The 66583-nt window shown below is 46.9% G+C and overlaps 7 protein-coding genes across 7 annotated transcripts; 4 read left to right on the forward strand and 3 right to left on the reverse strand.

Moving 5' to 3' along the window:
• Window positions 1-3020: 3020 nt before the first annotated feature.
• PtA15_17A247 (uncharacterized protein) lies at window positions 3021-4735 on the reverse strand (the record flags this gene model as incomplete). Its single annotated transcript, XM_053164343.1, has 4 exons — window positions 3021-4257; window positions 4327-4457; window positions 4540-4589; window positions 4723-4735. 4 exons carry the CDS (start codon window positions 4733-4735, stop codon window positions 3021-3023), a joined length of 1431 nt encoding a protein of 476 aa, XP_053028320.1.
• A 9362-nt stretch (window positions 4736-14097) lies between these two features.
• PtA15_17A248 (uncharacterized protein) lies at window positions 14098-16299 on the forward strand (the record flags this gene model as incomplete). The annotated part of the gene is made up of 6 exons (XM_053164344.1): window positions 14098-14224; window positions 14319-14411; window positions 14492-14605; window positions 14690-14719; window positions 14790-15380; window positions 15491-16299. 6 exons carry the CDS (start codon window positions 14098-14100, stop codon window positions 16297-16299), a joined length of 1764 nt encoding a protein of 587 aa, XP_053028321.1.
• A 22696-nt stretch (window positions 16300-38995) lies between these two features.
• On the forward strand, window positions 38996-40922 carry PtA15_17A249 (uncharacterized protein; the record flags this gene model as incomplete). The annotated part of the gene is made up of 2 exons (XM_053164345.1): window positions 38996-39181; window positions 39312-40922. 2 exons carry the CDS (start codon window positions 38996-38998, stop codon window positions 40920-40922), a joined length of 1797 nt encoding a protein of 598 aa, XP_053028322.1.
• A 1813-nt stretch (window positions 40923-42735) lies between these two features.
• On the forward strand, window positions 42736-44290 carry PtA15_17A250 (uncharacterized protein; the record flags this gene model as incomplete). Its single annotated transcript, XM_053164347.1, is given in 2 exon segments — window positions 42736-44133; window positions 44147-44290. The coding sequence occupies 2 exon segments, from the start codon at window positions 42736-42738 to the stop codon at window positions 44288-44290; spliced, it is 1542 nt and encodes a 513-aa protein (XP_053028323.1).
• A 765-nt stretch (window positions 44291-45055) lies between these two features.
• PtA15_17A251 (uncharacterized protein) lies at window positions 45056-46491 on the reverse strand (the record flags this gene model as incomplete). Its single annotated transcript, XM_053164348.1, has 2 exons — window positions 45056-45997; window positions 46087-46491. 2 exons carry the CDS (start codon window positions 46489-46491, stop codon window positions 45056-45058), a joined length of 1347 nt encoding a protein of 448 aa, XP_053028324.1.
• Window positions 46492-54684: 8193 nt separating this feature from the next.
• On the reverse strand, window positions 54685-56537 carry PtA15_17A252 (uncharacterized protein; the record flags this gene model as incomplete). The annotated part of the gene is made up of 4 exons (XM_053164349.1): window positions 54685-55646; window positions 55730-55996; window positions 56074-56137; window positions 56217-56537. 4 exons carry the CDS (start codon window positions 56535-56537, stop codon window positions 54685-54687), a joined length of 1614 nt encoding a protein of 537 aa, XP_053028325.1.
• Window positions 56538-57702: 1165 nt separating this feature from the next.
• On the forward strand, window positions 57703-59818 carry PtA15_17A253 (uncharacterized protein; the record flags this gene model as incomplete). Its single annotated transcript, XM_053164350.1, has 8 exons — window positions 57703-57711; window positions 57833-58075; window positions 58179-58283; window positions 58359-58448; window positions 58518-58677; window positions 58764-59005; window positions 59088-59353; window positions 59431-59818. 8 exons carry the CDS (start codon window positions 57703-57705, stop codon window positions 59816-59818), a joined length of 1503 nt encoding a protein of 500 aa, XP_053028326.1.
• Window positions 59819-66583: the final 6765 nt, after the last annotated feature.

Below are 66583 nucleotides of genomic sequence, written 5' to 3' on the forward strand. Positions count from 1 at the left end.
ACTGTGCCCCCTGTCAAAAATGGGTGGAGACAATGGGATACCCAGTTGGCTCCACCCTCCTGGGGTCTCCTTGTGATAAAATCATGGTGGAGCCAACAGATGAGATGGACAAGGAGTACTTGTGGCTCCCACACACAAGTAATTGACACCTCTTGCTGGATTCCCTGTGGAGCCAATGGGAACAAACATGTTGCGTTTGTGCGGTTCACAACAGCATGGTTAGGGTTATTTTAGTGAAAACCGCCTCAGCTGAATGTACCTGTACTATCAAAATACCTTTGCATATTTGCTTTTGGCATTGCAACAGGCACAGCACACCACACCGGCGGATTTGATCCGCTCAGCATAAAGCTAACCAAGCCACCACATTCCCAAAAGGTGCATGCAACCAACTGGTGAGCCATGTGGAGTCCACCAGTCAAGAGGTTGCTTCCATGTGCTTGACCAACCCGTTGGGATCACACCATTTCCTTGGGAGGATGACCAATGGTGCTGTGGTGGGGCCATCATGATCCCAAGCAGCCCATCGTTGTCACAAGGAATCCACAGAGAGCCAAAAGCTCATGTGGAATCCTTGCTGTGTTCAGTTGGTGGAGAACACATGAACCTGTGGACCAACAGCCGCTGGTTCAACCTTGCGCAGGGGTCTCACGTGGAATCCTTGTGGATAACACGGGTTATCCTTGAAGAAGTACTCCCTGGGTGTAGTGTTTGGGGGTAATCTATTCAACAGTGGCCACCATTTGGCTGCACACCAAAACTTAGATTTTTTTTTCTGTGTTTTTGTGAATTTAATAAACTTGGATTTTGGGAAATCTAATACTATTCAAAAAAAATCATGAATAATCAGAATCAGTATACTGACTTGTCACGTAAATGATAATAAATCAAAAAAATGAATCCAAAAATCCATCCTAAATTTTAGTGGGCAGTGAAAACACATCTGACACTGCTTTTGTTGTTGCCTGCAGTGCAAATTGCTCAGGACAGGTATTTAAGCAATTTGTTTAGTCATTTTTTGAATTCCTGTGTTCATTCAGGAATGGCCATATGACATTTGTGTGTTGTGTTGCTATCTTAGCAAGAAGAAAATAAAGGTTAGTTGTCTAAGTAAAGAGAAGTGCAAAATGCAAAAAAAATGGATATTACACTTGTTCAGCAGAGACAGCAGGTGATTATCTTGCCTAAAAAAGGAGGAGGAAGGCTTCACCAGCCTTCAGCTTCATCAATTGGGTTGTTGAAGGGTTCCTCCAAGGGCTCTGGACCACCAGGCCAGGCTGGACCTGACCTGTCTTGGAGAAAAAGACATGCCCCGGGGCTTGGTGCATACCTTGGGGCATACGGGGTTCAGTGTGTGGGCTGAACACTCATGACCCAATCTGTTGAAAAGACGACCGGAGAGAAGATGAGGAATTGAGTAAGAAAGCTTGAGTGAGGTTTGGGGCCTAGAGGAGAAAAGCTCTAAGGCAACCAAAAAGGAGAAGGAACCCCAGAGAGGGGTCAAGCTGCTAGCTGTGAGGAGGAAAAAGTCTCCTCACTACAAGAGACTCACTGGTCTCAGGGAAAAGCGCACAGAAGCTGATGATGTTTTGATTATCCAGATGAGCAGACTTTGTAGCTATTACAACTGAGGGACAAGTTGTGGGCAGAAGGTGAACAAGCATATTCATCTGGAGGGAGGAAAAAGGAGTGACAGATGTGCAACAGGGAGAGAAATGGACCCTGGGCTGTTTCAGTTTCAACACAACCCAAACCCCGGGTCACAGCCTGCAAGAAATGGTTGCTCACTCTCACCTGCCACAAGGTGACATGTGGGAATTTGGTGTTAATTTGAACCTTTCTCAAATGTTGTTTGAAATAAGAATGTACACAGTGTTGAAGTGTCAATCTAGCACTGCTTAACACATTGTTGCTTACACATCCAATCATCATTGGAGGCAACATCACACATCACCATAAGCATACATCTACTGTATTCAACTGCAACATAGCAATGTGTACTTAGCTAAATGGTTAGAGCATCACTCATGAAAGCTGAGTATGTGGGTTTGACTCTCACAGTACACAAGTTTGTGGGTTCAACACCCTCTTCACTCGGGCCTTTCTTTTCACTTTTTCAATACAAGTGACAGTGAAAAAACACTGTTATGCAATGGGGTGTGGTTCTTATTTCAACAGTGAGAACTTCTACACTCCAGAGCTGGAGAAGTAGTTTTTGGTAGCACTGTGCAGCGCTGAAAAACACCTATTTATTTTTAAATTCATAAGAACAAATCAGAGCTGTATTCCGCATCCCCCTGGGGCATTTGATGGACAATGAGTGGTTGGCTGCCTGTGAAATAAGCTATACTTCAAGACTGTTTCACTCATGGCCTTGATCTAGTAAAATTGAAGGCTGGCCTGGAGTCTCCTGGACTAAAGCCAGCCAGGATGCTCCCCGAAGTTTCAAGCTTGGAGGCAAGCCTCTCTTTGAGAAAGAAGCCCTGCAGATACCTCCTCTAGAGAGACTTTGTTAAGCTTGGAGCTAAAGAGGATGACGAAATTGAGCGGCTGCCATGGAGGGAATGGTTGCTGGTGCAAAATTGTGGGATGCTCCAATCAGGGAGATAATGATCTTTCAATGTTCTTATTGCTGAAATTCATCTTTGTCAACGTCTTGAGCATCACATATCAAATGCAAATTAAATGCTTATTTTAGGGCTTCCAATTTGATAATATTACTCTTGATGGGTTTCTTGGTAAAGCTACCCTAAAATTACAAATTTCAAGTACAGACTGAAGCCACAGGCGCCAAAAACCGGTTAATTATGTAGTATTAATCAAGATGCTAAACGTCTGATAGAATAGAGTAGGAACCGGTGAAACCGGATTACTTTACTTGTTAGGGGAACGGAAAAATTAAGTTGATTAAGGTAGCCAGTCCAGCCAGAGAATCACATCTGCTCAGAACGGTAACAAGAGTGTCAATCATGGTCCTGATAGGCATAAAAGCACAGACTTGATCAATTTGAAACTGACAGTCAGAAGTCGGAACCCCACAGCTCACTCACGTCCAAACACATAGGTTTCGGATGAGTTGGTAAAGGACTTAAGGCCTCCACGTTGAATTTTTTCGCTTCGATCCAACTCAAGGGCAAGCCGAAGTTTGGATGACCGGTGATTTCTGAGTCGTTGGGTTCTGAAAAGGGAGACCTGAAGTGGATGGCCGTATTTCCTTCACTAATGTTTCTTTCTTCTACTTGTGCTTCTGGTGAGCTCCCGGTGGCTGTCGGTGACAAAGACCGGGCGATATGATACGAAGGTAGGTCTGGCGAGATGAACGGGACACGCGCTGGATTGGTACTCATACAAGAGAGAGAGGAATACTCGTCTGAGGTCGGCGCGACCGAATTGGAATCACTATTAGTACTTTCACTCGTTTTCCGCGTTTGAATTCGATCGCTAGGCAGTGGTGGATCGGAGGCAGGAAAGAATTCCGAAGGAACAACTGATGACGCGAATGGGGAGAAGTAATCTACATCTCCAAAGCCATCATGGTTGTTGGGGCAAGTGGGGGGTTCATTGGGCCAAAAAGAAGATAAATTAACCGAAGGGGGTGCAAAGAAAGCGTTTTCCGTCTCGGGGGTAGATATAAGTTGAGGACTTTGATTCAGTTTTTCTGGGCTGTTTACCCAGTCCCCACCAGCATCCCTCATCGGTGGAGTAGTTTTTCGTGATAACCAACTCGAGGTGAGAGTCTTGGATCCCGCGGGCCCAGCGCTTATCTCATGAGAGTGCGTTTGCCGGCAAAAGCTGTCGGCCGGAAGACCTTCCTTGTTTTCTAAGTTTGCTGGCGCGTTGGTGTCTTGACTAGCGCAAGTTTCCAATCGTGGCGCAGGAGAAGCCTGGTGATCCGAAGCCAGCTGTGCCGCGTACAAAGCAGCACTCATTACCGCTGGTTGCCGCAAATGGGAGGCAAAGCTCGGCTTCCGTTGATTCTCAATGCCCCAGCTTTTCAGGAGTCTGTGTTCATACATGCGATGAGAGGAGTTGGTGGTGTCGATTCCTGCTCCATGAAGGGATGAGTTGTCGATACTGTGCCTCGCCAGGAAGGGCTTAGTATAGTTTGACTCGAGCGTTGGTGCCCGTCCGGCTGTCGCGGCAGGTGGGTATGGGTGTGAAATGGCTAAGCCTCTGGAAAGCGATGAGATCGGTATGACAGATTGCCGGCGTCGGTTATGACTTTGACTGCGGAGAGTGAAGTTTTCGTTCCGCAATCTAAAAATATAATACGCCATCAGCCAAGCCCTAGTTTCTAGCCGGCAAGACGAAGATGAACTGCTTTACTCTGTGATCAAATGGTGAAGTCTCCTTATCTCAGTTTGCTGTTGCTGCAGCTTCAGTGTTTGGGCCGCCTCTTGCTGCTGTCGACGCTCTCGGAGCTGCCTCTGTGCTATTCGATTCTGCTCCTTCCGTCGCTGAAGTTGCGGTGAATTTAAGGAAGAATCGCGTACTTTAGGAGATGTTTTCAGCCCAAACAAGGGAAAAGAATAAACGAACCTCAGAGCTGCGCTGACCGTATGGGGGAAGGCCGGGGGTATCTGCCAAAGCTGAAAATCCAAGTCATATTAATACCAAAGGCTACTTTCGAAGTCTTTTGCACCCGGGTAAATATTTGTCTATCAAGACGACATTGAAAGACCAGGTGCATAGGATGCTTCCAGGGATAAGGCATAAACTTACGCTGGCGGGGCATTATAAGCTAAACTAGGTGGGGTCTCCGGATGTATGAAACTCTGAGGAAGTATTCAAACTTCTCTACATATAACAGTCGAAGAAATGATGTAGTCGAGAATTGCAACTTTTGAAAATTTGATGGCGGCCGCTGGGGATGAGACGCTACAGTTGAGGTGCCAGAGTATATCTTTGCGGTAGAGCGAAAGCAGTGATAAAAACAGTTGCAATGGAAAGAAGGCTAAGTTCATTCGTGGGATCAACCTCACCGAATGACCAAATAAGTTACAGTCTCGATGCTTTATTTAATGGTTCTACCACCACTTCAAACAAAGGGACGATCAGGCGAAACTTTCAGATTACACTGAGCTCAACCTTCTGGGGGGTCCATCATCGCCGCTCTGAGTCCGATGGTAACTGCACAAGAGAGGTCCCCGAAACGGAGTAGGCGTTAGTGCAACTGGAACATGACGATTTGAATGTTGTTGCAGTCTGAGTTGTATGTAGTCGAGTGGGGTGTGGCTGGCGGTGGGTGGGGATGCCGAGGCAAGAAAGGAATATACACTCAGACTACAACAACATTCAAAGCGTCATGTTCCAGTTAGTTACCATCGGGCTCAGAGCGGAGAGAATTGGGCCTTCAGAAGGTTGGGTTGAGTGTAATCTGTAAGTCTCGTCTCGTCCACAGCCTTCATCGCTGGAAGGACTGGATGGCAGAATAACGCATCGACAATGGGTGACTTCCCGCCAAGATCTGAGGGCCTCCCAGAAGTGATCTCCAGCCCCAAAAGCTAGATTTCCCTGCGAAAATCTGCACTTTTTGGGTCTATATCCACAACTGCGAGGGTCTCAGATGTGAATGGAAGTCATTGTAACTTTTGGTCATTCATAGGGGGTGATCCTTTTTTTTCAAAACTGTTGTTGTTTACTACTCGTGCTTTCTAAATTCTAGCAAAGGTTCCCCGATACCTCAGGCGTAGCTTTTACTTTCCGTCCTCGAAGTGTCGCCATTGATTCAAACCTGTACATAAAACTCTAATTGTTCAATTGTTATAATCTAGAGGAGTTTCTGAAATACTTCCAGATACTTCTTCAGAGGTTCTAGTTACATACATCCGCGCACCCCATGCATTCTTGGAATGCCCCGTCAGCGTGGGTTTTGGCCTCATTAGAGGTATGAAAGGCAGGTGGGGTTAATAAATAAAACAGACATTAGAATTTCTACCCAAGATGGTCAAGATTGCTTACCTCTGAACTTGACAATTTTCTCAAAAGGCAGTGAATGAGTTTACAGATGTTTCATCAGATATACACCAAACTTAACCCAAGTCCCTCGCTGCTGAGCCTGCGGGCGTCTGGTCTTGCAAAGCAAGCCTCCGATAGCCCTTGGCAGGAGGGAGTTGCGCGCTATCACCCCCTTTTGCAGAGCCTCACTGCCAGCAAAATTGGCTGGGTTGAGTTTATCCCAGTTAAACTGGGATTAACTCAACCAATTTAAACTTGGTTGATCTCAACTGATGAAATATAAATGCAAGGTACCCCCCTTGGGTTTCTATTTCATTGGATGAGATCAACCCATTTTAAATTGGTTGAGTGCATCCCAGTTAAACTTGGATGACTTCATCCCAGCCAAATATGCTGGCAGTGCCTAGAATTTCAGTTTGGCTGGGTAGTTATTTCAAACCATCACAGTTTCTTGCACTCAAAGAATTATGCTTTGAAAATTTGCTTGGCGCAAGGCCTTGCTTCTTGCCTGTAATCAGATACAATCTGAGTTATGCCACACAACTCCTTCAAAGAGAAATAAATTTTCAAAGTAAACCAAAACTTGGAGTTTACTAAAGTCAAGTAACAGAGAAGAGCCGTGCTCACATACATACATATACTTTTTTTTGACTTACAGTCAACCCTCTGAACCCTCAATTGCCGGCACAGACCGGCCATCAAGACCATACAGCCCTGTGGATGACCGGTACAGATCAGTCATTAAGGGGATATGTACAAAACCCTGGATGACTGGTACAGATTGTTCATCAAAGGGATATGTACAACCTCTCAATGACCGGTGTGTGCCGGTCATTGAGGGGACTCAACACTCTTAATGGCCAGTACAGACTGGCCATTGAGAGTATACAACCCCCTCAATGACCAGTCTGTGCCGGTCATTGAGGGGACTTGACACTCCCAATGACCGGGATCAACTGGTCATTGAGAGGACTTGATCCTTTCAATGACTGGTACTATACCATTGATTGAGAGGGTTTTATCCTCTCAATGACCGGCACATACCGGTCATTGAGAGTGTTGAGTACTCAAGCTAGTTGTGTGTCAAACACGCTATGTATTAAACAGAGAGTCTGTGCTCTCATTTTGTGATTAATTTCTGCAAATCTGGGTTATAGACTTGGTAATAGTCTTCAAGTTTATTTGTCTTGTTTAATTTTTCAGGACTGACTTGTATCAGTACATAAAGAAAAAACATAAGGCTCAGCGCTTGTATGTTGAGCTGATGTGGAGAGGACCCCGGAAAGCCCTGACCAAGCCAACATATGTAAATTCCTGGAATTCCGGGTTTTGGATACGTGGGAAAATTGGGTTTTTCCCAATTAGAACCGGTTCAGATACGTTGTACATAAGGAGGATTTTGAACAATAAGGGCCTAAAGGGAAAAATTGGACAGAAAAAACCATTTTTTGGGTGGGAATTGAACCCAAGACCTAAATATTTGGTTTTGGTTTCCAGGAAATCCCAAAAAGATACCAAACACATCAGGATCATCTTGGGACAAAAAAAACCATTTGGATATGTATCCACTGAATTACATCAGGAGCATTTTGCAAAAAAATGTCCCCTGGTTACGTGCAACATATGCCGGCTTGGTAGGGGCTCTCCAGGGTCCTATGTGGAGCAAAAAAAAAAGTTTATCATGGAATGAGGGAGGTACAAGGGGAAAAGTGAAAAATGCATTCTCTGTGCGCCAGAAAGGGGAGTTATGGTATAAGTCTCTTCTGCAAAGGGCTGTTGGGGGCTTGCTTTACAAGTCACACGCCCGCAGCAGGGAGGAACTTTCTTAAGTTTGGATATACACCTTCTCCAGATGGGTCATTGCAAAGGTCTACAATGTGTAAAAAATTATTGCATGGGAGCCACAATGTCAATAGTACTAATACTAATAATCTATCCTTTTCCATATGTATACTTAGACATAGACATAACTGAGCCAAATTGGCTCCAGCAAGTCGTAAGAGGGTCTGGATTGCCCAGTGGTAACCATCACCTATGGAAGCTTGGTGTCACCCCTGTGCAATATACAAGTCCGGTGTTCAAATCCTGGCAGACCCAACCCCTGGCCGCTACCCATTCCTGCCTGGACAACTACAACCCACATTCTATTTGCAAACCCTTTATTAGTTGTCCACTTTAACCAATCTTCCCACTTCCATTTCAATACCTGTTTCCCAGTTTAATCAACCTGAAGTACCAGTTGAAAATTCCCCATCAACACCCCCTACCATCACTAAAAAAGATCACACAACACTTTAGATGCACGTATTTAACAGAACTTTCATCATCAATTAAGTAATGAAACTCAACAATTGTCACAATCTTACCAATTTTACATAGAAATCATTATATTCATAGCGCAATGCCATAGGCAAAATTTCACTTTAAATAAATTAAAATCAAGGCATAAGAGCATCTCCAATGGTCTGGGGGGCATAAGTTGACCTATGTTTCCTGGACTGCAACCACCTGTAACAGTAGTTGCAGCTCAGCTCTGATTTGTGATTAATGGGAGCGCACCGGGAGGTGGGTGTGTTCCAACCCTGCAGACTGGAAAAAACCTACCCAAAAGCCTGCTTATGTGATTTATTCAGGATATTAGAGGTCTTTGAGGCTTCCCTTTGCTGCACCTCACCCACCCCCTCTGCCTGCACTACTAGGCAAGCGCCAAGCTTGGAACCAACCTCCATTGGCTTTCATTGCTGCGTGGACCATTGGCCCTTGCAGCATTCCACAACAGTCCCTCGCCTATGTGCATACATATTTATCCAAGTACGAGGCAATAGCCCTCAACTTTGGGGCTCCAGGGCGTGTGGAATAATGAATCCCCCTTGAGTCTGCTCAAATGGACTTGTGGACTGGCCATAGTGGAAATGGATGTTGCTGAGGTCCATTACCCATGGGGATTGATTAGGTGTGGATGTCCACCCAAGCAATCTGCTTGAATGGACTGGGTGACTATCCCTAATAGAGTCCGTTGAATGGAGTGGATACATCCATCAGCGAGTCCGTTGAAGGGAGTTGGCTAAATTGAACGGACTCAGCGAGTCCATTGAAGGGAGTTGTTCAAAATACAGTCCGTCGAACAGATTCAATATGTACATCCCAAGAGACAGAGGTCAGGTATTCCATTCAAACTTCAAGTGGCTGCTTGAACAGGGTTGAATGGACTCATCAATACAAAAAGAGCATTCATGCCGGTGTTACTCGCATGTCAGAAATTTTTACAGGGTATCGACGCCAGTGTTACTCACATTGACAGATTTTTGTACGGTTTTTTTTGGCCCCCAGAGGCTATTCCTTTATTTATATGTAGATGTAGATATTAAGGCCCCGTTTGGAGCCAATATAAATATAGGTGATATAATCATTTGTAAATTCAATAAAAAATACAAAATTCAACATAAAGAATCCAATTTTTTTTGTAAGAAACCTGCAGTACTGTTCTCATCAACTATGAAGTCAGATTTAACTGATTCAGCCATCTTCAGCACCATAATACCATTATATTGCTTTGTTTTGGTCAAAAGCAATATAATGGTACTACAGTACTGAACATGGCTGAATCAGTTGAATCTGACTTCATAATTGAAGAGACCAGTATTGTAGGTTGCCTAGAAAAAATATTTGGAGGCTTTATGTTGAATTTTGTAGTTTTCATTGAACTAGAGCCCAAAGCGGCTCTGCCGCTGCAGGGCCCATGCTATTCCCCAGCACCCGGCACACAGTTATAGTCAGGAGATGACAACAAGGATGGGAAGGATTCTGGACAACACAACTCCATCAACACTAACTAAAGAGACCGCAGAACCTCTTACTTGGAAAACATATGATTGTCCCCATTCTACATTACAAACAACTTCCTGTATACAGCCCATCTCACCAGTATGCAGCTTGGATTGTACATAACATGATCAACCCCAGCAATTGCGCCCCCTCTATTGGCAAAGCCTCAATCGGGTGTATCCAACACCATGTTTACAACTCCAGACCATGAGCACTTAGAATCTCACAAACAGAGCCAGGCAAGACCCTCTCCCATCCAGGGATGTTTTGGTACCCCACAATTGATGAGTTTCAAGTTATCCAATACTTGAACTCCACTCTGGTTTCGCTGAGCCTCCAGAAGCGTACCCGCTGCAGGTGGGCCGGACACACAATCGCAACTCAAGAGCCCTCTCAATTGTCATGTCTGCAGTCCACAACGTTTCAAGGAGCAAGCTAGAATAATTTTTGTTCATTGGCAGAGTCCATAAAGCTGTGGTTAGTAGACTGCCGGATATTGAAGCCAATTGGGCCAACTTGCATAGCTCTTATCTGGAGACTTCAGCTCAATGCTATTATCAGTCATGAAGAGTCCGCTCGCCCCTCCACCCCAGTGAGTGGATGCCGGGTTCTTCTCCAGGTGCATGAATATTGAGGAATTACCCGCCATGAATACCAGTACCATTGTTTCTTGTACTGAGGATCCTTGCACTTCTGCGCAGGTTGATAAAGTCAGTTATCAAGAGCGTGGCTCAGCTGCAAGGAAGGCGGAGGAGCACGGCAAGGGGATATACCAGTAGCTGCGCTCAATAAGTAAGGCTCCACAGTGAACCATTTACGGTCTCAAATACGATTTCACATAGCTCTGGGTAGCAGTCAACTCACCCCTTGATCAGGTCTCATTTGATTTCAAAAGCCTCTTCCAGTCTTCCCCAGTCAAATTTAAGGCACTTGCCGTGGAGAAGATTTCCCACCCTTGTATCTCCCCTAGCAGATAGGTCCACCCACCATAATCCAGCAACTTAACAGACTGTCAACACCATGCTCACAGCTCTTTGATCTTGATACACGCATCAATTAGGTTCAAATTTCAACAAAATTCACATCATCCAACACACTTAACAGTTCAACACTCTTTCTCTTTTGATCTGCGACAAAATGACCTTAATTTCAACACAAGAGATCCAATCACCCGCCCTGAGTTTGAGAAACTGGGGTCTTCACCAAATCAACACTCAAAACCAACACCTGCACAATTGGGCAAGCACTGAAATTTAACATCAGTTCAAATTGCAAACAACACTCATGCGGGATAATCAACTCACAGTTCATGCAAATATTTGCCTATGAACAACATTGACAACCCCATCTTGCTCGGCCGGTTTCGCCACGAGTACATAGATTCTCGGCACTTGAGAATCAAGACAACGCAACGTAGAGCTGGCCATGAGAAAATACGTTGGTGGTGAGAAACACCCCAACCCTTGAGAAAGTCTGTCCTTGTGGCTTGTTTATTGACATTGCAAAAGCGGGCGAGACTGGAAACTGATATTGGAAAAAGCTCAGTCCTGGTCTCGCCAATCCCTTGTTATGCAGTTTAACTCGCGGCAACATTATAGTTCACCCTTGAAATGGGCCTGTCATCAAACACCCTTGAATATAAACATGGCTGAAAACTGTCACCAGCATGCAAGTGCCATTGCAGATACCACCATTCATGTTCATGTTTTGGGTGATGACAATTGGCATGCCAATCTTCACCTTTATTGAATGTTCTGGCAGGCCTGAAATTGAGATCTTGTTCAGGCACTCTTCAGGAAGGCTATCCCAGCCATCTGGATCCATTGTGTTGACCAACGGGAGCTCTAAGTTTCTGTGTTTGTGTGAATTAAGTAAACTTGGATATTTAATTGTTTTCCAATGTGATTTATTCCTGTGAAATTGAAACATTGCATGGCAACTTCATAAATGGTCGAATTTATGACGCGCGACCCCCGGGGGTTTCAAAGTTTTGGTGGCAACGGGGGGCAAACTTTGGGTCGCGGCGTCATAAATTCAACCATTTACGACGTATAACGCGGCAGCCAAACGGGGCCTACAGTGCCCCCCATGACTTCTCAACTACCCCTACAGGGGGGTTCCAAATTTTGGAGATTTTTTTTCCAAAAATTATTTTAAAAGTGGGCTGATGCTGGGCTCTTTTTGGCCCATTTTTTGATGCAAATGTCACATTTCACCAACCAGACCTGGTAACATGCATGATAATAGTCCAAATTCATTGAAATTTCACTGGACTCGCTGCCAAGAGAGCAATGAAGAAATATTCTTCACATTGCCATATTCCAAAGAGTGTACTGATGGATATGGCAATCATCAATAACTAAGGAGGTGCATATTTGCATAAATACCTACACCTGTAGTATGTATGTACATAGATACTTTGGTCTCTAAATACATAATAAATATTCTATAAGTCCATAGTACATGTCTGTAACCACATACTATGGTCTCAAAACCAGCTGTTGCAAATTTTGCATCTGAAAAAAATGAAACTTTTTTTTGAGGCATTGCACAGACTTCAAAGTTATATTTTTGAGTTCTCCTACGTCTGTAGGGCTCAAAAATGTATAGTTTACATGTGATACATGTCTGGTGACTTTGAACACATTGTTCAAAGTTCAAATTTTTTTTGCAGGTGTGGGGTAGTTGAGAAGTTGTGGGGGGCACTGTAGTAACACCATAAAACCATCAACTTTCAAGCTGAAAAAAATATGTACCATACAAAACAAAACCAAAAGATAGGGATAGATGAGACAAATCAAATCATGTAGATATGTAAAAGGCAAGCACGTTGCCAAAGGCCCGACAAGTTAAGTAATATTTGAATGCTTCAAATTCCTTAACGAAGTCTAAGGCCCCAATTATAAACAATAATTGGGACTTTATTGAAAAATAATCAAAACTCGATTGAAATTATGATTATAGCTATTTTTTAGTAAGAAAAATACTTCAATAATGTTTCAATTGAAGTACAATTATAAACAAAATGCGCAACAGAGCAAATTTTGCCCTCCTGTACACAAATACTGGCCAGCTCAACTGCAGTATTGCCTGTTGAGACCATCCGCCGCTGGGATAATCCAAGTTTCCCAGTCCAACCCCCACGTTCAAGAGGTACTGGCGACCTGTTGGTGTGCGGGAATAATCAAGGTCGGGGTCGCCCACTGGCCAGGATCCATCTGGATTGTCCAGGTACAGCTGGCTGTTGTCAGTCGGTCAAGCGTTAGGGTCCATGATCAGCAATCAATTGGGGTTGGGCGTTGCCGGCGAATTGGACGGGGGGTTGATGGGCAGATGGGCGGATGGGTGGATGGTCGAGAGAGGGCCAGACCCCTGCCGAAACCACTACGATCCCATGCCCTGCACGTGTGTATTGGCTATTGAGTTGAAACTCAATTGTACAATCCTATAGTGATCATACACACCTGTATTCAGCTCGATAAGGGAATTTTAGCAAATTTTCATTCCAAAAAAATGCAGACATTCAAATTTTTTTTAACTAAAAAATAGTTAAGAGTGAATCTTGATTTGGTTTGGATTATTTTTCAATAAAGTCCCAATTATTGTTTATAATTGGGGCCTAAGGCCCCATAAAAGACGCTCCGATGCTCACCCCAAAAAGCGGTGATAACTCCGAAGTCACTCCTTTCGAAGGCTCGCGCTTCGCGCTAGCCCAGGCTGTATTAGGGCCTTCCAAAGCAAGGGACTTGTGTTAAATTAGTATGTATACACATTGTTTGACCATAAAACCTGCGGTGGTAAGTTGGACTTCCTCTGAATACGTATACACAGATGGAGAATTGCGATAAGGGTAATCGGAACTTACGTTACGTTTCTTACCTCAAGATTTTGAAATACAGCAATCTGTATTTTTCGTTCTCGAAAATGCTACATTGTAAGCCAATTGGTATCCTCAAAATCCGCCCTTGCGATGCAGGTTCTCCACTGTGTAGTTCAACACGAGCCCCTCGTTTCAGAGCAAGGCGGCCTGAAACATCGTCGGGCGCCTCTCGCAAGAAGCGCCCCGCGAGGCGCCGGTCCTCCGGCCCCTGAAACGAGGGGGGTTGCGGCTAGGTTCTCCAGCCCACGGATCATGCCATGCCTTATCACGGCACTTTTGGGATCAAGTACTTATTTTGTCAGAATATAAATACTTAAGAAAAGATCAGTTACAGTGAAAGGGTTTCTTCTTTGATCTTGGAGTGTTAGGAGTACTTGATTGCGCTTCTAGCCATCCAATATCTTTTGACTGATTTTCAACGAAGACTCTTGGCGATGGTCCATCTGAAAACATTGGCCTCGACATTGGCCGTACTACTGCTGGCGGAAATTTGGACATGTTTTCCTCCTCCAAACAAACAAGTTTCAAACAAGGGGAAGGCAGTTGAACGTGATATCGAAGGTAGAAGTAATCATTCCCTTTGGCTGTGCTGATTAGGATAATGTAGATATAACGATAAAAAAAATGTTATTCTGATTCCCTCTTACCTTAATAGCCTTGGACGATCCCATGGACCTGGCGCTCACCCCAAGTAAAGTCAAACATTCTTCCAAGCAGGATGAATCTGATTTGATCCGAGGCGAAAATGGTGGGTGCATTCGCCACACCTTCATGGCCTCCAACTGTTTAAATAATGAAAGATTGAGAGAACCATTGCGAATTGACTAGATGGTTTTCTGGGCGTCAAGAAGGTCGGCAAGAATGATCAGTCCAGCAAGCAGATTGAGTCTATCAGTGGAAGCTCAAGTTACCGACACCTTGTTGCTGTCGCGCAGGAAATTAGTGAGCCCGAAAGAAAATCAGATTTTATTCCAGGCTATGTAGCGCATCTTGTGCTCTTGTTAACCAAAAATTTTGCTTGTTCAGAAATGGTATTGAGAGCGCGGCACGATCAGAGTAAGTGACCTCTCCCTACTTGGACAATCAGTATGCGGATTTATTGTAACTGAGAAATATGCTCACGTAGAAACTTTGGCAAAGAAACAGGCAGATTGGGAGTCGGTGATCAAGAATGCTGAATGGACTAAAGAGATAATCTACGAAGCCATACCATCACGTGTTTCTATGACTGACCTGGAAACCATGAAAGAAATTGTTGGGCGATTGGAAGGTTTATACGAGCTTATTGAGACTATATATGGTCCTCAGACTTCAGTGACTTCGACCGGGAAATCTACTCGCCAGAAATTACTCGACTTTGTTCCAAAACCTTCTCTTGAATTGGACGAGTACAAGAAATGGATTCCAAAGCTAGTTTCACTCCTGGACGTGCCCACAGACTTGGGCGACCACAACTTTCATGTTAGGGTAGCTTGGAACAGATGCATCCTACAGACCTTAACATATTTATACAAATACCACCTCATCCCAGCCGAGTTGGCAGAAAGCTTTCAAGGTTACCCGAGGGACCCTGTATTCTTAAAATGGCTTGCTATGGAATCTCATGACACGTTTCGACCAAATACCAGATACTGGAGCAACTTTCACCGAAGCTTAGAAGACGTCGATTTCCTCCAAAACCATCCACTACTCTCATCAATCGCGCAAATCTTCAATGGTGAGTGATTTACGAATACTACAACATATTAAGTGGAACCCTGCTGGTCTTATCATGTGTATGCTGATTCTTTGAATTTAATGAAATCCCAATCCTCACTTTGCTCTTAGAACTTGGAAGAAGAGAACAAGATTTTATTGTGTTTTACCGTCTCAAATTCGTCATTGAGTCTTTCTATGAAAGGACTCTCCCTTATGAAGAAATGGATCCCAACACAAAACCAATCGAAGCACAATGGCATCTCGAATTCTTAGAGAAGATGGAAAAAACTGTATCCAAAGAGTTTGAACTGACTAACAGCCAGTATGAAGCAGAGTTGGCAAATGGATTGTTAGAAGTTAAAGACGAGCTAATGGAAATGAAGAATTTCCTGATTGGACCAATTGTCGGACCAGAGCATGATAACAAGTCGGTATTCTACATCCTAAGGTATTCATTTGACATCTTGGACTTTGCCCAAAAGAAGTATGGTGCCAAGTTTATCGAACAACTGGGATTAAATGACCACCTGGATCCGAGAACGGTCCAATACCAAAGAAACTTTGAATTTATGAAAGCAATCACACAACTCAATTTGTGGACAAAGATTCTTTTAGATTACGGGTGTTTCCTCCTCACCGAACTTCAATACGGCCGAGAAGTCCCACCAGATGCATGGTCAAACAAAATCACTTTCTTTTGGAGAAAACTGATGGAATCAGCGAATGGATACAAACAAACCTTACTCCTGGAATGCAAAAATGATCCCACATGGAAAGAGTTCCTTGAAATCGATCCATTTTTTGCTTCTGCTAAACGGGCATGGGACCATAAAATCCAAATCTTTCCTGAGCTTTATGATTTGTTAAAAAGTCTCATGGATAAAGGAATCTCCGACGCTGAGATTGATGAGCTGCGAGATATCTTTTTTGAAAAATGAAATGTGAGTTCATTTCATCATGAATTCAAGTGGTTGTCTTCTTCAATCACCCAAAATGCCAATGTTGAAAAGTTTGTGTTCGTCGTGATGCCTGTCATCACAGTGCTGGTTACCAGCTTGGTGTTTTAGCCAATCTGCTCATAATTGCCGCATTCTCCACAGTGTTTCTCTTTTCTCTTTTGTTTATATCAAAGTATATTAAAGCCTGTGAAGCATGGAACAAAAATTCAAGGGTTTCCCCTACAAATCTACAAAAATTGCAAAAAAAATCAATAGTTACCCCTCTACAAATGCCAAAAGAAAAAAATGCAACAGTTTCCCCTCTACAGGTGAAAAACAAATGGAAAACAGAAAATGAACTAGCACCCAGCCACTAAAAATCAGCAAGCTGATGCACCGTGGCCCACTGTCCATCCCTGTCTAGCAGGGTCAAAAAACAGTGAGAGGATGGCCCCCAGCACGCCGCATTGAAGGCATTATGCAAAAAGGGGACCAACAATTATTTTCCCCTCAGACTGTGCAAGCTGGTCATCAAGAGGTGTGTTTCCTCCTCTCAATTACCCAGACCGTTCTGTTCATTGAGAGTTGTTTACTGCTCTCGCAGAAGGGGACTGTTCTGGTCTTCAAGAGTTGTGTTTACTCCTCTTGATTGGTGGGACGTTCTGGTCATCAAGAGGTGTGTTTCCTCCTCTCAATGACCGGGACCATTCTGGTCATCAAGAGGAATGCTTAATCCCTTTTAGAACCAGTGATTTGCACTCCAGATGCATGCTGGCCGTTCTTTGGGGGAGTGTGTATACTCTGCTCCAGGGCCAGCCTTGTTAGAATTCTACCTCATGCCCAGAAGAGGGCCTATTTCTCTTTTTGTTCTTTTTCTTTCCATCAGTTTCTTACAGTCAGCTGGGCCCCTTTTTCCTGTATGTATTTCATCTGTCCCCATATGAAATACAGACTTCACCTAGTTCCAAGCCCATAGTAGCCAGACCTGCTCCACGGGAGACTTCTGTCCTGCTGTTCTGAGTCCCTGAGCATCTTGTGCTCTTGATCTATCCAGCTCATCTCTCTTCTGTCCTAGGCCTTTGGCCATATTTTTTTCAAGCCTGTGCTGGCTATTGGCACAGCGCATACTTATGCCCCTTGAACTCTGTTTTTGAGGAATCAACAAGTTTTTTGCAGGTTAAAAATCCCCAGAGCAGGAGCTTGCACTCGGCTTATTTTTTGTATTTCTTTTTCATTCTTTTTTTCTGTCAAGCTGAGGGATCCAAATCCTCCAAGAAATTGGAGGAGGGGCAAGAAAATCCCCCTCTGCCAGCTGGCAGAAAAAAAAAACTGGGAAATTCAAGGTTTTTAATTTGTAGTGCGCAAAGCATTTTGAGCTACCCCCAACGGTAAAACTGATACTTTACATGTATTGTGTATCATGTGGTATTGTATCAAAATGCACATATTTATTGTGTATCTGTTTTCCAATACAATACACATTGTTGTTGAAAAGCGTATTGGGCTGCCCAATACAGTGTATCTCACTGTGTATTGGCAAAAATGCATGTGTATCATGTCTGTATTGTATGGTATTTTGACATATTTAGCTTCCAATACAATAAACAGTTTTGGAAAACTATGTATCACCAATCCAGATACAATATATGTATTGTATCAGTTTCAACGTTGCTACCGGGCACTGTGGCCGGGACTTTGAGTGGACAACCCCTGCAGTGCGCGGCAAGGTTTTTGCAGTGTGCAAAGTACATCCGTAAAATTATTATGCAACATGTGACCCCCTTACAACATATTTCTGCAGATAAATGCCTTGTAAATATTTCAGCCACAAGTGATCCCATGTAAAATTTGCAACAAGTAACCCATGTATCAAGCTTGTTCAACATGTAAAATTTTCCTGCAGCACACAATTCCCATGTAACATGTTTCTGCAACACGCAACCCCCATGTAAAATGTTCCTGTAACATGCAACCCCCAAGTACCCTGCATGAATGTCCTGCACCATTTAAACCCCATGCAAGCAGTTTACAAACAGTACAACCCATGTATCACATGTAACATTTGCGCACCACCTGTGACATGCAAAAACACCATGCAACCTGTAAGCAGCATGGGCACACACCACATAACACATATAAACATGCACTTTTCAACCTGTAAAACAACTTGTAACAGGTACACAGCATGTAAAATTTAAATTTCATGTAACATGTCACCCCATGTACTAATTTGTTAGGGTTAGGTTCAACCATGGGCGTGTGCGCCGCCGTTAGACCAGAATTCTGGACAGAAAGCACTGTAGAAAGTGCAAAAGTCAGCAGAAACATGTCAAAAGTTAATTCATTCAGAAGGAGAGATTCAGGTAGCTCTGTTGAGCTACTAACATTGATATAAAGTTTGGCGCAACTGGGTTGCTTTGAGGCTTGAAGTTGATGACTAATGTGCAGCCCTCACATGTCATGTTCTGATGACATACTATTACCATACATTTTCATGGCACAGAGCATATGCAACATAGGAATATTCCAGTCTCCAGAAATTTGTAGAATTTTTGGTTATGTAACAAAAACATTATACAGTTAGCGGTAACTTCCTACTGAGCTAATCACACCCCTCTTGTATCTCATTTTATGATGGTATTGCTAAAAGTTTCAGAGGTTTCATTTCATGCATATTTCTCTGTGATCTGAAATTTTGATGCATGTGGTTGTCACATGGGGCCTGCTACAGGCAGGCAGGTGGAAACTTGGATGAAGATGAAGGAGTATTGGTAAGAGATAGTAACAGCAATAAAGGGCTGGTTTTGAAGTATCTTCCACTTCAATGATTGGAGGGCTTTTGCTAGACAAGTTTTTAAGTCAGAACACTAGAAGGGGCTCAGAAGGGCAAAAGACACAAGAAGGCAGCCAAGATGCTGAAAACTCAAAATCTTATTTTGATGAGGGAGGAAGAAATCATACAATGAGTATCTGTACATATAGGAAACGCTCACACAGGTGAGTATTGGATATAATGATGTAGAGAGGGTATAATTAAATAGAGAAACAGCTGTGCCTGTTGAGTCCTGTGAGTGTTTGAATGGTAATGTAGCCGCTAGATAACCAAGAGCAAAGGAAGTGTTATTTGCTCAGAGATCTTGCGCCGGAAGATGTGGAAGACTCAAACTGAGAGATTTGGGGCAAGAGCTTGTTGTCATGATTTGAAAGTTGCGCTAGTTTAGATTGGGGTACATGACTAGATGTGATTGAAGGTTCAAGCAAGAGGTCAAGAAAAGTGTATTGAGCTCTTTTTGATTGAAGAATTAATATGGACGGCCAACAATGGTTATTGGCCAAACAACTCTCAAAGAAATTGATTGGTCCTTCCATCTAATTAAGAAGGTCAGACCATTCTGTTGTATGAAAGTGGTACATGGGAAAAAAGTGATGAATATGGCAGAAAATAAATTTCACACCCCTCATATCTCCTGTTCTGATGGCACACTATTGCTAAAACTTCTGGGAGGGTCAGTTTATGCACAATTCTCTGTGATCTCAAAATTATATTGCTTCGCGACAGCGCTTGCGCGCCTCTAATCAAGGCAAAGACTAGCACAGTGGTATTCGACGTGTTTTTTGGGACCTTTGAATACTGATTTGTTGAATATTCGAATATTCGGAGATATTTGACGGAAAAACTTCCAAAATACATTAAAAACACCAGAAAATTACATTTTTTGTGTTTTTGACTTCTTTTGGCCCATTTCTGGGCCATAAATTTTTGAGGAGGTCATCTGTCAAAAATACCATGGTGCCTGTCAGCCACTGAGACAATTGTCCATGTGCCTACAATGATAATTACATCTCATGTAACCCAATGGCTAAAGACTACCTTAAGGTTGATCTAGATCTTGTGTAGGATCCTGTGTTCAACCCCTCCTGTTGTCTTATAATATTACTTTTGTTGCAATCATCACTTTATATGTACTAAACTGTATGATTTCACACTTATTAGGGGGGTTCACAATAGGATTTTAATAAAAATATTTCAAAGCTCATTTTAAGGCCTTTATGAACAATGTTTTGGAATTTTTTTAAGCTGTTCACATTTGGGTGTTCCTTGGCAATCAGAGCAACTTCTACGTTTTCTGAAAATTGGTTCACAAAGTCCTTAAAATGGGCTCTAAAGTTTTATTAAAATCCTATTGTGAACCCCCCTATTATGTATTTACCTTGATTGAGAATAATAATGTACTAATGGAGTATATCTCTCTATGGATTTACCATACATAGAGAGATTACATAATTATTCTTGTAATTCCTCCTCTGAATTCCGTGGACCTCTTCTCCCTCCTTGGATTTAAGGATCCCTCTGGGGCCTTGACTCGAAGGAGGATCAGGTCCCTGTAATATAAAAGGGGGGATCTTTCCCCCCAAGATGATTACCATACAAACCCGCCAACCTTACTACAATCAATAGTGAGTGGGGTTTACAATAATCAACTAACTTTATCTTTCTCTTAGAGCATCCTTACCGGTGACTAGTTTAGCTCGAAATTAGCTAGTTTAGCCACCAATCTCAACCACACCGGGTGTAGCTAAGCCCAAGCTAAATTGGTGAGAAGCTTGAATTTCAGCTAACCGTCACTACATTTAGTGACGGTTAGCTCAAAGCTAACTGCCATTTCCCGCGCCCACCACTCAGCTCCACCCCGCGCAAGCCGAACCGATACGGCTGAATCGCTGTCGCTAAGTTAGTTTGCAACAGCTGCGAGTCAAAACTCGCGCCAACATAGCTCGACCGGTAAGGATGCTCTTACAGACTTCTTTGACTTCAACTCGTGAATTTTCTAGTTACAGGTGATTTTTATCACACCTGTAACTTAGAAAATAACCCTTATTTATTCTAAGCTACGGCGCCTGGCTTGAGTCATCGCCGCGTCCCCTTACTTTTGTAAGGGAGCTAGCCCCTCCGCTATTCAGCGTTGAGGTGTGGTTTATTCCCACTGGCTGTAATAGCTACAGTGTGGCCCTGTTTTCGCTGGCCGCTGCCCAAGCCGCTACAGCACGTAATCCAAAACCCATCAGCCCCTTGTCACATAAGAGACGGGAGCTGACAGTGCCAAAGATGCTTACAATATTGCCGGAGGCATATCTCATAATGGCGGACGCACTACATATTCAGAGTCAACAGTGCAAGAGCTACGCTACCAAAGCGGCAGCGTAGCAAAAGCGTAGCGGTTTTAGCCTTGCTTCGCTAAGCTTTTGGTAGCGGACTTGGCGCTTCGCTATTCACTACATTTTTTAAGGGGAAAAAATTAAAGAAAATAGCGCGCTTTTTTTAGCGCAGAGTAGCGGCAATTCGCTATGCTTCTCGCTATAGTAGCGGAAAAAACGCTACTGTAGCAATTTTGCTGCGCTACCATAGCACCATTCAAACATCAATACTGCACATCATAAAATGATGGAGGATTGATGTTTTTGTACTATTTCTGGCATTTTCCACCAAAAGGCAGAGATGCCCGCTACGCTTTTGGCACAAAAGCGACCCGGTTCGCTACGCTTTTGGCGCTAAAAAGCGCTATTAGCGCCAAAAAGCGTCAATTTTTCCGCTGCTTTATACTGTAGCAAAGCGGCAAAAAAAGCGCTTTGCTACGCGCAGGCCAAAACTGCAGTAGCGGTTCTGGCGCTTCGCTACCGCTCAAAGTAGCGATTTTCCGCTAGCGCTACCGCTATTCTGGATCCAGAGTAGCGTGTTTCCGCTTCGCTACACAAAAGCGCCGCTTTTCGTAGCAAAGCGTAGCTCTTGCAGTTTTGTCAGAGTGCCGGACACACTTTTGATAGTGGCGGAAGCACTTTTGACGGTGGCGGACGCACCTTTGATAGTGGCAGACGCAGCACAGCGCGTGCTCTTTTGCGCCCTGCGTGCTTAGCGTTAGCGCAATTGCGCCTATCTGTGTTAACGCTACACTAAAATCTAAAATGTATCTGTGCTAAAGCTACGCTAAAAGCGAAAATAGCTTTGCACCCTGTGCATGTAGCATCAGCACAGATGCGCGCGATTCCAATAACGCTACGCTAAAAAAGAGCGCATTTGCGCTGCGCTGCACTACACTAACAGCTATGGTTAGCGTAGCTGACCCACTTTTGGGCCTTTTCAAACTCATCTGGGGCCTTTGGGCCGCAGAAAAGCTTGCATTGAGCCATTATTCAAATTTATTCAAATATTTGAGCTTAAATTTGCCTGGGAATTATTTGACTCGAATCAAATACAAATATGAATACTCAAATCAATTCAATTCAATGTGCTAGTCTTTGAATCAAGGGACTTGCCAATTTTTGAGCAGCAGCATCACAGCAGCCTCACAAGTGCTAGAAGCTCACTTGGGGGCATAATTGGTCGGCCACAACCTGTTGGGCCAACTGGAAGGAGGGGAGGCTTCACCAGAGGGGCTTAATCAACTAGCCCTCAATATAAAAAGGATTGAAGCAGCTGACCTAACAACACATTTGCGCAAAAAACAGCGGTCAGCTGTCCGTACAAGATGTGTTAGCAGCTCAAATTGTTTTGCTTAGATATTTGAATCTGCAGAATTGAACGGCTTGGCAGCAGTTTGAACCAGGTTCCAGTTCAACTTGGCAAGCTGTGTAAATTTCGAACAGCTTGGTAGCAGGTTGGACCAGGTTCCAGTGGAACTTGGCAAGCTGTGTAAATTAAGTTTTCTTTTTTAAAATGCTTTCATATTTTAAGGGGCTTGATTAATCAACTCCCAAAAATTGAGTCTTGGAAAAACAACTCCCAAACTTTGAAAAAATAGCTCCCATTTCTGTATTTACGTTGCTGGGACCAAATCTCACCCACTGGAGCTCCTGGAACACTATGCTAAACAAGCCATGTGGGGCATGGTGTGATTCGTGTCTATGAGCCTGCATCTGCAAGGCTTGATTGGTCATCTACAAATGTTTTCCCGGAAAAATCCAGGAAAAATACCAGAAAGAGATTTCAGTCTGTATTTCCTGGAATGAAGTCAAAACTTTTTTCACTTTGCTCCAATGTGAACCTTTTTTTGGGGGTTTGGCTTTAACCCAAAATTTAATTGGAATGATTCTGGTCCTTTGAACATACCAGAAGCATTCCAATTGGTTTTTAGTCCTTTGACCATACCAGAATGATTCCAATCGGTTTTTGGTTTTTTTTACCATCCAATAAATTTACTGGATGGAAACTTTGAAACATCAAACGTGATGTAACCGCCTGCGGGTGCCATGTACGGGTACAGGTGTCTTGAAAAACACTGCGGGTACCTGGGTCTACTTGGCGATCTCTAACAAAGTAGTGGTTGGGTTTCTAAGATAGCCCAATGGCTACAATGGCTGGCCTAAGCCGGCCCTGGAAAAGGGTACAGGAGTTTCCAGGTGTTCACTCCAAACCAGAATGGAGTGCAGGGATGTGCGCTCCAAAAAAGACCTGGTTTTGGAGTGAACCACATCCCAATCCAAAAATATGGGAGTGGTCACAGGTTCATGCCTTTTGTGGTGTGCCTAAAGCCCAACCCTTTCCTAAAACAGGGCTTTCTTGGGAGTCAGCGCTACTGTTTTTTTTTTATACAACATACCCATAACTTTTTTCCCATGCACTGCATGCATCTCCAAAGGGGGGACTTGCGCCCAACCTCGCAAAACAGTAGGCAGAAGAAGTGTGTTTTTGACAAACTTAGTGAGGTCCGTTGATTGGACTCCGAGGCGCACAAGCGCTGCTGCGAAGCGACCCTCCAAAGGAGGGACTTACGCCCTATCTCGCAAAAAGCAGCAGAAATCCCATTTGGCTAGGGAAAACTTTCAAAAAATTCAACTCAGGTAAAAGCTATTGAAAATCCGAGCAGACAGAATTGTCTGCCTATATCTTCCCTTCCACCTGCCACCTTCATGAGGCAGTGGCTCTCTAGTTCCGCCTTTGAATCAAAAAATGGAAATCAGGAAGTTGTGAGTGCTCTTAACACAGGTCCTCAGGTAAATCCATACTTTGTTAACTTCAAAAAAATGTCTTTTTTTCCTAACCACCTGACACATGCTTTGACAGACAAATACAAGATTTCATAAGGTGAATCAATTGATTTTTTAAATGATGTCAGACAGTCACCCAATGTGTGTGATTATCAAGAAGTTGGAGTGCAGCAGTTGGGTTTCAGAAAAACATGTGCTGAAACATCTGCTACCGCTTGCAAGAAGGCAGTCAAACATCTTGTCTTGGATAATTATTTAAAAATCAGGTGTGGGTGTTAAAAATATAAAAAGAATGAGAGCAGAGACAACAGTGGGCCGCTACGCTAAACTTTGATATTTTAGCCCTAACATTTAGTGTAGCGGCAAAAAGTGCTGGCCTTTTTTGAATAGCTTTAGTGCGCTGTTTGTTTAGCGTTAGCGCTACACTTCAGCTGCTACGCTGCGCTATGTTGTGCTAAGGTGCTTTTAGCGGGAAAAAAGGCCTTTTTTTTTCCTCAAAAAGCGCTGTAGCGCAGCGGAACTCTCTTTTGCGCCCTGCGTGCTTAGTGTTAGTGCCATTGCGCGAATCTGCGCTAATGATACGCTAAAATCTAAAATAGCTTTGCACCCTGTGCGCGTAGCGTTAGCGCAGATGCGCGCAATTGCGCTAACACTACGCTAAAAAATAGTGCATTTGTGCTGCGCTACGCTACACTAACAGCTATGATTAGCATAGCTGACCCACTGTTGGCAGAAAGCCATGCTTCTTGCACATCTTTTGGGGAAGCTCACTTGGCCTCAAATATGTTTGTGTAGCTGCTACAAAACAAAACATGACAAAAGGTCAAAATCACACTTATTAAAGATGGCACTTTGCACCTGGGTACCCGTGGCGGGTGCGGGTACCTACTGGTATTGGACACCAGCAACTGTTTCTGGGTACCTGCTCCTGAAAGCAGGTACCCGCAAACGGGTAGCGGGTACCTGATTCCATTCCTAACACTTCTGATGCCTACTGTTTTGCAAGGGGGGTGAGGGCCTGTACCATAGCGGGTTAAAAAACTGTTTTTCCGTCTAAAATCATTTTTTTGTGCAAAAAACAGGTTTTGCCAAAAAAATGTGTACCACAGCAACTGCTTTTTGGAACATCCAGAAAACAGTTTTCCCCAAAAACAGGTCTGACCCTGTTTCTACTCCCCTATCACCCTCCATCATCTCATTACTCTGAGACCAGAGCAATCCAGAAATCAATTTTCTTGTTGTCTCGGAGGAGTCATCCCTCCCCTCAGGACGCTCTATTATAGCATACAACTGGATGGGTGCAAGTCAAACAAAGAGATTTCACTACAATTGAATTGGACCAAGGAAAAAAAGATTCCTTCATCTCTCTTCTTTTTCCTTGGACCGGTGTAGTGTGTGGGGCCTGTTCCTATGCCAAAAGCGTTAGTGCAGCAGTTTTGGTATTGTCCAGTTACATACAAACTAAAGTCATTACAAGAGGAGGATGTGTATAGTGTACAGAAAGGTATTTCAGGTAGCAAGGGTAGTATTCCATGGGGGGTGACGAAAGAGTAGTTATGTAGGAGGGAGGAAGGAAGGTGTCAGGAGAGGCTTTGACCCCCAACATCTGTGATGGAAGGAGTTAGCAATGGATCAGGCAGCTGTGTGCAGGGTGCATGGAAGAAGGGGTAAGGAGGCTTGGTTGCACAGCAACACATGCCATCATGCATGCAAATGCTGTGTAGCTGAGTGCTGCCTGTAGCGTAAATCCCTTATTGTTTGTATGTTTGGTGCAGCATATGCAGGTAGATAAGGTGTACAAGGAGCGTCTCCTGCAGCATAAATTCCTTGTTGTTTGTACAGTTAGTACAGCATATGCAGGTAGATAAGATGTACAGGGAGCGTCTCCTGCAGCATAAATCCCTCATTTTTTGTACATGCATGATAGTGCTGTGCAATTGAGATTCTCTGCAGCAATAATCCCTCACAAGGAGCTCCTCTGGAGCAAAGATCCCTCATTCTTCAATATATAAGGAGGCCTTTTCCCCCCTTCCTGAGATCTTTTTCCCCATCAGCCTACAGAGGTTTGGTCACAAGTGGTTAGTTAGTTTAGTTAAAATCAGCCTTTGGAGGCTTGGTCACATATGGTAGTTTAGTTAGTATTGCGGTCATTAATGGTAGTAGCGGTTAGTCTAAGTAGTATAGAAGCGGAGTAGTGAATTTGTGCGTCAGAAGTAGTAGAACAAACCAGAACTCAACAAAAAATTCGATTTTGACAGCTTATAATTAGTAACAGTAGATTATTTAAATTCACAATTGTGTGCAACAACAGCCTTGTAGTAGAGTTATACCCACTCAATTATATTGACCACGCGTGCAGAAGTTTGAAACAGATTTACTAGCTTATTGAATTGAGTGATCTAGGTCTGACAGAGATTACTATATGAAAGTAAGATCTATCTTGGAATCAGCCACATCTTTATAAATATTGATTACAAGACTCTTAGTTATTTGCATAGTATTATTAGAGGGGCAGGTCTTTCAAACCACCTGTAAGTTGTAATAGCTTTTCAACCTATTAGCAATTTATTTCCCCCTCAGAGGATATTCCACCAAATTACATTTAGTGTCCCACACGAGTCCCAACACCATTCCTCATCTTCACTTGGACAGCTCTGTAGTATTGATCCAAGAATAATTCACTGTTCTCTCAAAAAAGAACTTGATTGTTCCAAGAGAAAAAAGAACTCCGTCATTCCTAGAGGAACAAGAAATCAAGTCCTCCCATAGGAAGGAGGGGGGACCAACCCTTGGGTTCCTCCTCCTTCCCTCCCCTTTGAAATATGTATACAGTTAAATCAATCCTACAGGAAAGAGGAGGAGATTATATGTTGATCATCCCATTGCCTCCAACCACAGGAGCAACAATGGGCCACTACGCTACGCTACGCTACGGGCCAATATCTGTTAGTGTATCCGTGGTTATTTGGCGAGACAATTGGGGTATTGTTATCCCCAATTATAGCCCAATACACTAACAGTTAGTGTATCCAAAGTTTCTCATTGAAGATCTTGGGTATTGTTATCCAGAATACACTCAAAATACACTAACAGGTAGTGTATTTCTTTTGGATAACCAACATTTCCCTGAAAGTTAGTGTATTAGAGTTAGGATAAAAATCTTCTGCACTACAGTATCTGTTATTTCATGGTTTTTAGCCTCTAGAAAATGATTTTCAAAACATCATGTCCCAGATTTATTTTTTTTGTAACACAAAACCAACTTTACTACCAGAAATATCAATACACTGAAAGTAATTTTATCATTAATTGCAGAGATAAACCAACAGTTATTGTATTCGTTATCAGGAATAACAACAGATAACAATCATGAAACTAGGATTTGGTTATTGTTAACCTGGCATATTTCAGCTACACTAACAATACAATAACAGCCAAAAAGAATAACATCAAAAAGATGTATTGTTATTGCAATAAAATCAAGGATAACAGTATTATTTGTGTAGTGCAGTGGAAAAAACTAACAATACACTACACTAACAATACAGTTAGTGTATCAGCCCACTGTTGACAGGATGAGGGAGTTCATCTTGGACTAATGGGTCTAAGAGGACTTGATTTCAGGCCTCCTCCCTCTTGGACCTGTCTGAATATTTGTCAAGGTTGCAAAGATTGTCTGAGGTGTTCATGAGTAGGGAAGGCAACACAATGAACCCTTCCCTGTTCATGAAGATGTGCAAGCACACCTAAGATTGTCTTTGGGTGTCACAATGAGCCTTTCCCTATTCATGAAGATTTTCCAGGGTACCAAAGATTGTCTGAGGTGTTCATGAGTAGGGAAAGCACAACAATGACCCCTTCCCCACTCATGAAGAGTTGCAAGTGTACCAAAGATTGTCTTTGGGTTTTATGATGATCAAGATGGATGGCAGAGGAGCACCGGTGGGCAGATAAGTTACCCATCTGGGTAACGCTGCCCGTAAAGTAACTAATTATCTTATGTTATCACCTTTTTACGGATAACTGGGGGAGCAAGTACATTACCCAATTTAAATATTGGGGTAATGCAGGACCATTCACGATAATGGGTGTTGTAACTGTACTAGGCAGCTGTTATCAAGGGCACTGGATAATCTGGCAGGGGTCAGTATGGTTCCTGCTTCCTCTGCTTCCCTCCGCATTTTTTGTATCCCTGCTGTGTAACCCATTCCCAGCTCATTTTTTGAGCCCCAGTGTGGCATACGGAAATGTGAAAAATCAAAATTTCTTGCTAATACATATAATTAACCATAATAGGCCTCAAGATCCCATCAAATTAACCCCAGGAATGGATTCTACGGCCAATGTCACCCTGAGGCTTCACTGGAGCCCCGCTGGATTAGAAGTTACACCTCTTTGGACCCCACCAAACACCCATCAAATGTTCAACACACCCAGTCACCAGCCTGTCACTAGCCCCAATCAAGAATCACAGCATAATGCTTATACATATCACATGATACAAACATACATCTCCCTGTCAGACTACTCTTCTATTTCCATACTATGACATCATCTTACACTGCGTCTGCAGCTTCAGACTTCATTTACGCGCTCATTGCATCTGTATGGCACTTCATGCAGCCTACTGTCATTACTGTCACTTTCATGTGGCAGCACTGCAGCCTAATGACATCATTTATGTACCCCTGACATGTTATGACATCATTGGTACATATTATGACATCATTTGTACCTACTTTGTGAAGCCCCGTGCGCCTTGCGGGGTTCACAAGGCCACACGGGCCATGACACCTGAAGAAGACTGTAGTTCAACCTGTACTTCTTGCCCCATCTAGCCCGGCAGAGACTCCGACCCCTACATTCTCTCTGCTTGGGCTAGGTAAGCCTTTCCCTTTCTCTCTCTCCCTCTCTTTCTCCTTCTCCTCTCTTGCTCTTGTACATAGATTAAAGGAGAGACTCCAACCCCTACATTCGCTCTGCTTGGGCTAGCCACGCAATCCAAGCTCCCCAACCGTTGGTTCTAGAACCGTTAGGCCTCCAAGCCCGTCCCACTGCACCTCTCCAGCCTCCAAACAGTGAAGGGTCTCCCAACCCTTACATACTTCCACCAGCTAAAATGCCTCATACATCCTGTCTAGAATAGTTGAAACCCTAACCCAGGATCCCCCCTCAGAGGGGGGGCTAAAATATCTCACATTTGTCTATAAAAGGAGCTCCTCCTCCACCCAGTTCTCTGCTCCTCAGCTCAGTACCCACCAGTTATTTACATACCACCCTCACACTTACCCTTACCACCATTGAGCCCTTATATTTGCAAACAACCACTGAACTCACTCTCAATTCTTGCATAACTTACAAACCGTTATATTGGGAATCAAACTGTTATACTGTGTCAATCAAACAAACTCATCTTGAGCCAACCACTCCTATCACTTCATTAAAACTTGCCAAGCGTACCTTGGTGGGTCTTGTTGTCTGAAACCAAGTTTAAGTTACAGGTGCAGTAATCACTGCACTGGTACTACGGGCCTTGAAAAATCACAAAGAAAATTCAGTTACAGTATGTTATGCTACTTGCCTAAAGGGGTCACATTATCCAAAATGAAGCAAATTGGATATTGAAAAAAAATACAATATCCAAAATGACCCCTATGACATATTGTAACATATCTGCCGACCACTGGGAGGAGGAATCAAAAGTGATGCTTGTGGTACACATTATTGAAATCTGTTTTTCCAAATGTGAGTTTTTTGAAAAATCAGAAAAGCACAAAAAAAATTGTTTTCTCTGCACAAGAAAAACAGAATTCATATGATACAGGCCCTCAGTCCCTCTCACTTTACAACAGCACTTGTGCACCTCTGATTGAGGGACTTAGCTAAGTTTGTGTTTTTGACCTTTTGTCATGTTTTGTTCTGTAGCAGCTTCACAAACGTACTTGAGGCCAAATGAGCTACCCCAAAAGACGTGCAAAAAGCATGGCTCTCTGCTTACATTTTTTATACTTTTAACACCCAAACCTGATTTTTAAACAATTATCCAACACAAGACTTCTTGTAAGTGCTAGCAGATGTTTTAGTGCATGTTTTTCTGCAACCTGACAGCACCTTCTTGATAATCACACACATTGGGTTGTTTATTTGTATTTTTCTGTCAGACTTGAGGGATGTGTACATAAGACCATCTTTGGCATGTGTCAAAGTATGGATTTACCCAAAGGACCTGTGTTAAGAGCGCTCACAAATTCCTGATTTCCCTTTTCGGGCTCAAAGGCGGACACCACTGTCTCAGGGAGATGACAGTTGGAAGGGCAGATGTAGGCGGACAACTTTGTCTGCTCAGATTTTTGATAGCTTTTACATACCTGAGTCAAGATATAAATTGGGTTGGAGTTTTTGAAATTTTTCCCCAGCCAAATGTGATTTCTGCTGCCTACTAGGACTTCCCTTCGATTTACACGGCCGTGTAAAGTCAGATCTGGCACTTGTAAAGCCAGATCTGACTCACCTTGTAATTTTTAGCTTTAGAAGCTTTTCCGCAGGCTTGAGATGCCAGAATACCTGCCAGATTTACTGTTATGAGCCGTGAGGACGCGCCATAGCTTACCCCAGGGACATGTTACATTGTACTCACATGTCACAGTTCCCATAGTCATAGGGGAGCCGGGAAGGGATCATCAGCCCTTCCTCATTCAGCAATCTACATACTCAAGTACACAAGACCCAGACAGTGCCTTCTTCCCCATCACAACCATTACATATTGCTGAATCACTATACGGGGGACAAGGCTAGAACCAAACAGACCAGACGACAGAACCAGAAACCAATAAACCGACCGAACTAGAAAACCAACCGAACCAGAATCCAGAAAACCAGAACAACACCAACCCCATGGCTGACAAAGTCGAAGCACTACGCCTTAGGGTTGACCAACTCGCGACCACGATCCAGGAAGAAAGGGCCCTGCGACAACGAGCCGAAGCTGAGCTAGCGGAGACTAGAGCTGGACTAGTCGCCCCCGTCGCCGTACCCATTGTCCCACCTATGGCTCCGGAGCAACAACAAGGCCCACTACCGAACCCAGCAGGGGCCCCAGTGAAAGGACCCAAAGTTGGAGTCCCAGACAAGTTTGACGGCACGCGCGGCGCGAAGGCCGAAGTCTACGTGACTCAGGTGGGCCTCTACGTCCTATCAAACCCTCAGATGTTTCCCGACGATCGGAGCCAGGTCATCTTTTCCATATCTTATTTGACCGGCCAAGCGAGTACGTGGGCTCAACCCTTTACGACGAGAATCTTCGCAGGCCAGCCAGTCACTTACATGGAGTTCGCCACGGCGTTCCAAATGATGTTCTACGACACCAAACAACGGCCGAGGGCGGAGAAGGCGCTCCGGGCGTTGAAGCAAACGAAATCAGTATCCCATTACACGTTTCAATTCAACCAGCACGCAACCGACACGGGGTGGGAGAAGTCGACCTTGATGAGCCAGTATCAACAAGGGCTCAAGAAGGATGTCCGCCTCGCGCTGTTCCTCGCTTGCGTTCAGTTCAGAGAGCTTGTTGACCTCAGCAATCTGGTAACAAAATAAACGGTGCCGACCCGACCTATCCCGACCCCTCCCCAACCACGGCCGCCGATCCGAACGCCATGGATCTCTCGGCGCTACGGGGACACCTTTCGGGGAAGGATAAGGCTGAGATGATGAAGGCGGGACTATGCTTTCACTGCGGCAAACGAGGCCACATAGCAAGGGAATGCCCAAAGAAAATGAAGGGGAAAGGCAAAGCGGCGGCCCGGATTGCGGAGTTGAAGGAAGAGGTTCGACGTCTGACGGCGGACACGGGAACGAGTGGCGGTGCAGGTCGAGCGGAGGGCTCAAAAAATGGCGCTGCTCGGGAGTGAAGGTTGTGCCTCCCCCGAGCAGCAGAGATCTTGTATTAGCTGAGTTTGGAACAAGTAGCATTATCACGTCTAATGCTACCGACCCCCGGATGTTCCTCTCCTTAGCAATCAAACCAGTACATTTTCTCTTAGCCACAACCCCCTGCGCCACATTCCTTGTCGACTCAGGAGCCACACACAATGTCGTGAGCAACAAGTTCATTCTTAAGACGGAGCTACAGTGCAGGCCCTCGTCCACCGTGAGAACGATATTGGGGTTTGATGGATCAACCAGCCAAACCTCGCGTGAAATCAACCTGATCATCGATAACAAACTGACACCAACTACCTTTATTGTCACCAAACTGAAAGACTCATACGATGGCATCCTGGGAATACCCTGGATCCGTCGGTACAGACACCTCATCAACTGGAAGGATCGTCGTATTCGCACACCACTTCCAACCACCAACTTGGGCCACATCGCGACCGCGGAGGCGGTTTCGTCTTATCCAAAAAAAACCTCCAGCGACGGGGAGGAGCCCGTAGGGAGGCAAGCGAGGATAATTGACGAGGGGGTGCGCACTACGTGCGGGATAACACCCCCGCAATGTGAGTCCACTTCCCTCCACTCCATATCCCCGTTGTTAAGTACAACTGGCAAGCGGTTACATCCATTAGAACCGCAGGCCAAAGGAACACCAGTCTCCATGCCACCGCCGGGCCTCATTGCAACCGCAGATGCGGTTTTGTCTTGTCCGAAAAAACCCTCCAGCGACAGGGAGGAGCCCGTAGGGAGGCAAGCGAGGACAATTGACGAGGGGGTGCGCACTTTGTGCGGTATGACACCCCCGCGATGTGAGTCCATTAACCCCAAATGTCTAGTCATTTTGTTAAGTACAACTGGCAAGCGGATACACCTGTTGAAACCCCAGATTGACGGAACGTCAACTCCTACAACACCACCCGGCCCCATCGCAACCGCCGACGCGGTTTTGTCTTATCCGAAAGAAACCTCCAGCGACGGGGAGGAGCCCGTAGGGAGGCAAGCGAGGATAATTGAAGAGGGGGTGCGCACTTTGTGCGGGATAACACCCCCGCGATGTGAGTCCATTACCCTTCCACGCCCATATGAGATGTTAGGGACAACTGGCAAGCGGGTACCTCTTCCAGAACCCTTAGATTCGACAGATGTCTGTGCAGCCAAGACTTCCTGGTCCAAGTCAGCGCACCTTGCGGCCCAAGCAAAGAAGACGGTACCGACAAAAACGGCCAAAGAGCTGGTACCGCGCTGCTATCACCGGTACCTTGAGATGTTCCGAAAGAAGGATGCCCAAAGACTCCCACCCCGACGCAAGTACGATTTCAAGGTCGATCTTGTGCCGGGTGCGGTTCCCAAAGCCAGTTGTATTATCCCCTTATCCCCAGCGGAGAATGAGGCCCTGGACAGGTTGATCAGAGAAGGACTCAAGCACGGCACCATCAGGCGGACGACCTCGCCTTGGGCAGCTCCTGTCCTGTTTACGGGGAAGAAGGACAGCAACTTGCGGCCGTGCTTTGACTACAGGAAGTTGAATGCCGTCACAGTGAAAAATAGATACCCGCTACCACTTACTATGGACCTAGTCGATAGTCTCCTCGACACGGACACTTTTACAAAGCTGGATCTGCGGAACGCTTACGGAAATTTAAGAGTAGCCGAAGGGGACGAAGATAAACTTGCATTCATTTGTAAGGCAGGCCAGTTTGCACCATTAACAATGCCTTTTGGCCCGACTGGAGCTCCCGGATTTTTTCAATACTTTATTCAAGATATCCTGCTCGGGCGCATCGGAGTGGACACCGCGGCCTATTTGGACGACATTATGATTTACACCCAAAAGGGGTCCGACCACAAGGAAGCAGTCAGTAGTATCCTGGAAATACTGAGCAAGCACACGCTCTGGTTGAAACCAGAAAAATGCGAATTCTCACGGACTGAAGTGGAATACCTAGGGCTACTGATATTGTGTAACCGACTGCGTATGGATCCCACAAAGGTCCGAGCCATGACGGATTGGCCGAGGCCCGTCAATGTGACCGAGCTGCAACGATTCATTGGGTTCGCGAACTTCTATAGGAGGTTCATCGACCACTTCTCAAGTACCACCCGGCCCCTCCACGACCTGACCAGAGCAAGGACCCAATTCATCTGGGACGAGAAGTGTCAAATGGCGTTCGAATCACTGAAAACGGCTTTCACCACAGCGCCTGTTCTGAAGATCACCAATCCGTATCAAGCATTTGTACTGGAGTGCGATTGTTCTGACTTCGCACTAGGAGCGGTACTGTCGCAAGTATGCGACAAAGACCATGAACTTCACCCAGTTGCGTATTTGTCCCGATCCCTCATCCAGGCCAAACGTAATTATGAAATATTCAATAAGGAACTTTTGGCAATAGTAGCTTCATTTAAGGAATGGTGTCATTATTTGGAAGGCAACCCCAACAGACTCAAGGCAATCGTCTACACCGATCACCGCAACTTAGAAAGCTTTATGACAACAAAAAAGCTAACGCGCCAGCAAGCACGATGGGCGGAGATAATGGGATGTTTTGATTTCGACATTGTGTTCAGACCCGGCGGGCAATCAACAAAACCTGATGCACTATCACGACGCCCGGACTTAGCGCCGCCGCAAGAAGATAAGCTTGCATTCGGCCAGCTGCTCCGGCCGGATAATATCACACCAGAGACGTTCGCGGAGGTGGCCAAGATTGATGAATGGTTCCTCGATGAGTCCGTTGAACTGGACAATGCCAGCCGTTGGTTCGAGATCGATATCCTGGGAATTGCCGAGGTAAAAGGGGAGGGACAGGTCATGTCAGACAAAGAGCTGATAAGTCTTATCCGTGAGGCTACACAAACCGACAAGAAACTGACCAAAGTAATTGATGCATGTCAACATGAACCAGCCAACCAGGGGCGGGAATCTCCCGGCTTGTCGGTTCACGACGGTGTCCTGTACGACAAAGGGGTCGTTCAAGTTCCGGCCGATGACTTCATCAAGACTGAGATTCTACGCAGTCATCACAACTGTCGACTGGCGGGACATCCGGGAAGATTCAAGACGCTATCTTTAGTCCGCCGCTGCTTCAACTGGCCAGGGGCAAAGAAATTCGTCAACAGATACTTTGATGGATGTGGATTGTGCCAGAGAGTCAAACCTTCAACACAGAAGCCTTTCGGAACTCTTACACCGTTACCTATACCGGCAGGCCCATGGACCGACATCACTTACGATCTAATCACTGACCTACCATTGTCAAACAACTACGACAGTATATTGACAGTGGTAGATTGACTGACTAAAATGTGCCATTTCGTGGCCTGTTGGAAGGACATGACGGCGGAAGGTCTGGCGGATCTAATGCTCAGGAACGTATGGTGGCTACATGGCACGCCCAAAACTATCGTATCAGACAGGGGCAGTATTTTCTTGTCACAAGTGACACGGGAGCTGAGCAAACAACTAGGAATTCGGCTATGTCCGTCAACTGCATACCACCCTCGCACTGATGGCCAATCAGAAATTGTTAACAAAGCGGTCGAGCAGTTTTTACAACACTTTGTTGGGTACCAGCAAGACGATTGGGAATCTCTATTGGCAATGGCGGAATTCTCCTACAACAACAACACTCATGTATCAACCGGCATTTCAACTTTCCGGGCGAACTACGGATTTGATTTGACTTATGGCGGGATACCTTCAGCAGACCAGTGTGTGCCAGTCGTGGAGGAACGATTGCGGAAGATCGGGCAAGTCCAAGAAGAGTTGAAGGCAGCCCTTGAGGAGGCGCAGACAACAATGAAGGCCCAGTTCAACAAAGGCGTCAGAGAAACACCAGACTGGAAACCAGGAGACGTGGTATGGTTGAACAGCAAGCACATATCCACGACACGGCCAAGCCCAAAACTATCACACAAATGGCTAGGACCATTTTTTATTTCTGACCGAATATCACCATTGGTGTATAAGCTGACACTCCCTCTTTCAATGCGGGGAGTACACCCTGTATTCCACGTATCAGTCCTTAGAAAACACCAGCCAGATACAATTACTGGACGCGGTACGGAAAAGCCAACAGCGGTCGTTGTAGAAGGGGAGGAGGAATGGGAGGTGGACGAGGTCTTGGACTGCAGGCGTAGAGGGAAGAGGATTGAATACCTCATTGTGTGGAAGGGCTACGGACCGGAGGACAACTCTTGGGAGCCGGAGGGAAATCTGGACCATTGTAAGGAACTACTCGAGGGGTTTTCGCGGAGGTTTCCGGGGGCGGCGCAACGGCACAAGAGGAAGAGGAGGTTTAGATGATGGGTTAAGCTTTTTTACCCACGTGGTTTTTTTAATGCTACCCAGGAGAGGACGCAGAGCCGGGGGCTTGGGCGTTAAGGGCAGGGTAATGTTATGAGCCGTGAGGACGCGCCATAGCTTACCCCAGGGACATGTTACATTGTACTCACATGTCACAGTTCCCATAGTCATAGGGGAGCCGGGAGGGGATCATCAGCCCTTCCTCATTCAGCAATCTACATACTCAAGTACACGAGACCCAGACAGTGCCTTCTTCCCCATCACGACCATTACATTTACAACCCTCTAGATACCTGGTATAGACCGGCCATCAAGAGGATTCAACCCTCTTGATGCCCGGTATAGACCGGCCATCGAGAGTACGCAACCCTCTAGATGCCCGGTCGAGACCGGTCATCAAGAGTACACAACCCTCTCAATGGTCGGTATAGACCGGTCATCAATCACTCGATGACCGGCCTGTCCCTCGAGAGGACACATCCCTCTTGATGGCCGGTACAGACCGGTCATTGAGAGTATAGACCCCTCTTGATGCCCGGTACGGACCGGTCATTGAGAGGGTACAGTGTCCTCTTGATGCCCGGTACAGATGTGTCCCCTCTACCAGTAATCGAGAGGACACATGCCTCTTGACAACCGGTGGGTAGGACATCAAGAGGACACAACGCCGGTCATCAAGAGGACTCAAGCCTCTCGATGGCCGGTACAGATGTACCCCCTCGATGACCGGCACAGACACCAGGAAAAAAAAATAGTCACTTGATGGCAAGTGACATGATGCAGCTTTGGTTTCTGCTCCAGAGCTACTCCAGCGCTGCTCCAAGTCTGCTCCACCAGCACTTGTAGAGCTTGCAGGACTGCACCAGAGCACTCAATGTGGCACAGTCAGCTGATCCTAATTTTTTCCCAGGAACAGCTGATGCTCATCATAAGCTGAGCAGTAGGCATTGACTGAGCCTGGGCCAAAGCTGAGCATTGGCTGAGCCTGGGCCACAGCTGAGCATTGGATATTCCAAGCCTGAAACAAATCCAAGTGTCAGCTGGACCAAGAATATTCCAAATCTGAGCATCAGCTTAGCCAACAATGGTCCAAAGCTGAGCATCATCTTGGAAAAGGCTTGTGCAGAGCTTAGGATCAGCTGGGACAATACTGTTCCAAAGATTAACACCAGCTGGGCCAAAAATTTTCAAAAGCTGAGCATCAGCTGATCCAATGCTGGTACAAAGCTGAGCATTGGCTGAGCCAAGGCTGTTCCAAAGCTGAGTATCAGATTTTTTGAGACTATTCAAAAGATTAATATCACCTGAGCCAAGGCTGTTCCACAGCTGAGCATCAGCTGAGCCAAGGCTGGTCCACAGCTGAGCATCAGCTGAGCCAAGGCTGGTCCACAGCTGAGCATCAGCTGAGCCAAGGCTGGTCCACAGCTGAGCATCAGCTGAGCCAAGGTTGGTCCACAGCTGAGCATCAGCTGAGCCAAGGCTGGTCCACAGCTGAGCATTATCTTAGCCAAGGTTGGTCCACAGCTGAGCATCAGCTGAGCCAAGGCTGGTCCACAGATGAGCATAAGCTGTTACAGGAGTGGTCAGACTCAGAATCTGAGCATTGGCTGGGCCGAGATTTATCCAAAGCTGAAAATCAGCTGAGCCAATACTGGTCCAAAGCTGAGCATTGGCTGGGCCAATGATAGTCCTAATCTGAGTCTAAGCTGAGCCATGACTGGAATAAAGCTGAAAATAAGCTGGATCAGGACTGGTTCTGATCTGGGCAACAAAGCTGAGCATGAGCTGGGCACCAAAGCTGAGCATAAGCTGGGAGCTAAAGCTGAGTATGAGCTGACCAGAAATGGGGACCAGTGGTGCCCAGCAAAAACTGAGGATCTCCTGTGGAAATTCTTAAACTGGTTAGATGGTGGGCAGATGGTGGGTAGCCTGCTGGAGCTGGCATGATGTCACTTGTCATCAAGTGACTATTTTTTTTTTCCTGGTGAGATCTGCCAGAGGGTGGTGCCCTCTCTACCGGCCATCAAGAGGGATGTGTCCTCTCGAGGTACAGGCCGGTCATTGAGTGGGCTATGTCCTCGCGATGACCGGTCTATACCGGCCATCGAGAGGGTTGTGTACTCTTGATGGCCGGTCTCGACCGGGCATCTAGAGGGCTGCGTACTCTCGATGGCCGGTCTGTACCGGGCATCGAGAGGGTTGAGTCCCCTCAACGATTGGTCTGTACCGGGCATCGAGAGGGATGTTCTGGTTTGATCTAGCCGCTGAAAAGTGCGTGTAAAACCAGGGTGTAAAAATCTGGCTTTACAAGTGCCAAATCTGCCTTTACACGGCCGTGTAAATCGAAGGGAAGTCCTCCACTGTTTTGCGAGGTAGGGTGTCTCTCCTTCGGATGGTTGCCTCGCGCGCCTCCGAATCCGATCGAGGGACCAAGTTCGCTCCTGCTCGCTATCCCGACCAGAACAAAAAACATGTCCTCAAGCCCATCCCACCAGAACCCACCAGCAGCCTACCTACTTCGTCCTATTACTTCTCCTCACATCGAGAAATTGAGCGAGGAAACCCTGCTCGAAATCCTCTCATATCTTTCGGTCAGCGAACTCCTAACAGCCTCCCGGATCTCCCAAAGGTTTAATCGACTATGTGATGAACCTCAAGTATGCGGTGCTTCGTTTTCTCTTCTGTTTTCATTTGGGGGGCCTCCTCAGCCCCATGGGATACTACGAAGTGCCATCTTTGCTAAATACCGAATGCATGACTTCTTTCTCGATCCATCGACAAACGTAGCTATGGCGAAGGATTTACCACTCTCTGTTCACTGTTGATAGACTCAAGCACCCCTTTTCACCGGCGCTCGATCAAAGATTGCGTGGTTCAATAGAATCCAGATCTTCCAGGATTCCGCTGGATCGAAAAGGGAAACGGAAGCTTTCGGAAGCTACGATTGATGGACAATCGCACCTTGGCCATACTTGGAAGACTCTCTGTCGAATCAGCTTGAATTGGAGACGGGGATCTGCAGGATTGACTCGTATCACGCCAGTCATCGATCAATCTGACAGCCCCTCTACTTCCTCTCAAGCTCTGACAACCAATGTTCTTCATCGATCTCAAGATTCGAAAAACCCAACACCCAACACGATTGTCCGATTCCATCGCTCCCTTCTATTCATCGCTCGCAAATCCAGGTCTTCTGAGTCTCTCCCAACTGTTTACGTCTACAATCTTCAGAATGATTTCAATCACCAACAACAGAAGAAATCAGTCCTAGTTGGGAACCTTTCACCCACTGAGGAAGCTCAAGACACTTCCCTGCTTGTTGGACAGGGAGTGACTGAAATCAGCATTGACGAATCATGCGACGGCAATTCCGATACTCCCCAAACTGTGAAAACTACTGTCCTGATATCAGTGTTTTACACCACCGGACTGTTTACTCTTTATGAGATTAACCTGCCCAGCGTCGCACTAGATACCGCCTATCCAGCGGCACTCGATTTTCAAGAGGTCGGATCATTTCAGCCGTCTATGACAACCAAATCATCTAGTTCTTCCAAGATTAATCATGAAATAGTTGAGATAGCCAAGTTTCACTTCCCCTTGCTGGTCACTTGTTCAGTGGACTTTCATCTAAAGTTTTTCCGCTTATCCTGGTCATCAACAACAGCTCAATCGAAAAGGAGACTGCAGATCGTCAAACTACCCTTGGACATGCAGAATCATAGCTGTTATTGGCCGCTGTCACTCAACCTGAAGCGCTCGGAACCGTTGAGCGAGCGATTTCAGATGACGATTGCGTATCCGATGCCGTTTTATCCTTCGGCATGGACGGTGGGGATGCAAGAGTTTGACTTTGAAATCACTACTTCCCGATCCTCGACATCATCATCATCGTTACAAATGAACACCAATCGATTTATCACCGCCTTGCAGCATCCCCAAGATAAAGACCGCCGACCGATGGCCGGGCTGAGCTTGGGTGAGATCGTGATCGGGATACAGCAAGCAGCAGAGAACGTGATTGTTGGTCGTTCAGACAACACGATTGACTGTTTCCGACTGGCGCCTGTTTCTGAGAACTCCGCCGATCCAAGGAAAAAGCGGCTGTTGTGCTCGAAAACTCTTTTTGGCCATACGTCTCGGATCGGCTCGATATCTGTTGACGAAAGTGGCCGGTGTGTGAGTGGGGCGATGGATGGAGTGAAGGTATGGGAAGGCTCGGAAGCCGTCGATGTCCGCTCGGTCGAGTCCCCTACCTCTGCGGTCGAAACTCGAAGGGTAGGTTGGATCGGATCAGACTCGGAAAAAATCGTTAGTCTCTGGATCTGGGAAGACCTCGATTCGCATGGTAAAACCGCCAGACTCAATGAAGAAGTCAGAGTCCTTAGTTTCATCTAATCTTTAGGGTCTTGAGCAAGTCCACCAAATGTTATTCATCGCAGGGTCGGCCCAAGACACTTTCAAAAGCCACGTCCAATCAATTCACCCTCCATTTCAATTGCCCATCAGCATTTCTCGTTCTCTCTCCTTGCAGCCCGTTTTCACTTCTATCTCCTGTAAAACACGTCTTGATAGCCTAGCAATCCCACTGGTGTTGCCCTCTCTGACATAAAACATCTCCCAGTCGGCATTTGAGTTGGTTTTTATAAAAAGAGACAAAAAAAATTTCTCTTCTGCACAATAAACTTGTGCCAAGCTTTTACAAGGTCTTGAGCGTCGTCAGAAACAACACGGTGGAAACATGAGCATTCTGCGATTTTCTTTTTCAGTTTACCCGATTGTTAACCTCTCAACGTTAGAAATGCTGTATGTGTACAGGTTCCAATCATGAGGATGTACTTAATCCAAAACATCATCGCATGTACACACGTTCCTACACAAACAGCATTCAGTGCACGTTACACCGATAAGCTCTAGAACAGACTTGCTCCTCCCGGGTACCGGGAATGTGTTCCGTGAAACCGGTGAGGAAAATCACTTTTGCCGAACATTTGCCGAGCCATTCTCGTCGGTCTCACCGCTCCGGTGTCACCCGTTGGAACCACATTCGGGCTCGGGAAGAACCTCGCCCACATACAGAAGCTCCAGCGTCCAATTTTTAGCTTTGTTCATGTTCATCCCAAGCTTCCTTGCATTTCTGCGTTTTTGAATCTTTGTTAACCCAGCCATCACGGTCTGTCGGCTGCCACTCATCCTGAAATGAGGAATAACAACTCCTATGTAAATCCAGAAATATGGGGCTCGCAGTTCCCAACTCCTGGCACAGTCGATGAGTGGCAGAAACGAACGATCCAGGGATGCAAAAAACTGCCAACGGGCATAAGAGTTCCGACAATACCGAGTGATGCATGAGACATTCTTGAGCGCTCAGTATTGACCACATACTCGAGCTCTTACCTCCATTCTGGCCCAAACATTTATACAGCTCTTGCATGTCTGGAATGGATGTCGATGAAACTTATCTTTCAGTCTTTCACTGAACGATTCGACCGGCCGGCAGCGGCCGGCCTCGAGTAGAGCTCGGTGGAGTCTGGCAAACTTAAAAGCTGACTCCGATGCAGCAGTAGGCCCATCACTCATTCCCTTCCTCAAGAGAAGTACAAGTATCTGTTTGCATTTCGTCCACTCAGCTTCACCCAATACCAACTTATTTGGCCTGCTTGAAATGCGTCTCAACATAATCGTTCTCCAAATTGCGTTCAACTTTCTTCATGGCTGGGATATTTCATCTGTCTTTGCTATGCAATTTCGTGGAGGTATGTATTTAATATGGCCAAAATCTCTTTGATTCACTATTATCATGGCTATTAATTATTTCAATCTTGTCGCACGACTAATTATCTCTAATCCATGCTATTCTTGCATCAACATTTTCTTGCCTTCCCCTCCTTTTTTGCTCTTAGACCATGATGTTTAAATGACTTGAACTGACTCTTCTCCTTCCACCTTGTGATCATTTTTGTCGCGATTCTCTCCTCCGGTATTCCACAGCTAGTGATTGGTTAGGCGTGATGCATGACGGTAATGAACCTTTCTTCTTGTTTGATTTATAAGAAAGAATAGACTAATTTGGAGATGTTACTTTCCTTGCTTCTGCGAAATGTGCAACGTACTGGACCCAGGGTAAGAAAAAACAATCCCCTTCCTCTTCTTGTTTGTTTGATCGAACTGAACTACGGCGGAACTTATGCTAAACGTTTCTCTTCGTAAAATGGATCAATTCAGAAGCCAAATTCCCCCAGTCAGAAAGCTTTTGTTGGATCGGGCTCCGCTCGACGCCGATGAGTTCTTAAAATCTTCAAAGGATCGATTTCTCCAATTATGTCAAAAGATTGATGAATCGGTGGAAGAGGGCCACTTGATATATTTTGATGATGGCGAAGCCGATGATCAATGGCAAAGTATGCTCGGAGCTTTAAATGGAATTGTCCCTGAGATGATCGTCTCACGAGGTGGATACGCTTATGTTCGAAATGAACTCACTAGGAGGTTGTGGGACCTCTTGCTCCAGGTGGCTGGTAGTGGTAAACCTAAACCGATATTCTCGCCTATTCACGGCGCCACGAAGCTAGAAGAACTTGTCACGTTTGACAAGAAAGAAGGGGAAGGGGAAATCCTAGGGCTTAGCGCCGCAGATTTAGCCAAGCATAGAGCATCAAGCTTCGACGCCACAAAGCTCGCGAGAGCAATTGAAACTACCAAAAAGGAATTGCGGAATCGACTTAAAAACAACAAGTTTACTACCATCGTTGTGAAATGCGCCCCTACTGGATTAGCTAAGCTGATCGAAGAGGCCAACGCTACAGACAAAGTTGCTATCATTTGGACTGGCTTTATGCATTACGACAAGGAAAACGAACTGTTCAGCCCCAAATTCAACGTCTTCAGAGATCCTGAAGCCTCGATGGCCTTACTAAATCTCAATGTGCCAATAATCCTCCCGACTCCACGACTTCGCAATTCTGAATTGACAGCCATCAGGGCTATCGACGTGGCACGCGTTCTCACAAACCCTTCGTTTGACCTTGTACCCGACCAAGGTTTCGCAAGACTTCATGAGCTAATTGAACCAAAAGGCCTTATTGCGAAGTCGCTTACCCAAAATCAAGATAAATTCCGCGAGTCCAGGATTAATACGTACCTTGAGAGTAAGGATGGCCTTCGGCTTGAGAAATTGAAAGCGCAAAAAGCGAAGGGGCGACTCGGGCAGAAAGAGCAACAGGACTTACAAGACATTGAAAAAAAATTCGCAAAGGATCAAGGACGAATATGGTTCGAAGCAGAAGAAAAAATAAGGAAAGAGAAGCTGGCAGGAAGTATTATTCCCCAAGACACCGCGCCCTTAAGAGACTTCTGCCCGATAGATCATTATGCGCACATCATCCTCAAGAAGTTTTTCGCAGAAAAAAGTGTCAAGGAAGTGCTAACCGCCCGTATCAAGTTGTTCAAAGAAGGTGATGTCTATAAGCTCTCAGTTGCCGCGTCCTCGGGATCCAACTTGTACCTTCCGACTGCCATCGACTCTAGATATCTGAGAGATGATATAGAAGACAGTATCGCTTGGTTGCTCGAAGGTGAACCGCTGATCAGAGAGAAGTACCTCGAAATTGTTAAACTTGAAGCCGCCCGTCGTCAACACAGCATTAAGAGAGGATGACGAGGGCGAAAAGTTGAAAGCGGAAAAGGCTCGGAATCAACAAGCGATATCGACGCTCTCTCCGAGGATACTGGGATGCGGCGGCGACGAAAAAGAAGGCGTCAACTAATATCTCCCTAGGTCCCTCAGCAGCTCTTTCCAACATCAAAAATTTGACATAAAACCATCATAATGTTCGGCTGGGATTTTGCAAGCAGGTCCCAGCCAAAAGTTGTTTATTGTTTGATGTTGATGATTCTCCTACTGCATTGTTTTGATCTTGTATATACATTTTCTTTATTGAAACACCAAGCTTTATTCATACTGTCCCCAACAAATTTTGCCCTGTTCTGAGGCAAATGATTCAATCCTCCATAACAACATGTGATCTCATGTAGCTTGGAAAGATGTGGTTGATTAAGGATTTGAAGGGCAGATGTTCATTTGCGTCTGACAGAGGAATTTTGATTTTTCGAAGAGTGACTGGTTGTTCGGCATGAACTTTGTGTGATTCAGTGCCAACATGAATTGGTGCAATTCCATAGGCTTCCATTGCTGATGGGAGAAAAAACAGAAGCAATTTTGATTTCTCAATGGTTCACATACCAGAGCTGATATAGAACTCTACTGCCACTGCAACACAAATATTGCCCACAGGTAAAAGATGAGTAAAAAAAGTTGCAATGATTATGTAGCTGACATTTTGAACTGATAAAATTGCGAGCAATTGCAATTATACAGAGTGTGCCATCGAATGACCAAGAATTGTCACAAGTATACAGAGAGAAGTACAATTGAGCTTTGGATTTTCGCCGGATCATTGCGCTTGAAAAGTTAAAAAAACATCATAATTAGAGTCAAATAGCAGACAAGACAAACAAAAAACGCTGTGAGATCAAGATGATGGAGCTTGGGCTTCTGACTCCTTCAATGCAGCTTGGCGCTCTTGTCTTCGTTTCAGAGCTTGCTGTTTCAGCATTTCAATCTTAGAATCATCGTTTCGTTTGGCGACCTTTTTCATATTCTCTGTTCTAGACTCTTCCTCCAGTTTGCGTTTCTTGTTTTCCAATTCGATTAGTTGCTGCTGCAACAAGTTGGATTGTCTTTCTCGAGATAGCTTGAGTTTTTCGGCTTGAGTTAAGCCTTCCTCTTCGTCGTCTTCTTCTTTTGTTTTTCCGGAGGCTTCGTTCTCCAATCTCTCCCGTTCTTCTTGAGCTTTTCGTTCGGCTATTGGCAAAGCGAAGCCGATCTTCTTCGGCTGTTGGGGTCCCACAAGCTTTGGTGGTCCAAGATTTAATCCGCCGGTTAGTAATTGTCTATGGTCCACGATGCGCCCTTCGTCGTCTATATCCACCTTTCGCCCCAGCTTTTTACCTATCTCGACTGCCAGTTTGGCTTCGCTTGGTACAGCCTCTGGCTCGGGATCGTATTGTGGTTGAGACGATTGACCGGGATTTTCGGTGGAATTTTTGGCGTTCGAAAGAGCTGCAGAGAGACCCAGGGAGATACTACTTGATGCTTTCTTTGTCGTCGCTGCCGCAGCGGCCACTGCTTTGACGGCCGCCTCGTGTCTCTTCGAATCCTCTTCTAGTATATTCTGATAGAACGTCGTCATCGCTTGTTTATTGGGAGCCTTTTCGGCTTTCAACTTTTCGGCCTCTTCAGCTTCTCTCAATTCTTTTTGTTGTTGTAAATAAGCCGGTGTGACGAATTCGTCTTTATTCGCAAATTCTTGCCCTTCTAACTCTCTTTCGCGCTGGACCAATTTATCTTCCGCTCTAACTCTATCTATTTTCCTCTGCTTGGCTGTTTCGATTAAACCGGATATATATTGTGGCTTGAGTTTCAATGTGCATACATAAACCCATCAGAACGCAAAATTAAAGTGGATCGAAGTTTGAAGATAGGCAACTGCGTTGAACTCACTTTCCTTTCGGCACCTTTCTGATCCTTCTCCGATTTCGCTTTGCTGTCGGCAAGCTTCATCAAATCATAAACTTGGTCGTATTCGAAGATTGTAGAATCTAGTTTGGTGGCTTCTTCTTGGGCAAGTCTTTGTTGTCGTGATAGTTTAGAGCTTGAGATTGGAACGATCGGTATCATTTTACTCGACTTATTTTTCTGACTGGCTTGTGATAGTGATTGTAATTTGTTTTGCTCGCTTTCTTGTTCGTCATCGTCTTCATCATTAAATTGGTTCAAAACAGATTTGGATTTTTGTTTGGTTGCTGGAGGTTTGGAAGCATTGGGTAGTTTGAATCCTGCCGAGGGCGCTGATGTGGAAGTATGCTTTGAGCTCGTTGCGAGTGAAAATTTGATGGATGATGACATTGTGACAAGTGAGGTTAAGTGGTAGCTTCTAGTGTCCTCCGACAAGTGGACAAGGCCGACGGTCGAACCCGGGCATGAGGCGAGCTTAACAAAGCCTCTCAAACGGGGGTCCCGAAGGGACTCTCCGTACACGCCGGGGGTACTTCCTAACTACCAGCCAGCACACAGGGGGAGTGCAAATCACCAGTCATCAAGTGGATTAAGCATTCCTCTTGATGACCGGGAATGTTCTAGTAATCAAGAGGACTAAACAGTCCTCTCAATGACCGGAACTGTCCCAGTCATTGAGACTCAGAGCATTAAACCCTCTTCTCAATGAACAGGTCCATGCCGGTCATCAAGAGGAATATACACTCCTCCTATCAACGACTGGAACAGACCCAGTCATTGAGAGGAGTCTTTAATCTTCTCTCAATGACCTGGGCAAGTAAAGAGCCCAGTCATCAAGAGTGCTCCTCTCAAGAATTAATCCTAGTCTTGATGACCGGGTCTGGTCTGGTCACCAAGAGTTTCTCCTCTTGATGACCAGGACTGTTCTGGTCATCAAGAGGTTTGTTTACTCCTTTGATGACCGTGACTGTTCCGGTCATCAAGAGGTGTGTTTACTCCTCTCAATGACTGGGACTGTTCCAGTCATCAAGGTGTGTTTACTCCTCTCAATGACCGGAACAGTCCTGGTCATGGAGAGGTTTGTTTACTTCTCTCAATGACCGGGACCATTCAAGTCATTGAGAGGAGTGCTTCACTTTATGACCAGTGATTTGCACTCCCCCTGTGTGCTGGCTGGTCATTGGGGGAGTGTGCATGTACTCCGCTCTGGGATCAGCCTGTGCCGGCCATCGGCACGGCAAAGTGATGGGGTATGTACTTCTGCCCCTCAAAATCTGTTTTTGAGGGGCTGTGTACCTGATCCATGGCCTTTTAGCAGGTTGAAAATCCCCAGGGAGGTGCTCCGCTTATTTCTTGTATTTTTTATTATCCTTTTTTTATGTCATGCTGAGGGGTCCAAATACCCTAAGAAAATGGAGGAGGGAAAGAAAAATCCCCTCTGCCTGCTGGCAGAAAAAAAAAGCGGAATTGCAAGCTTTTCATTTACAGTGCCCAAAGCGTTTTGAGCTACCACACACTGTGGCAGGGACTTTGAGTGGACCCTAGCCTAACACAATCCCCTCGTTCCAGGGGCCGGGGGACCGGTGCGCCGGGGGCGCCTCGCAGCTCGCTCTGAAAGAGGTGCCCGGCGGTGTTTCACCCGCCTCCCTCTGAAACGAGGGGCTTGTGTTAAGCTAGGAGTGGACCCCCCTGCAGTGCACAACAAGTTTTTTTCAGTGTGCAAAGTACATCCGTAAAAAATCATAAAAAATTGGGCAGACAACTCCCAAATGTTGGCCAAATTTTGGCTGACAACTCACAAGAATGTTGTAGCCCAAAAAAGGAGCCTGGTAGACGTTAATGGGGATCTGTTCAAGAAATGGTCCCAGCAACATAAACAAACTTTGGGAGCTGTTTTCCAACAAAAGCAGCAGTCATTTTTACAAGCCTCTATATTTATAAGATGAAAGTTAAGGTGCTCAAAGTTGAAATCATAAAATTTTCATTACATAAAATCATAAAATCATAAAACTTTTAAAATCATAAAACTTTTAAACTCATAAATTTTTCAGATGATGATTTTATATGTACCATTTTAGAAATGTTGCTCTAATTTGAGTGTTTGGGTGTACATATTTTATTCACCTCAGAATTTTATGATTTTATGGTGTTATGATTTTATGCAAGTCAACTTTGAACACCCTGAGTCTCTAGATTTTTCTACATAAACATACAATCTAAAGTATTATTATTTTTTACATCTGACACTGCTCCTCTATCCAGCAGCAATGACCAACTCAAAAAAATTACATAGTACCAACAGTGTTTCTTGATGTCCACACCAAAAAAAAGTACACACAAAAACGGAGTGAATTTGTTGGCACAGCTCTGGGCCTGCTCCTAGCTATGAAAGAGCTCAACGAATTCAAGAATCTTTCAAAAATTGGGGGATTTAGGTTACTGTGTTCCACAGGGGCTTTCCTGGGTCCTATTTCTGCTGAAAATCAGTCACATAAATCTGCTAAGACCCGCAGAACTCTGCTTGTTGTTGGGCTTTTTGGGTTCCCCCAGGCCAAAGTTGCCTCAAGCAGACACACAAAGATGTATGAATCAACCAAACAAAGCTATTCCCCAGCCCCCCCATGTATGCATTTTGCTGGAATCTTGGATTTATGGTTACCTCACCTCTTCAGGGGCTTTCCAGGGTCCTGTTGGGACCAAGCAGGAGTAAATTTACCCTTTGCTAATCCTGTGAGTAAGCCTTTGTCAGAATTCTGGCCATCTTATTGCTCACAGTCTCATTTCTCTTTTCCATCACTGAATAGTGATGCTCAACCCCCCCCCCCCCCCATCCAACTCATCTTTTTCCATCACTAGTGTGTGATGTATCTCCAGTCCATCAATAATATTTGATGTTATAATTCCATTACTAGTTGTAATGTCTCCTCCATTCCATTGACAAGTGTTAATGTCTCCTTCCATATGTTAAGTTTACTTTAGCATATGTCTATTGTTTTTCCTTCCATCTCATGTGAGATTTTTTGTCTATTTTAGTCTCCTAGGCCCCCTTTGGATCTTGCAAGGGGGCTCTCTAGTTGTGACTGCATACAGCAGATCCAAAATTGCTTGCGACTTGGGCTGCAAATTCATAAGCTTTTGGCCGCAGCTGCAGACCACCGTGCACGCGGGCCAAGCGCGCCTCACAGCAGCGCTGCCGGCGGTAGCGCCAGGCTACTACCACCACCACCACCACCACCGACTGCGCCAGCCTATCGCGACCACTCCCACCAATCGCCGGGCCACACCAGTCACCACCGCCACTACCAACAGCGCTTTGAGGACCGCCGGAACTGCTGGACCACGTGAATCCTTGCCAAGACAGATTAATCAGCAAGTGTAAAGTCATTTTCACCCCGCGCTCCAGCTCGTCCATCAATCAGACTGACAGTGATCACTGTATCAGCATGTGTGATCTCAATTGACAGGATTTGTACAGCTCAGCTGACCTGGAGGAGTGGCTCCACCACCCCTTGATGTCACCTTTGGAGTGACACGTCCCAACAGCATTTGATGGAACTGCGCATCTAGTCGAAGCACAAGATCTTCGCCGTGCTGCCTTTGTCAGACGCCAGCAGGTCACCGTGGAATTGGATCCGCTCCTTTCAACCCCAGCATCCCACACAACAGGAACCTCAACTAGGCTTGGTCAACACGTGAACCCATCACTCTTGGCCACTTCCCCAACCCCTATTTCTCGACCAAGAGAGGCTCAGCCTCTCAAGCAAGATTCAGAAAGTCCTAAGGTTCGAATACACATTGAGTACCTATTGCTCACGCCAATGCCCAACCAAAATCCTCCAACCAATGTTTGCAAACAATGAGTCCCCACCCCAAATGCCCCCTTAACTAAGAAATTTGTTTCAGATGAGGATAAGATAGTTCTTGAGTGGAGTCCGCATGATGCTAACCTAGAATCATTCAAAAGTTTAGAAATCAAACGGCTTGATAATGACAACCTTGCTAGATTTGTTCGCGACCAGGACAAAGAGGGGAAAATTTACTGGAATGCCATCATCCCCTTTAAACGTACCTTTGCAGCAAGTCAGAAGAAGCGACTCGACTCATCCAAACTCTTCAAACAGTTCCTCTTGATTGGCGAAGGGGCATCAGAAGACCGGAAGATTGTAGTGCGCTTGGTCCAGAAAGATCCAAAGGTCACAGCTGAGGTGAGTGAAGGATTCCTGGATTTAATGGTTTGATAATCGACTGAATTTGGTTTTAAATCTTTTAGAAAGAATCAGTGTACAAGCATCTCAAGAGCATCCATACGGGTTCCAGTTCCGCGGGGACACCAAGTGATTCACCCTCCAAAGGCGCACGGGCGGCGGCTTCCCTTTCCGACTTGGTCATACAGCTCAAGATCATTCACAAACCCTCCTCGGAGCACAGTGGAAGTCACAAGATTGGTGTGTTTATCAATCCTAGCCAATTACCGGGAACGCAGTGGGAGGTGATAATGTCCAAGGAGCTGCGGACCCAAGGCAGTCCCCCAGCGGCAAAGGCCCGTGGGTGTGACGGGCCAGAGAACGCGCAGAAAGGCGGCGGCACCAAGGAGCGCAGCAGGCGCAAAGCATATGCTGCGGCAGGAACCACAAGTCCGGCAGGCAGAGACCAAGAGCTCGGTACCGTTGGCCAAAGAAACCTATCGGAACGGAATAATACTCGTCAAGGTTTCAACCTTAACCGTCCGCCGGGAGAGGATAAAAGAAATCTCTTTTTTTGCCCCACCCACCCGCCCAGTTAGGGGTCCCACCCGCCCTTCGGGCTCGGACCTTAGGGAGGTGTCCCTATACAGCCTGGATGGAGGGGAGTGACCTAAAGACACACGCCCCCCTCTCCTCTCAAGGCCAGGCCAGCAGAGATCAAATCTGCGCACGGCAGGCAAAAAGAGTGAGAAGAGGATTCCATCCCCCCACAACCCATACTCAAGTAACTCAAGTAGCTCGGAGATAACAGGTATCTCAGGCTACTCTAGACGACTAAAAGGAATTTATCCTAGGTTAGTTGTTGAAAGATTCAACTAGGAAAAGTGCGCCATGAAGCGCAACAGGAATAAATTCCTCGGCGGGCTGCAAACATAGCGGCAGATTGGATGAGAACCCTGATGAATATTTTACCTTGACCCGGCACAAACAACTCGCTGGGCTCAAGCTATTGTAAGTCTCACGACCCCGCTTTTATTGCTGATACATATGTCACTGAGAAAAAAAATAATGCTGTTGTACATTCAGAGGTCTCAAAACAGCGGGGTTACTCTCAAATGCCCCCCAAAATCCAACCTTTTCCAATTCAAGAAGAAAGCACCAAGGGTACCCAAGATTGTGCCAAATACTCCCGCGATTCCAGCCATATCAGCCACTTCCCCAGCCGCTTTCCAACCTCTATCAATGATGAATTTGATGTTCAACCCGATGAACATGATGAGCATGATGAACATGATGGGTATGCCCACAAATGGCCTCAGCTTAGGATTGACTCAAAAAAAAGAGACTTGCTCAAGATTGATTCCAACAAACACGACTAGCTCAGAAAGCAAAGGGTCCGGGTCCAGCTTAAATCAACCTAGATCCCAACCATCCCGTCCAAACACACCTATGGACGAGGGCACTCTTGCAGACTTCTTACGGTTTGCCCATGTTGATCCAGACTCCACCGCAGTGAATGATGGAATGAGAAGCCTTGGTATAACACACTGGTCCATGTTTCAGTTGTTTCAAGCCCGCAAGCTTCATGAGGCAGGAATTCCAGAAGGACCGGCCCAATCGCTTGTGAATTTTGCTCAGCAATATCCCGATCATTTGAGGCGACATCGTGGGACTTAGTATTTATCAAGGCAATGTATCCGGGCCTTTGCCTTGTTACTTTCTGTTGTTCCCTGTATCATCTCCTTTTTTCTATCTCTCAATCATAGATGGGTTTTATTTTTGTACGCAAAATTTTTTCTCTTCTCTGCCGCATATTGCAAATGATCACTCTATCTTCAATCATAGTCAATCATAGATGTTTTTGATTTTCCCATGTTGTATCCTTTTTTCATCTTTAAGCAAATGTTTTCTCTTCTCTGCCGGAAATAACAAATGAGCACGACTAAGTTTTGTGCATCACCAGAAACAACGACCGGAAATAACAAATGAGCACAACTAAGTGTTGTGCATCATTAACACCTTGTGAGATCCTTTTTTAAGGTTGTTTGCATAGACTAAGAATCATAGAACTAGATACACTGGATGAGAACCGAAAGAATTGAGAAAAGGGAGACAAGAGCAAGAGAAAGGAGATAAGAAAGGAGAGAGACAGGCCAGCCAAAGAAAGGAGAGAGGGAAGCGTGCAGAAGGAAGGAATACAAGAACAGTTATTCAATATATCCAGAGCCTTGGAACAGGCTTCTGATGAGCTCTGGGGTGAAAACAAGTGTAGAATATTCCTCAATCTCAACCCCATTGGTTTCACCCCCATCTAACTCACCATATCTTTGTAAAGTTGACTTTAATACACTGAATGCCTTCTCTATTGGATCCATATTGGGGGAGTTTGGCGGCAGGTAGACTAAATGGCATCCCCGTTCCTCGACAATCTCCTCAATCTGGCCATTGTGATGGATTTGTGCGTTATCCATTACCAAAAGGCTGTTAGGCCTGGGGAAAGGGTTTATGTTGGGGAGCTTGAAAAAATGAGAGCATGCCAAATGAGCATAACAGTAAGCAATTTGAGCCAAAGGGACTCACCAAAACATGCTCCAGGTAATATTCAAAATCTACTTGTTTGGCCGTCTCCTGCTGGATCATGACAGAAACAAGCCCGCTAAGGGCGACTGCTGGAATGAGGTTAAAGCGGTGTGTTGCCCGTCCAACCACGGCTCTTTGTGTTCTCTCCCCAACTGTGGCCCAACCTTGGGTACGAAGAACCCCGTCCAGACAGATCCCGCTTTCATCTGGCCATGAGAGGGATGAGTATTTTATGAGCAATGGATGTTAATTAAGTTACAAAAAAAAAAAACCAGTGAAAACAAGGCATTCAGGGTTGTAGTCGGCCATTAGGATGGTGTAGTTTGCTCGTTTCTCCATGTCTTGATGGGGATGAACCTTCCTCATTGTCTTGCACAATAAATTCAATTGTTTGTGCAGCTTGTTTGATATTGTCTGTATAGATATTCGAGTATTGCATTTCTCAATGAGCCTGTTTTGAATTTCTTCCAGATATACAGTTGGTTTTTTGGCAACCATCTCCCACACAAAGGTGCGTTCTTCATCACTGAGAGCTAACAGGCAACCCCTTTTCTGGTAGGTTGCTGGATTGGTGACAACAGACCTAGTTCTTTTGTAAAGTGATAACCATTGTTGCAGAGAATTGGAACTGACATCGGATGCATGTGAGACATTGATCTCTTCCAAAGTTAATCCATCCAGGGCTGCCTGAACAACGGAGTATTTGAATGAAGCTAAATATTTGTGATACATTGCCTGCAATGAGATTCTATCAGATTTATGATTGTTGCAGGGTGAACCAAATAGAAGGAGGAGTGGATCTTACAATTGATTGAAGTGGGTTGCACTGGCCAATATCCAAAAGCTTTTGCAAGCCTCTGGCCAATATCCTGGGTGATTGATCTGTCTTGGCAAGGATTCACATGGTCCAGCGGTTCCAGCGGTCCTCAAAGTGCTGTTGGTAGTGGCGGTGGTGACTGGTGTGGCCCGGCGATTGGTGGGAGTGGTCGCAATAGGCTGGCACAGTCAGTGGTGGTGGTAGCCTGGCGCTACCGCCGGCAGCGCTGCTGTGAGGCGCGCTTGGCCCGTGTGCATGGTGGTCTGCAGCTGCGCAAAACCTTTGCAGCTGCGGCCAAAAGCTTATGAATTTGTGGCCCAAGTCGCAAGCAATTTTGGATCTGCTGTATATTCTGCCCCTATGATTTGAAATAAATTATCAAGTCAGAGATTTTCTTCACTCAAACCACCTCGAGCCTCCTTGGTCCAATCCAAGTCCCTTCTGGATTGTCCCCTCCTTACTTTCTCATTTCCTCATGAGCTGAAAATCTCTCAGCCTTTTATGCAGGCACTGCAGGGGACTGCTCCCCACCCAAAAGCATGCACCAAACACAGCTTACACAAGCTGTAGGTGCATACAACATGCTAATGCAGTTGACAGGCAAGATTAGCAGTAGTAAGCTACTCTACTACTCCTCAGGCTACTCTTGCAGCAACATGGATGCTCTCATGCTTACAGGTGGGTCACTTACATTGCAGGGTCACTGTGTATATCACTGCAAGAAAAACTCAAGAAACTGATGCCAGTTGACATGCAGCAATCTCAAGGACTTGGCTGAAACAACATCATACAGTGGCCGACTACCTGTGGTGCCATAACCTTTCTGCCATTCACAAACCGGCCTGCCCGGGGTGACAGGACTACGGTTTGTGTTTGGTCAGAACCATCAGACATGCGCATGGAAGTGTGGGTATTGCAATCCAAACGGCTGGGGAAAGGGGTAGACGGCGTTGAACTGCTGGCAAAGAGCGAGAGCCGACATGAGAGGGAAGCCAGCGGAGTTCAGACGCGTCTCCAAAGCTTTCTAGGGGTGCCCGAGCGAGTCTCGAAGGGGACCCAGAGCTGGCCGTTGCGCTTGATCTTGCCCTCGACGGTGTTTCGGCTGCGGATCCAATGGAGCCACTGGGTGTGGCGGAGGTGCTTGCGGGCGAGAGCCTCGTCGAGCATGGAGCGGATGGCGGCGAAATGGGCGGGCTCGAAGCCCTGGCCGAGCCACCAGGTAGCCCTGCGCAGGGCGAGGATGAGCGGGTAGGTGCGCTCGGCCAGGGGCACCAGGTAGGCCCCGGGATCGGCTGTGAGGGGACAGCCCGGCCCGCGCAAGGCCTCGTCGATCTGGCCGGCGAGCACCGCTGCCAGACTAGTCTCGGCCGACACGGTCGACGGGCCTCCGACCGCGGCGGTGACCAACGGGGTGCCGGATGCTGCTCGGGGCGGCGGCTTGGCCATCCGGGCCAACAGGCCTTCGAGGTCCCACACCGGCACCGGTCCGTCGCGAAGATCGAGCGAGAAGAGCAGCGCGTCCTGCCGCTCCGCCGGGCCCTGCTTGGTCGATAGCGGCGCAGGACTCGACCCCTCAGGAGATTGGAGCGCCGCGAGCTGGCGGAACAGGCTGGATGACTTGACGAGTATCGCGCCGAGAGAGGCGGAAGGGTCTGGGAGGTCCTGGCCGACGGGGGGCCCGGGATCCTCGGGCCCGGCCGGGCTGGACGGCAGGAGACTTTTCAGGTAGCTGAGCAGGACCGGGCCGCTGGCCACGGCCGGATGCTCGGAGATCCTGGCCATGGTTCCCGGGCGCGCTGCGCCGACCAAGTGGTCCAGAGAGGCGACCGTGCCCGACCTAGGCCGGCCCAACGAGGCCCGCAAGACGACGGATTCCTGGGCGACGCGGCGGACGAGTTGGCTGGCGATCTGGTCGGCCAGATGGGGCGAGAACTTGGGCTCGTGGGTGAACCTGTAGAGCGGGCCTGTGGGACCGCAAGGGTGGTGGATTGAGAGGCGTGAGCGAGGCCTGCGTGGGGGTGGCGCGCCCGCGCTTTTTCCGACTCACGCAACTTTTTACGATGCTTGAGGATGTCTTGGTGGCACAGTATCCAGACCGACATGCCGGCTTTCTTGGATACCCAGTAGGGGTGTAAGATCCGATTGGGCGTCAGGTACGCCCCCGGCCCGTCCTCTCGTCCTTTCTTACTCTTCCCGGCTGGTCGGCTCTGTTGTTGATGATGATGATGTTGTTGTTGCTGTTGCTGCTGCTCTGATTCAGGGGGAGATTCTCGAGAAGGCGCCCATTTGAAAAAACTGAAGGAAATCATAAGGTCTAAGCTCACAATCAGTTGTATGTGTTTCTGCATATGGGATCCAGAAGAGAGAGAAAAAATGGAGAATCGGACGTACCTGATGGCAAGATTGTGCCGGTGAATGCATCGAGACGTTGGAAGGAGTTGAGGAGTTTTTCGGTCTGAGCTAGGGGATGTAGAGAGGCGGATCAGGTTGGTGGAGACATGTGGAACATAGGAAGGTGAAGGCCATGTATGTACGTGTGCTCTGCGGGTGCGCATCTTGAGGGCCCGGAGCTTGAAGCGGGCCAGGCGTTCGTCCTTGGACTCGTTCCAGCGGGGCGTGAAGCGATTGAGCCACTTGAGCCGGGCGTGCTCGGATTCGGGCAGGGACAGGGGCGAGTTGTGGTCGATGAGTGGCGAGAGGCCGATGGATTTGAGTCGGGATGGCGATGGCAGTCGGACGGGCACCCGGGGCGATTCTTGAATCCGAGATCCGCTCCCTCCGCCCGGCCGGGACGGGCTGGAAGTCTTTCCGAGGGGATGGCTCAGCCGGCTCGGCCGTGCACTCTTCCAGCTCATCGTCGTTGCTCCTCCTTGCTGGCGGGATCCTCGGCGGCTGGAGGTGAGCCCCACTATGCTGTGACATCCCCGACGTCCGCGCGGGACACCCTCCGGCTGCAGGAGAGGCTTATCGCTTTGCGCCGACCGAGAGGAGGAGCGGAGCACGCCGTCTGGGATCTTCTGATACAGCGCTTGGGCGGCTGATTAGTGGAGAACGGCGGCGCCTCATGAAGTGTTCTGTACAAGCCGACAATTATCTGGGTGGTGTGGTGGAGGAAGGACCAGCTGAACGCAAACAAAAGTCCAGATTGGAAATATGTATGTACTGCATCTCGCCAGCTCATCCCTGTCAACAAGACTTCCTATCAGCCCATCTCTGTCTTTATCTTTACATATCCCTGAGACTGGCCACCCCACTGCCAGCCCGCGCCCTTCCGACCGCGACTTCAGCAACTCTCCGCCCGGAACCCGCCGCCTGCCGAGCCAGACACCCGCCGAGTGGACCAGCCAACCTCCTATGTAACACAACCTCCTCCAAACACCCCCCCACCAGACCGAGACAGCCTTCTGCCCAGCCGTAGCCGCACATCCACGTCTGTCTATCTCGTGCCGCCATCCGACTCCTGCTTGGTAAGCCCCGCTTCTTTCTTCTCGCTGTTCGGCTCGCCCTGCCCCGGACGCTCGCACCACCATCGCCCCATCTCCTCCTCAACGCCGTCGTCATCATTTGCAAACCCTCCTTCTTGAATATGCATCCCCCACCTTGGATATCCTTATTACCAACACATACATCTTTATTTATTTGTTTACGAATGCCTCCATTGCCATCGTTACGACAGGCCAACTCTGGCCCTGGTGTTCAGCTGTCCAGGCCCCCATCCCATCCCATCCCTCGTTGACTGCGCGCGTATGTCGGACTAGGAGCCAGCAAATGAATATGTATGCTCGCATGTTTCATCTCAAAAGCAGTGCCCCTGTGGCGTGTATGCTGCTTCAACCATCTCGCAGTTTACATAGGTATATTATATCCCGGCACCAGTTCCTGCCGAGGGCATCCCCATCGCCCACTTTGTGCCCCTTCAGTGCCCTCCTCCCTCTCCACACCCTGCCTTACCCCTATCCGCTCCTTTCCCCGTCGGCCTGCTGCTGCCACACAGCTTGAACTTGAGCACTAACACACACCATGGCCATCGTACGTCTGACCCCCTCTTCTCCCTCCACACCCTCTCCAGCTCGAGCCCCAAGCTATCATGAGCGCAAGGCTGTCGATCTATGATGCAGCCCAAGGCTTACCCTCCGTCCCTGCCCCCAAGAAACGTCGCCCATGGGCATTCATCATCATCGGCTCCATCCTGGCCATCTGTGCAGTCGTCATCCCCATCGCCGTCGTCTTCACCTCCAAGTCCGAGAGCCATCCCGACCCGGCCGCCAAGGGCGTCTCGGCTGCCTCCAAGGCCCACAAAATCGGCCCCAACGACCTCGCCCCCAAGCCCAAGTGGGACTTCGACGTCAACAAGATCGTCGGCATCAACCTCGGTAATTGGCTCATCTTGGAAGTCAGTTTAACCCCCGCGTGTTTCATCGTGATCTTCAAAAAAAAGAAGATCGCCGTCCAACTGACATATGTATATTATGCGCCGCTGGTAACTCGATCAACAGAGATGGATGGCCGAAGATTGGTTTGTTCAGAATGCTGGCCCCAACTCGTGGGATGAGTGGAGCTTCACCATCGCCAAGGGTGACAAAGCTGCCCAAACTCTGGAGGTCAGCAAGCCTGTCCTTCGTCTTTGCTCGGCCGCCCTTCCACTGATCGATCATCCCCTACCCGACATCTCATAGGAGCATTGGGCGACCTGGGTGACTGAAGATGATATCGAGAAGCTCTATCAAGCCGGGATCAACACCCTCCGAATCCCGCTCGGCTTTTGGGTCAGTCTGTCTCCAGCCCTGCTCCTACCGGTGTGTAGGTTTACTGAGATTTACATGCTGTCGATCCAGCTCTTCATCGAGACCGTTCCTCCGGAGCCTTATATCACCACCACCCAGCTTGACCATCTGGAGCGTCTCTGCGGCTGGGCCTACGCCCGAGACATGTATATCATCATGGATCTCCACGGCCTTCCCGGAAGTCAAAACGGGGAGCAACAGTCCGGACACAGTTGCGTCAACTGATCTGAGCATGCCCTAAGGAGTGTCCGGCTGACCGGGAGCCTGTCTTTCTTCCTCCTCGTCTTTTCCACTCAGATACCACAAGCCCGAACTTCTTCCAGCCCCTCCAACAGGCTCGCTCCGATCAGCTCATCAAGGCCGTCGTCGATTGGATCGACACATCGGCCTACTACAGTATCATCTCTGCCATCGAGGTGGTCAACGAGCCCAGGCCGTACACGACCGAACAACGGGCCATGCTCAGAGCCTACTACGATCGCAGCTACGAGACCATCCAGACCCTAGGCCCCAAAGCCCCAGCTATGTTTTTCGCCGACGTAAGCATACCCAGCCACCATCCCAACAACCTCCTTCGCATTCAATCTTGCTGAACTTAGACACGTGGTTTTTTCTGTATAGGGATTCGTCCCCGGCGACAAGTTCGCATACTGGTGGGAGTTCGCATCATCCCACAAGACTCAGCCCCCGACGTTGATCTACACCGACCATCCGTACATCGGCTACTTCCCCGCCCAAACCAACGCCGCCGACATCTTCAACCAGATCTGCACCAAGGGAACCAAGTACGCCAACTTCCCGGTCACCACGGTGATCACCGAGTGGTCGCTTCGGACGGGGATCCAAAACACGACGTTTGAGAGGACGTTCTATGAGGCCCAGTTGAAGTCAGTGTTTGGATAATGATCTCTCTGTCATCAGTTCGATTGAAGCTTACCGTGTTTTTTTCTTTTTTTTCTTTCAGCACGTGGGCCTGGTACTCTGGTGCGGTGTTCTGGTCGCTACGGGTGCTTGACTCGAAGGTGGCCGTTCTTGCCGACAAGGTAGCGCAGTACCAATGGTCGTTCGAGAATCTCTTGGAGCGGGGCTCGATAGCGCAGCCGACCAAGAAGGGGGACACGACGCAGTTCCTGAAGGAGCTCCGGACGCCCTGCGGTGCCCCGCCGACGCTTGTCCGGGACGGCACCGCGCCCCAAGGCACCGCCGCGGCCGCCGCCATCGCTGATGCCGAGGCCGCGAAAGCCATGATTCCCACGATCACTAAGACTATCGAGGCTGCCGCTCAGCAGTTCGGTCTCGTCGGCATCGGCGCTAAGGCCGTCCACAAATCCCCCAAGCGCCGCATCCGCTAGAGCCTCCCGTCTCCCTCTCCATCCACACTTTCTCATCCTTCGCCGAAAAATACCGCCATGAGGCAGCACAGCTTGCTTCATCATGTCCGGCACGAAATAACCACACTTATATCCCCTTCCCTTCATTTTTTGTTTTGTTTTTGTTGTTGGTCCTCTTGTGCGAACAATCGGAGTGCTCAATACTATACGAACGACCATGTCTTATCTATGCACAAATTTAATACACTGATCCCCTTCTTTTTAGCTGTCCCTAGTCGCGCACCTCGAGAACACCCGGAGCCAGCCACGATGGTCTCGGTCCTCAACCTGCTCCCAGGAATGTGTGCTTGGCTTGACCGATGATGGTCCCCTTGTTGTTTGATTGGTGACCCGCTTCTATCCCTTACGTGTCCCTGCTTGTCTTTGTTTCTGCCAAGCCAGTTTTGTTGCTACTACCACATACAATCTTTCTTGGGGCATCCTTCTACAAAATATTACCACATACTCCAAACAAAAAAATTAGCACACACTCTCCGAATGATATGGGGTGCTCAAAGCCTTTGCACCCTTGTTATTCTGTGCCCCTGAGGCGTTGGAGTCGAGTGCATACGGGTTCTACTCCCAAGATTGCTTGTCATAATGGTGGCAACGAAAATCTCTTGAGACAATTATGAACACGTCCAAGAAATATGATACGGTGCCTTCTACATAGCCCCTGGCTATACAAGGTCAGATCCGTTTTTATGTATTGTGATTCCAGGAATGCTTGGACAGATTTTTGAGCTGTGAACTCAAAATCATGGAATCCTGACAGTTGAGTTCAGGTTTTCAGCCTTCTTGCTGGGCAACAATAGGGGGCTGACATGCCAAGTTTGCAGCTGTGTTGGTCAGAAAGCCAGAATTTTACCGGTGCTGTGGCTCAAAGACCATAACTTTAGCCCCCCAAAAATCTTGAATTGTTCAACCTTAAGCGGAATCACAATTAGGTAGGTTTACCCTGGTTTACAAGGTTGGAGCACCTGTGCTAGCGGCAGTTGCCAGAATCTGACCTGACTGCTATTCCCTTGCTCCCTGGACAGAGTGATAAACAGCTGCTGTGTTGTGCCAACCAGAGGGAGGCGCCTATGTCCCATGTCAGTCCCATGGCCAGAGCAAATTTGGGATTTTGGTTGGGCCTTTTTCTAAAAAAAAAGGTCACTCATCCGTCTTGTGATGGATTTAATCTTTGTTTAGGTTTCCATGGAGCCCATCTTGTGAGGACTTTGATCCTTGTTTGAATTTCCATGGCCCACAGAGCCTTCCTTATCCCTGTGATCAGTAACACACCCCTCTCTTTGATCTGTAATAATCTTCATAACACTCGGAGTTGTGGATTCTGTATGGTGCAAGATGTGTGATCAAGGAGGAATTATTTCACATCAGAATGAAATTGAGGGCCAGTGGGCTGCTCACCGCCCTCCAAAATGGGGAAAATATCCAAAGGTTCTCCATCAATGTGCTCATATTTTTTCCCACCAAAACGTGACCGTCCAAGGAGGAATTATGCAGCTATGTAATTAGGCCCCGGTTGTGAGTGTTAGAATTCAATATGATCAATAGTTTGAAGCCAAGGAAAATCTGTGTGAAGCTCCATTTTTTGCAGAAATGATTCTCACATTTCACAAAACACAGATTATTTAGGCCCTGTTTGGCTGCTGCGTTATACGTCATAAATGGTTGAATTTATGACGCGCAACCCCCGGGGGTTTCAAAGTTTTGGTGGCAACGGGGGGCTACCTTTGGGTTGCAGCGTCATAAATTCAACCATTTATGTGTCACACAACAAATGGGGCCTAAATTAGAGATGGCACTTGAGCACTCATTTGCATGTCCCCGGCACCCGCCAGCAGGTACCTGGAGCACCCGCCAGCAGGTGCGGGTGTGCAGTTTTTGGGCAGGACAAAAACAGCTACCCATCCGGGTACCCGCTCATCCTAGTGGGCCAGATGAATCAGAGAGATCCCTCCGTTTGAAGAGGTCCTCCAACCGGGAGGTGTACATACCACCTCAAGTGGAGCAATCACTCTAGCCAGAGGTGCAAACACTTCCTTGACAGGAGGAGTCCCTCTGGTCAAAAAGCTTGTGCACCTCTTTGACCAGAGGGATCCCTCCGTTCAAAAAGGTATGTACACCCCTTTGGGGTCCCTCCAGTTAAAGAGGTATGTAAACCCCTTTGACTGGATGGGATCGTTGGTCAGAGAGGTTTGTACACCTCTGTCAGTTGAATTGAATCAATTTGAGCCAATACAAGGTTTACCTTAAACCAGTTCAGATTCCCCTACTGATTTCTTAATGTAATGCAAACAATACCCAACAAGAATAGGATTTATATGAGCTGATGAACCAAGTTTAAATGAGTGACTGACTCACTCAAGTGGTCATCATTGCCATTAAAATTTGAATACCTTCAAGCTGTATAAAAAAAAAATTATACCTTGAGAATGATTTCTAAATCATAGGTGAGTCAGTCATTTGATTGTCATGTGGTTTAGCAAGCTGACTGGACTTGAAGAAACATGCTCCCCTTGGAAGTGTTGGAAAGGAAATTCAGTTGTGTGTGAAGTAGAATGTTATACCACTTTTGAAGACTTGTCCATTTGGAGGATGCCACAGTTGAGGCAAACACACCATTTCATAGCACTGACCTTGTGTAATCATCTTGTAGTTGTTTGAGTTGTTATATGGGTCAATATACATGATTGAAATTGTTTCAGCTGCATTAAAATTATAACAGGCATATCATGGTTAACCAATATAATTCAAATCAGTCTTGCTGTTGGTTGTCTTTCTGAACCTGATCATTGCCATTGTCCCATAAGTATTACTTGGATAGTTTCTCATTTCAAAATGATATCTCAGGAAATTTCAAGTAATATAAGCAGCATAGTAAGAAAACGTGAAGTGTGTTGGAGTTTTGTTTATGTGTTTGTGCACCGCAGCGGCACAGCCGCCTTAGCCCCTACACCCGGGGAGTCCTTTGACGAGGATATCTCGAGGAATCCTTGTGGATTCCCTGTAGTGCCCCTGCGCAAGGTTGGACCAGCGGCTGCTGGTCCACACGTTCACGTGTTCTCCACCAAATGGATCACGGGGGCTCCTCATGATGATCATCCGAGGATACCGATTCCGCCCGCCGTGAAATCCATGTGGAACACGGTACCAAGCTGGTGAAAAAAGAGCTGCACCAACAAAATGATGCTGGTGGGATTCGAACCCAGCTGCATACCAGGGCAAAGCCGGCAGCATTGCTTAGCAGCTACGCTATTCCAGATAGTGACACAGCAGGCAATCGGATGTCGCACGCAGCCCGCAGCAACACCCGAGCCAAGGGGACCCCTTTTACGCGGGTGTCGCTGCGGGCTGCGTGCAACACCCGATTGCCCGCTGTGTGAAGTACCCCCTCGCTCAAGGGTATCATACCCACTCAGGAAGCCGTTTGCGAGTTGACTTTCCATCAAAGTTTTTTTTCAACTTTTTTTTTTTCTTCCTTTCAATTACTTATTTTCTTGAACTTTCAACACTTCAGGACCAGCCTGAGCTAGTCCTGGCTGGAAGTGAAAAAAAAAAAAGTTGTGCTGGTGGAACCGACGTGAGAAACAAGCCAACGTGGTCTCCACAAGTTACAGGAGTGTGCTTCGTGGAACCGATGGGGAAAAGTGACAAACCCGTCGGTTCCACGGGGAAAACAATGATCTGTGGAACCGACAAGCTTACCGAGCACTTACCGAGCTGATCCTCGCCGGTTCCACGGATCAACAGCTCCTTGTTGGATCCACGAACCTGCTCGCCAGGAAGTACCCCCGGCGTGTAGTACAGTCTGAAAATTGGTGCAGTACACGGCGGGGGTACTTCCTGCCCCGCCCGTTTGTGGAACCGACGAGAGGAGGGTAATCCGTGGAGCCGACAAGGATTGGCTCGGTAACCCCTTGGTAAGCTCGTCAGTTCCACGAAACGCTATTTTTCCACGTGGAACCGATGGGCTTCACACTTTTCCCCGTTGGTTCCACGATGTGCCTTCCTGGCACGCGTGGAGACCACGTCAGCTTGTTGCTCACGTCGGTTCCACGGCATTTTTTTTTTTTACTTCCAGCCAAGACCACCTCAGGCTGGTCCTGAGGTTTTGAAAGTCCAACAAAACTCAATTTTGAAGAGAGGAAAAAAAAACTCAAGAAAAAAACCTATCGCAAACCAGATCGCAAACCATTGTTTGGGGGGTTGATATAGTGTAAAGAAGCGTGATACAGGAATGTGACACTGCGGGCATCTTGCTCGCAGCGACATCATGACGCTGCATATCAGAATGCAGCGTCAGCTGCAGCGACATCTGGCCGGCTGATTGATTTGCCTTTGGACAGCCGGCCACCAATAAACCTCTCGATGACCGGTCCTTGTGCCGGCCATCAAGAGGATTATAACACACTCCTCTCACTCCTCTCGGTGACCAGCTCATGGACCGGTCATCGGGAGGAGTCCACACTCCTCTTGATGCCAGCACACACCGGCGTCAAGAGGAGTACAGACACCTCTCGATGGCCGGCACAACCACCGGTCACCAAGAGGAGTACGCACTCCTCTCGATGGCTGGCCCAAGGCCCGGTCATCGGGAGGAGTACATACACACTTCCCTTGATGAACAGCACAGACCGGGCATCGAGGTGCATGTACTCCTCTCGACGCCGGCCTGTGTTGGCATTGAGAGGAGTATGGATTCCTCCTCCCGATGACCGGTCCTTGTGCTGGTCATCGAGAGGAGTGTGGACTCCTCCTCCCAATGACCAGTCGTTATGCTGGTCATCGAGAGGAGTGTGGACAATTCTCAATGGCCGGCACAAGGACTCCTCCTGATGGCCGGTCCTTGGGCCAGCCATTGAGAGGAGTGCGTACTCCTCTCGGTGACCGGTCGTTGTGCCGGCCATCAAGAGGTGCGTTGTGTGTACATACCCCGGTGGCCGGCTGTCCATCAGACAGCCAAGTGTCGCTGCATTACTTGTTGCGCGGGGTTCGAATCCCCACTGAATCGTCAGATGTTGCTGCGGTCCGCAGCGACATCGAGATTCCCGCAGTGTGAAATGGCTGCGTTGTGTAGCACTCCCTCTCACCCAGGCTCCCTGTGCTTGGTGTGGGTTCGAGTCCCAATGATGACAATTTTTGACGGGCTCCTCCTGCTAAATTTTTCAGCCTCGCCTACGTGGCCACGTGGATTCCACGGGTACACATCTGTAAGTATCCGTGGAATCCTCGGGGCCATCACGAGGTGCCCCCGTGATCCACTTGGTGGAGGTCACGTGAACGTGTGGACCAGCAGCCGCTGGTCCGACCTCGCGCGCGGCTACCACGTGGAGTCCTCGTGGATTCCGCGTGATTTCCCCGTGGATGGACTCCCCGGGTGTAGCGTGCCATAGCTCCAAGCTAACACTGGAGGTGGCAAAGCTGCCTGTAAACTCTAGTGACTGTACTAACTTAACCAAGTCCCTCGCTGCTGCAGGCGTGTGTCTCGGAGCCTCCGACAGCCCTCGGCAGGAGGGACTTGCACCTTATCACCCCTTTTTGCGGGGGCAAGATTCCAGATTTTGGTGGGAGGAATTTTCAAAAGTGTATAATTCCTTGCTTGCAAAACCTTCTTGAGATTAAATTTGCTGAGGTTGAAGACTGGCTTGTGCCTGTCCAACCTGGAGAATTTCAGGCATCTCAATCCATTCCCTCCACTCCAAAAAAAAAAAAAAAACACATCAAAAACACTGAATCTGTGGATTTTACACGGAAAAGGTCTGGGCTCAGCACCTCAGTTCCACCGTTCTGTCCACAATAAAACGTAGAGGGAATCAATGGAGATAGAACAATTTCTGCTCTTTTCTCCAGCATCTTCTGCTGATTTTGAGCTAATCACATGGGAGTGGGTGTGATAGGTGAGCTATACTAAAGAAAAAATCAAGAAAGTACCCCAAAATTCCATTCTTGCTACGCGAGCTTGGGGCGCTAGGGTCTATCCCTGGTGGAGGCTGGCTTCGCGAGTTCAGCCCCGAAGTCTCAAGGGACTTTGTTACATAAGTTCGGTGACTGTATATCTTTCGCATTTCTGAGTTTGGAAACTGGTATGCAACACCGGATAACTGTTTGAAACACAGGGTCAAGGTCTGGGACCTGCAGGGCGGGCAAGGTTTTTCCCACCTGTGAACAGCCCCCAAGTTGGTATGTTGAAGCCCCAGACTCGCGCACAGGAAAGGCTTCACAGAGCCTTTCTGCGGGGCCTTTTTTGCTCCGTGGATTCCATGGGTTCCACGGAATCTGGGTCGCGCGCGCCTCCCAAAGTCCACCTAAGTCAAAGTCCCCACACCGGTGTCCCAACTCACCACACATTTTTCTACGACTACGTCAAACTTTGTCTGGAAATCTCAAGCAGTTCAAAAACATCAACTAATTGTGATTTGGACCTTATCCCAGTTTGAACAGGTACCTTATTGTCGTGAATTGTGCCTGGTCGCTATCTCGTTACTACATGGCCGACCCAAATATTGAACCCAATCTACAAGGCTATCAACTCGATGATAACGGACAGCTCATCTTTAACTTTGCCGCCGGCCGTCGCCAGTTTACCCAAGGACCCTCTGGGAACAAACGCGAATTGAATGGATTCAATGATGATTTCACTGCTCAAACCAGCGTCGAAATCAACTCCGGAACTACTTCTTGTGGCGGCGGTGGCACCGGTATGGGTAGGGGAAGAGGGAGAGGCAGGGGTGGTTCAAA

The sequence above is a fragment of the Puccinia triticina genome, chromosome 17A (assembly GCF_026914185.1).
Source record: "Puccinia triticina chromosome 17A, complete sequence".
NCBI lineage: Eukaryota > Fungi > Basidiomycota > Pucciniomycetes > Pucciniales > Pucciniaceae > Puccinia > Puccinia triticina.